Source organism: Galleria mellonella, unplaced genomic scaffold (assembly GCF_026898425.1).
Source record: "Galleria mellonella isolate WM207_F2 unplaced genomic scaffold, CSIRO_AGI_GalMel_v1 utg173, whole genome shotgun sequence".
Lineage (NCBI taxonomy): Eukaryota > Metazoa > Arthropoda > Insecta > Lepidoptera > Pyralidae > Galleria > Galleria mellonella.
In genome coordinates this window covers 8030308-8102396 of record NW_026442016.1, presented here as the reverse complement: position 1 = coordinate 8102396, position 72089 = coordinate 8030308, and the positions used below count along the sequence as shown (strand labels likewise).

Here is a 72089-nt window from a genome sequence, read left to right as displayed (position 1 = left end):
AATTTTAATGACATTTCAATAGTATTATATCTCTCTATGTTTTTATATAGATTTTTTAAGAACAAAACTAATATATATATATATATATATATATATATATATATATATATATATATATATATATATATAAAGAATGGCAACCCACTATCGCCCGTACATCAACGCCCTCTGTGATTATTTACGTATACCATTAACACGGTTACTGGTTACTTCAATAGTTTCTGATGGGCCTAACAAATGTGCGTTTAAATCTCTCCCCGCTACAGATGGGCAAAGCACCGGGTTTAAACCCGGTGCTTTGGTAAAAACCCAATAAACACCCATAAACTCCCATAATCACCCAAAAAAATAGGTTTTTACGTATTTTTTTGATATGTAAGTAATACCAATAAATTATTTTTATAAATTGTATTGATCAATTCTACAATATTAAATAAAACGTTAACTAATAATATTTCAGGAAATTTTAAAAATCTATATATAATAAAATGAAAGTAATTAATTTTCAGTGTTTTCATGTTGCAGTTGATATGTTGGCCTTTTGCTTCCCGTAGATACTTTAAAATTTCTTCATAACACCTCGTTCGCACACATGGCCGTATATATTTAAATTCTTGAGCCACTAACAGTCCGAAATACATTTCTTTTAATAAATTAAGCATTTAGAACAGTATTTTTCTTTTATCTTTTTTTTCTTTGTTGCGACGACGCTGTGTAAATCATCTGGACACTGGGTCTCACTATCGCCAAATATATTTGGAGATCTGCTTCGGCTACGGCTTGGCAGACATTTTTTTCTTTCTACAATTTTAAATTAAATTTATTAGAATAAATGCTTCGAACACACGTTAAGTCAATAGTTAAAAAGAGTACTCTAGATTTTCTTTTATTAACTGTTTTATACGAAGATCTTGATCTCTCAAATTAGCATCCATTTTATAATTATCAACAAAAATAATCCACAAAGTATTAAATAACGTTTTTATGAAATATTTAGCACAAAAACAATCCAAATATCAAATGTGGCGACACCTATATTCTAGCAAGCAGGACTGCAGATGTGATAAATTCATGGAAATATGTTCGTTTCATAATAAAAATGAAACCAAAAAGTCGTATGTTTTTGTGCGAATTACGATCATAATCTTTACATGACTTAAAAAATAGACAAATAATAGTATGAGTAATTTAAATCAATCTGTCAACAAAATATATTCAAACAATGTAGCCCAAGCTTATATCTTATATATACGGAAGAGATATTAGAAAAAACAGAAATGTTGTTCTTTGTGGAAGTCATTGATGAAATTCTATGTATTTTAGCCCGCAAACTTTCTTCAAACAAAAACAGCGCCATCTAGTATCGAGTTCTGTAATTATCTCTTTGTTTATGGATTTGAAGTAAGACCGCCACGCATGCAACATTATGACTGGGGATTCCCCTATTCGTCGACGCTGAATATGAGGCGACGACAATCACTGTCAAACGTGTTCACTATTACTCTGACTCTGGTAACGTGACTTCCTGGTAACGTGTTAGGTAGGAAAAGCAGTAAAAAAGTGCATATTAAGGGAGCAGATTTGAAATAATATTTATACTTAACAAGAAATAATTAAAGGTAAGTGGATTTTTGAATGATAAATTATATCATGATCACTTAACAATTTTAACTTAAAATTAGATGTATTATTACAAGTATTTAGCTTATGTAAATAAAAGTATGTAGGTATTTCGTATGTTGATGCAATTATCCTCAATCCTCAACCGTCTGGGATAAAATTTTCCATACACGTTTATTTTGGATGATAGTGCATAGTTAGCTGAGAGTCGTCATTGGATAATAATGGTGGATAGCCTAAGATGTGTACTAGATATTTATTTTTAACATAATATGCGTAAGTACCTAATCGAATTAAAGAAGTTGCTGAGAAAAATACAGAACAATACGATAATAAACTAGCGTCTGCGTTTAATCCTCCGAGGAGATGTAATTTTACAAAGGTTTTTTGTATTTATTTTATTATTTTTTTAATAAATTTATTGTAAATAACAAGAAATAATCATTGTAAAAAAATAGGCACTCTATTGTTGAATTTTCGTCAGACCAACTAATCATCGTTCATTTTTTTAGGTTCAATGGGGAGACCTAAAGATTTACGCATATGGGAGCACTACCGTACTTTACCAAACAAGTCTGTTTCTTGCAAGCTTTGTAATAAGGTCTACAAATTCAGTAATGCTTGCTTCAACATCTTATCACTTGTTTCCAGAAACATTAAAAGACTCTATGAAACTTATAAAGATAGCTCGTCCAAAACCAAAATGTCTGGACTGTCAGAGATAGAGACAAATGATTCTTTTATAAGCCCCTCGTCGTCTGCTAACACTACAATAAATGCTGAGTTTCAAGACACCGATGATCATATAAAAACAGAATTAGCGAGAGCTTTATTTGTAACAGGGACGCCATTATCGATGGTGCAACATCCTTTATGGATACAATTTTTCGAAAAATTGCAACCAAAATTTAAAATACCTTCACGTAAAGCTTTAGCGACAAAATACTTAGATAAAATATATAGAGAAATGCGTTTTGAGTTAAATGAGGAACTAAATGCTCTAGTTACTTACACCTTCAGTGCGATGGCTGGTCTAATTTAAGAAATGAAGGAATTTTTCTTATATCAAAACCTCAACCTGCATTTAAAAGTTTGAATACAGAAAGTAATCCTCACACTAGTGAATACCTTAGCCAAGAAGTTGAAAAAGTTGAAAGTGTATGGAGCAAATAAGTTTCTTGTACTTATTGGCGATAACGCTATTACAAAAGGCATTCGAATTAACAAAACTCAAATATCCACATTTTTCCTCTCGGTTGCTGTGCACATATCCTCTCTCTTGTTGTGCCAAGATTTGTAAAGATACAAGGTGTTTATTATGCAAGCCATAAATATAATAAAAACTGTTAAAAGGAGTCAACGATTAAGTTCCTTGTTGATAAAATCAAGGCAGGGTGAAGATTCTACACAAACACTAAAATTGCCTTGTGCTACAAGATGGGGAATTCATGTTACTTCGTTAAAAAGTTTGAAAGCAAATAAGATAGCTTTGCAAATATTAACAGTTAGAGAAGATGTGGTAATTTCAAGAGATATTAAAGATTTAATTCTAAGTGATGATTTCTGGACGAAGACAGGGGAATGTATAAGTATTTTGGAACCAGTCACTGAAAGCATTTTTACTTAGAGAGCGACCAGAATCGTTTGCATATTTACATTTATATTTTATTTCATTTGATTATATATTTTAGTATTTCAAGATGCAATATGGCAATGAGAAACATTTTAGCATATATTCTACCCCAACGATCGAACTTACTCAAGAGGAAGAACTTAAGGGTATGGAGTTTAGAACACTTAAGTTTGTCAAATGTAATGGCAGATTTGGCGTGTTATAAAGCTAAAGAAAACTTTTGGGCCAGAGGATTTGTATGGAGCTCATTAGATAGCATTGAGCCCCTAATATGGTGGAAAGGTATTTGTGGTTCCACTGAGTTAAGCAAAGTAGCGATTCGTATTCTATCAGCTCCCTGTACTTCGGCAGCCACTGAGCGTTCCTTTAGTATCCAAGGCTACATACATAATAACAAAAAAGAAATCGACTTACAACTGAAAGAACTGAAAAAATTTCATTCATTTGTTATAACATCAACATAAAGCTGAATGCGAGGACATTCAGTTTAATGAAGAAAATACCTTAGAAGCTTTCATTGAGCAAGTAAATGAACATAACAGTTTAGACGAAATAGAGCCTATCGAACCTATACAATTCATCGCTTGTAATAACTCTGAATCTGACAGTGATTGACTGTAGTTTTACATTTTACTTTCATCTCTTTCTTAATAAACTCAAAATCAAATTAAAAGTTTTTTATTCTGTAGGCTGCATAATAATATTGTCTATGTCCAGTATAGTGGACGTCTTGCGGCTGAGATGACGATGATGAAGTACAAAATCATAAACACCAAAAAATTTGGGTGTTTATGGGGTTTAAACGGTTTTTACCCACCAATCTTGCCCATCTCTACTCCCCGCACTTTGTTAATTGTAATGTTTGTTCTGTAAAGTGGGGATTAACCCGCATTCATGTGGGTAAAACGACGTAAGCTAAGCCGCACCTGTATTGTACAGAGAAATATAGCTCTAAAGGATTAGAATAAAGAATTCTTTGTACAAAATCTAATGCTTGCGAAGAAGATAGCACAGGTACTGTGTTTTGCTATAAGCATATAACTGAAATATAGTATTTTTTATGAAACAAAGTGTAGACATAAAACTGTTTAAAAATTAAAAATTAGACTACAAACATTATAAGAAATTATACGCAGATTGTCGTAAACTCGTCTTTTTAATTTTATGTGACTACAAAAAGGATGAGGTTTTTAATTTGCTTATATTTTGTAATTGTGATCGGCTTTTGATAATTCCATCTACAATTAAAAAAAAATATTCCCACGTTCGTTTCATATTAATGTTGTAACTATGTAAAGTCTTTAAACATTTTAAAACTAAAAATAATTAATATATGCATCAAATAATGAATGACATTCTTATTTAGGAACTTTTATTTAATTATTTTATTAAATTTAGTCTAGTCATCAGGGCTCTTATTAATTTGTTTATAAATAAAAAATGCTACCTGATTGGACCTAGGTATATATCCTGTATAACTGGGATTACACACGGTCCTAGATATTTAAGAGATGCAGATTAAAATCCTATTGGATTGAATTATCAGAGGAATAAATTTTAATAGTTTTTCCGTTTGGGTTTTAAAAATATTTTGAGATGAATTTCAAACCATATTTTCATCTACTTAGCAAATATTAGCATAGATACTGAATCATTGGATTTAGAGTCTGTGAGGTTTTACGAATTCATCGTTACTTGTTATTTTTTCCTATATTTATTTCTCATCCATTTCCTTACGTACTAATCCAATTTTTAATTAACGTTGTATTTATTATTCGCTCTCCTAAATCTTTTTAAATCTATCAATTGAGACAAAACTTAGAAAATGCATTTCGGTTACGATAACAATGAAATAAAAAATAAAATCATTAAGTTTGAGATGAAAAATTAATATTTAACCCAACTTGTTACAAATTAGATTTTATAAGACCAATACGGATGAACCCAATCACGTTGTCATTCTGTATTTTGTCATTAGTCATTAGTATCTAAAAAAATCTTTTGAAAAGTATCAATTTTCAATAGAAAAATAACATAGTACCAGCTGCAATTTGCTATCGCATACCAGCTTGATTGGACCGTGAATACCAACAGTACGAGAGCGTAGGTAATTCAGGTATGGATCACAGTATTCTCTTCACTTGAATCGACGATACAGTACTCTATCTCGTTTTCTCATTTTACAATGTGAAATAATTTGTACATGGATATGGAAATGCTTTTTATTTTTATTTAAACACATAAGTACCTACTATAAGAAAACTTATTACTTTATATTTATGCGATTGTGAATATCTATGCCTTATTTATTCTCGTATCCATCTATATCACTGTATTGCTGATTTGTCAAGACAGTTTATGTGTATCTATAAAATACGAGTACCTGAGTAATATAAATGATATAATACAATCTGGCCGTAAAAACGCCGAAAGCATTTTTATTTTAAAAACTACTACAAAAGAATTCATCGTAATACTTCTAAAAATACTTGTTACTTTGGAAAACTTTCCATTCTTATATTTTAAAATTATATTTTTTCTTGTCACTATCGATTCTTAGATTTTAGTCAAATATTACCTAACTGACATATTACTAAATTTTACCAATGACGTAGAAAATATAATTAACCTATTAAGGTATTTAAGTACACCTCACCTCAATTTCTATTTATTATAAATAATCAATAAACAATAAACAAAATGTATTAATAAATTGCTTTGAAAATTTTATGAATATAATATTATTTTAGATTCCTAAAAAAAAATAATTTTGCGCTCAGGGTGTAGTAGAAAACTTCAATCTTGCCGGCAAAAATCCCTTTCATGGAAGCAGTATTATGAAGACGGTGGATGAAAGGAGTAAATGGTGCGAAATAATCTGAGCTCTTAGTTCTACGTAGCTGAAAACGAATTTATTGCCTCTCGATACTCATAGCGACGCATTTTATTGACACCTTCGAAAACGCGTCGAAATACAAATATTATATAGTCACAATACAAATTCGTTCTTTTAGAAAATTGTGTAGCGATTCATTTTTATTTATGTATATTGGTAAAAATTCAGTATAAATCATAATAACATTTTATAAGAAAAATACCCATTGCAGTAGTGGCAACCAGGCATACTGCCCACTGTGATATTTAAGCTTGTACCGTAACATGATATACGTAGATATGTAATCAAATACACAATTCTATAGAAAACAAGCTACAAAACACCTAATTTATTTCTATACATTAAAATTTGCTTTATATTTCATAAATTAATGTCTCATAAACAAAAAATAGTGCAATATCTTTTAGTCAAATTTTATTTTAAGTCAAGTTTATTTAATAATCGTTCGATAGTATCAATCTATGATAATAAATTAGACAGCTGTGCTATTAAAATATATATTCTTATCATATACATCTACAGTTACAATCTAAGAGATGAACCTATTAGAAAGCTAATGGTGTTATATAAATAAGAATGCAATGCCAACACCCAGTTGAATTTCGAACGTAAAATTGTTCGAGTTCATCGAGGTGATGCAAAAAACGCTGTTGTCACAGCTTTTGTTCGCTGTTAACTGGTTAACGAATCCGTGGAAAGTCCGTTCAGTTTTACGTGCAAGTTTTAACAACAGTGTGCCTTTTTTGATGCCTTTTTCTGAGACTCAACCATCGCAAAACCTAGTCATTTGTTTTTCATGATTCTTTGCCTTTCGGAGAGTGGTATCGGAGGGCGTTTAAATAATATTTTAGATTGTTGCGTAGTTTTAAATATAGAATCACTGATATGTTGTTTCTTTATTTGTTAGTTTGTAGTTATTCTGGTTTCGCATGAATACTAATGAAGAAAAAGGGATCAATTATATTACCTTTTTCTTTCTTTCAAACCTTAACTGACAATTACAAATAAGAAAAAAATAATTAGCCAAATAGGCGCATCCGTTCTGGAGTGATGTGCTTGCAAACTTTCAGCAATTGAATTTTATTTATAATATATAGATTACAACAACGTTCTTTGTTTATTATTATAAAATATACTTTAGTAATTTTAACATATATATTTTATTATTTAATTTTATATCTGTCAGCAATGTAAGAAGTAGTTAAAATACTGCATCTATTATTTTTATGCGACATCAAAATTTCTTCTGATCTACCTAATGCATGGATATGTGTTGTATGTTAACAGTTCAGAATCGATTTTGATTGTGCATTTTAAATCGATAGTATTTTGGGATAGACTGGTATTTTCATAATTTAGATGTCGAGATTGAAAATAATTTTCAACTATGAAAATTTCTACTATAAACTTAAATATAGTAATTTACTATCTAAATCTAATGCGTACATTTACAAGCCAAGAAAAAATATTTGCGTAGAGGTCTCTTCAAAACTAGTTACCTACTATTACTTACAAGAATAGACAGCCACCTGCCTCGTGAAAAATAAATGATCATGACCTATGCCCCTTCTAATTTTCTATCTTTTAACACATGGCATAACAGCGGGCTGTTGGCTATCCTTCATGTGAAATGGCGTAGCGCTCCTAATGACGTTCACGTTGCCCCACGATGAGTCAACATTGTTTTTACTCACAAAGAAAGGGTGGCTCACATAGTCGCTCAGAATGATCAAGAATATAATGCTAATGATCGAAAATGTACTTTTTGTTTAATTAATAGATAACGACGCAACTTTGTCAACAGTTTTTTCTCAGAAAATATTTTATGTAGATACATAGTTTTTAAAATATAAAAATAAACACTGAATAATATTGGGAACTTAAAACTCTTGATATATTGATTTCATTACATTTAATGTATATTTCTAAGTAAAAAAATTATGACTCTTTTTCATGGAATCTAATTGAGGGCCATTTTATATAGTATGATTTTTAAATGGGTTGAAAATGGAATGGTAACCTGCTTACGGCATCGATATACATTAATGGGTTACGAGTGAAGGATGATAGGTGATGATAAGATGAAGTCAAGTCAACTGGCTTACCCAGGAATCACCAGGAATGAACCATGATGGTTTTCAGTAAAAACCTAATATAACTAATATTCTCTCCTCCCTATATGATATGGTTACAGTGACAAGTAACATGTGATCAGAAAGAAATAACAGAACAGAACAGCATGTAAAAAGAAAGCTAAGGACAAGAAGAATGTTCTAAACATATAATTTAGAAACTAACATAATATTTCATTGCAGAAAACGAACTCTCAAACCTTGACTGGGAAGCGCTGTCACTTTACAATATATATTGATATCAGAAAAGGCATACAAAGCGAATTGGGTCTTTTTGTAATACGAATTTTTCTTTTATAAACGTGAAACGGTCCAGTTACTCAGACCATTTTGAATAAATTCTATCGAATCTGAATCAGTAGATTGCATTGAAGGTTCCGAACTTTTCAGAAAGATATGCTAAATCTTAAATAAATATTTGATGACATTTTTAATTACAACTTTTGCAGTTGCTTTTGTATTTTACAGTTTCATTTATAATTATAGTGTAGATCTTAATATAAAGAACTTTAGTCGAAAATAATTTAATAAAGCTTTATTCAGTATATTTAAATAAATATTTCACACTAATTACCAATCCTAACTTACTTTTAAATATATTAATCACTTAAAAGTTAATAATGTTGGTAACCACAATACAAGACTGAATAGTCTTGTTTTGTATGTAAATGTATATTCATTTATTGAATAATAAATGGGTATACATTTAATATTCTTGAATTTAGAATTTCTAGTCACTTTATTCACCTCGAGTTTCCAAGTTTACTAAAGTCAATTAAATTGTTTTATTATAATTTCTTAGCGAGTTAAAATCTATACAAATAAAACTTAAATACTGCTGTTACAAGTGCATCTTTGGGAACAATGAGATCGTTTTGACTTATTTTCCTTTAATATTTGGATAATCCGATTAATGTTTTTATTGTGAGCTAGTTGTAAATATATTTTAACAAACATTTGAGGAGGTAGACAGTATACGGTTTGAACAAGTTTCATCACGGAACACTAAAAATGATGTTTTATTCAATAGTAGGAGTTCAGTGGCGGCGAACGTTTCATTATTCTAATGCCTGCGGTGGGCGTTGTCTAGGTAGGCCAGGTGTTGCGAAGTAAATGTAAATATTTTATTGTGGAGGCACAAACAACGCCTGAGAGATCAATAAAATTTGTTTGTTTTGTAAAATGCCCTCCGCTGCCTGCTTTATAGATTGTGTACATGAATAATTCAGACACACAAATGGAAGAGAATCCACCAGTCCATTCGTTTTAATGTTGCGCCTGATGAAACGTGACACTTGTAAGCTTTTTTGTATTGTACTGAGAACATATATCGCAAGTGCCTACATAATGACACGACGAAAAATGCCCTATAACAAAAAATCTGAATATCCTCAACTAACTGTATCCCGGCTTTCCACTCGTGAATCAATACATAAAATATCCTATATACTAAGTTAGCATATAATGTACCCGTGTACTAAATTTTATCCATATCAGTTTAGTAGTTTTTACGTGAAATAGTATAAACATATAATAAAATAAATATACATCCGTCCGTTCATCGTTTCTTACAAGCTTTCGCATTTATAATACGAGTATTAGTAGAATTTAATGGAATCCATCCAAAACTCGTAGAATCGTAGAGAGAAAGTTGTCGCGATTTCCCGTCGCGATAAATATAAAAATATCCAGTATATGACATTATTTAAAATACCTATACTTTGTTCAATTATATTAAAAAAGCAAAAAATTGGTATAATGAAGTTATATCAAGTCACATTATTGATAAATAAACAAATAAATAACTCAAACTTTCGAAACTGAGATGAAAAGGTGCAAAAGTATGACGATTTAAAAGTGTTTATCAACAAGTCTATTTAAACAAAGTATTTTTGAGTTTGACATTGAAATTCTCTGCTACGAAATACAGACAAGAAACTCGACAATTACTCGCACAAAGTACACCCATTGTCTTTATTAAAAAGTTGAAAACAATCCTAATAGGTGAGGGTAGGCGTTGTTAATTTACCTTCCCCTGTTTACTGACCTTGTTGGTAATTCAGACAAGCCTATGAAAACCCGATCTTGGAAAATTGCCTTAAAGTGTAATTAAAACGAAAGGTTTTATAACAATTCAGTACAGCTATTTCTACTTAAATTATGTATAATATTAGGATTTTGTAACATTCCCTTCTTTTCTAATATCAGACATGAAAAATATCTAATAACGAATATAAAATGATGTCTAAAAATAAACTGCAAATATAAAGTGAGGTTATTTATAGATAATTAAACCCTTCTGTTGACTCGTTTGGAGTTGATTTTAATTAGAATCATCAAAATCGGTTTACAATTGAACAGTATATCGAGTATGCATTTTTTTTTATTTAATTAAGAATCTTTTTCCTTTTTAAAGTAGCTAATCATCAATTTGGCCTATTCTATATTTTATAAGTAAGCATTTTGAAATGAAATATCAACATAAATACCTTCAACTTAACTTACAACTTTGTACATTTAAATATTTTCTGAAAAAAAAAGGCTGTTATGAATTATTCATATAAATAATTTAGGGCCCAAATACCTATTTCCTTATCGGATTTGAATGGTTGAATCTCCATATTAAATCTGAATATTCAATATTATAATACAATAACACATTGTAATGCTTAAGCACGTGTACATTAGAAGGTCGATAAAAACCGACAAATAAATAATAATCTATCATAAGTAAAAATATATCATAAACTAAATGTTCCAATATTGTACCTAGGCAATAGAGTTCATAGATGTTGTTAATTTACCAACGAATTTATGTAACTTCACATATATGCATAGTCACATTTACCCCGTTCTTGAGGTTAAACCCATAAATTTTATCCGTTTGTGTTTTGAGATTACTAGCGCGCCTTAACGGAGCCCCATAGAGCCGCCCTACGAGTATACCTCTTTAAACCCCTAAGATATTCATAGGAGCAGATCTCTTCCGAATTATTATTGTTATTTGCTAGTTGACCTGAAAAACTCTAAAATATTGTGAATTACTTATCAAAATAAAAACTATTATATCTCTCAAGTTGGCGCAAACAATATACGTTTACAAAATTTAATTAAAATTAATTGAGCGATTTTTTTATATTAATTTGAACTTTGTAACATGAAGTTTTTATATATTAAAATTATAAAACTAAGAAGTTCAGGTATAGTATAAAATTACTAAAACAACAGTTTACTACATAATGAGATAGTATGTGTTAACTAACTTTCCTGTGGCTTGTTCTAGTAAACTGGCATTCAGGTAACTTTATATATTGAACAAACATTATCGTCACGAGCTTGGAAACTCAATTAACAGACGGTGCTACAACATTACAGTACATGTCGTGCTAAATAGCTTCTTAGGTGGTGCGAACCTCAAACAACTTGCATTTTCTCATTCCAAGTAGAATTCGACCATATCTGCTTTGCAATAGGATACGTTTTCGACTAATAATGAAACAATGTAAATATACGGCAATCGATACTTAAATAAAATGATAACGATCTAACCGTCTATATATTAAACTTTATTGCGATTAAATTTGTTAGCGAGGTACGAAATCAAGAGATTAGCCATTTTCAATCGACTTCAAAAAGAAGGAGGTCCGCAATTCGGTTTTATTTTTTTATTTGTTGCCTCATAACTCCGACAGTTATAAACCGATTTGAAAAATTATTTTCTTCATCCCGTAGAGATTTTATCCAAATTGGTTCAGTAGTTTTATTTTTTAATCAAAATTACTCGTTTTGCTATAAATAGATATTTTTTTGTGAAACACAATCTTATAAAATTGATATATCATATTATCGGATTCTTAAAATTTTACGACAAAATCAATGAACGATTTTCGACAAAAGGTTGCAGTTGGATACGTATTCGTCCAACACAAAATTTAGTATCATCATTCATCATTTCAGCTATTATCCGTCCACTGCTGGACATAAGGCTCCCCTATAGACTACCATAAAAGAATGGTCCTGAGCCATCGCATTCACTGACTCCCTGCAATGCATTTCAGGTCGTCACTCCATCTAGTAAGGGGTCGTCCTACACGGTGTTTGCACACGATTGTTACTCAAGAACCTTGATTCCCCATTGATATAACGTAACAACAAAATCTGGTATAACATAAATTAATCAGAACTCGTCAAGCACATTATGAGATGAGATACAGCTTGACCTCTCCATTATTATAGAGTAGTAGTATAGAACGCCTTCTACGTTTTACGGGACAAATGTCTTTGTTAATTGGATATACCCGGGTAACTTAACCTTCACGCGGTCTCACATGTAAACCGTTATTGTTAATTTCTGGTGAATTCGGAACGATGTGCCAACTGACCTAATCTTACATCTAACTATAATCCCTCACTAGTACTAGTTACTTTACTATAGTATACTATTTTTTATGGGTAAAAATGGAATAGTTACCCCACCTGCGATATCGGTATACACTGCCGGTGCACCAGTGAAAGATAATAGGTGATGACCAAGACAGATCGGTTGGCTCATCATAACGAATTAAAAAAAAATTAACCATGACGGTTTCCAGAAGGAACCGCGCAGAGGTTGGCCTGATAAGATATATTCTATGTCCAACGTATACTATTAGCGCGGGTGGAATTTTTTTAATGGATGATAATGGTAACTCCGCCTGCGCTAACGGAATACGCTGATGGGACACAAGTAAGAGATGAGAGGTGAGAATGAAAAGGCAGGTCATTTAGCTCAACGTGTTGAATACACCTGGAATTCAGCACGATGGTTCCCAAGGGGGCGCATCTGGAAGTCAACCTGATCGTCACATTTACCCCATATGCGTAAGTGGGATTAGGTTTCTATTTGCCTTACATTAAAAAGATGATTAGTTTATTTACAAAGTAAACTAATATCTGGGTTGAGAAATATTACACTTGCACATGCATTTCTTATATATACTTATAAGGCACTAAGAAAGGATTTTCCTAAAATCCCATAGGAAGAGCTCCGCGTCAGTAAAGCTGTAGGAAGCAGCGAATACAGAAACATATGGAATATTTGTGTCAGGGTAGATTAATTTATCATTCTATATGTGTATCGAAAGATGGTATACGCAATAGATATTAATTCACAGTCTTACAAATAGACAGTTATTATTGCAAACGTCTATAAGCTATAGTATCCACCAAGCATATCTACCACTATCTATGATTATCAATTTTGTTATATAAAGAACAAAAAACTAACTCACATGAAAACATAACAATAAGATTTTTTTAAATTTATTTATTTACACTTTATTGTTCACAAAAAAATACATTCTTATAATGTATATTAAATTAAGATATACAAATAGGTGAGCTTAACTCTGTAGGAGTTCTCTTCTAGCAAACGCCGAATGGAAATGAGCATTAATTACCAGCGGGCAGTGTGCGTACAATAAGAAAAGGAAATTTTATGATACTTCAAATAGTAAAATTCCGATGGCCCAACTCATTGAAAATCAAAACCATCGTCTATTTAAAGGCATCATGGATTCATATGGATTACACTATAATACTCTTGTTAATCCTGAACGAAGACTAGTATAGTATAGACTTGCTATAGTAAAAATTTGAATATAAAAAAATTCCGATTTACTGTACTCCAAATATCGATAATTGAATAAATTTATATGAATCCATGAACTACATATAAATTATCCGATATTCTTACATAAAGATATACCTATTTCATATTCGGCTCATATACACTATTTTCTCAATAGGTTTATTAATAGAGCCCACACCAATGTCTTATTAGATAGGTGTTATGAGCTAATTAAATAACACAAGAGGCTGTAATTACCAACCATAAATCGAAACACGCCCTACAGTATTAGATACCATAATAGTGACGCTGTGCCTATGCTTATGTTACATAATATAATACTAATATTATTATAAATAGGTATATTTTTTGTTTTATGATAACTATACAATGTCTTCAAATACATTTGATGATTTTAGAAAATAGTAAAAAAATACAAATGAAAATTGATATATGCATTACAGAATTAAATACGCAATGACAATATGTGCTGCGTATACTCTCAAATGCCTGGTTTTAAGATATTTTGAAATATGAAAAAATAATAAACCCATATCTAGGCGCACAACTAAGTATATCATAAAAACTTATATACCAGATTATAGAAGAATGAATGTCATGAGTTGACGATATTAAATATAAACATCACGTTCACGTCGTGAGGGAAGAAACTAAGAAAAGAAAGAGTGAGAAGAAAAATAAGATTAATGTATACATAAAAAAGATTATGACACCTGGCTGGGATCTATAGAAGAGAAAGACATATTGAACCAATCTCAAATTAATGATGTGAACCTCAAGCTAATCTTTGTACAAAACCCGGAACAGTCCAACAGTAAGATGGACACCACGCACGTGGTAACTGCGCATCTCACGTTATGGAAGATCTTCCAATAAATAATTTTATTCACTTATTACTTAAATAACCATTTTCTGTATTCATTACATTCATACATGTTGTCTGTTTTATAAATTATACGGAAATGAACGTGAAAATGGCATACATCACAAAATTAACTCAGTGAATATACATTTTACATTTACCTCCAGGCTTTATTTTAAAAATACTTATTGCACATTTCCGAATTAAAAAAAAATATTTCAACGTAGGAAATAAATTAATTTACATGAAATATACTGAGCTCACACAAACGATGTGCCGTCTTTTCGATACTTATAATTTTATTCAATTGTTTACAACTTTTCAAATTGCATAACGCTTGCGTCACAGTCATAGTATATATATTTTCACGGATGAAAATTCTTTCGGATAGAATTAAATAAAAAACACGTAAATTCTGTTTTAAAATATCGTCTAAATGGAAACGTGAGTGAATATAAACGGTGAGATTTTTCTTAAAATTTCACTTTTGGCTCGAATGAGCGCACCGAGGGATGATGTTGCATTATGCATTTGGCTAACGAACGCGTGTTGGCACTAGGCTAAAATTTTTATGGAAAAAAGTAAACAGCACGGAATATTTCTTGATATTGGTTTAGAGTTTACTAAATGATAGTTAAATATGTTTTCAGAGGAGAAAAAAAAAAGATTTATATAGATAAGTTTAAACAGTAAATCATGCATGTGTGGATGAGTTAAATAGTTTAAAATCAGTGAAACAATATTGATAAATATATATTTTATATTTGTATGAACTGCAACACTTATTAGGAAATTTATACACGGTTACTACTCAAAGCTCTGCATCGCGCATCGATGCACCAGTGAATGAGAGCTGACATGCTATATCCAACTAAAAATCCTTTTGGTATCCTATTTCGTCCTGTTACGGGGATTTATTCAACATCAGGAGTAGATGCTGTAGCAAAAAAATAACAAATAGTCTTTATTACGTGCAAAAAATAAACATAAACCAACATTATATTACAAAGTGTACTTCAAAACTGGTCTTATTGCTTACGATAAGCAATCTCTTCTAGACAACTTGATAAATCTGTCTGTATCAGGGTTGAACCTTTAGATGAATAATTTCACTTGATAAAAACATCAAAACCATAACCTGAAATACCAAAATCTATAGCAGAAAATTTATTTTGCGGCCGAGATTGAAACCATACCGATAAAATATTTAATCAACCCAGATAGATAGGAAGCCCTGCGCAAAGCGAATGTGACTGATACTCTACGTAATTAAAAATCATACTGCGTAGGAGACCATCGTTATTTAGACGTTTCGTAACTTTTACGTTACTTACTGTACTTTTTTTATAATAAAAGGTTTTAAATTAGAAACATATCAACTTTATCATTTCAACCGTTATCTATAACACTAACGAACATAGCCCTCCCCCATAGACTATCATAAAGAACGATCCCGTTCCTTACGGTAGTATACCATTGGGGAATTTTGCCAGTATTTGCCATGCTTGGTAGACCAATTGACAACCCCAGTTTGGCTTTTGGTGAGGTTTTAAGAGAGTCGTTGCTGCCCATCCGTCCATCATTAAGTTCCCTCAGTTGCCTCTTACGGCACCCACGGGAAAGGAAGGGGTGGCCTATTCTATGCCAAGACTACACGACAACGTTACAAACGTTACAACAATATTTAATATACGTTATATTAAATGTTAAATAGATCTTTAAAGGTAAAATAATATTGTTCTACAAAAAAGAAGCGTCCAATGACTATTATTTCTAACTTTAAAACTAGTAGGAACTTTATAAGACGATATCTTACTCTTATCTTTACATTAACAAATCTTGATAAAAAATATTCGGTAATAATTTATTTAACTCTAAAAATAGTCTATTTAGCAAATCTTGCAATAATATTCACAGAGTTTATTTCTTAGTATTTGTTTTTTTGTGTTATGAAAAATTAATATTACAAGTATATAAATTGGTGCAGGTAAAAGTGTTTTTGTTGCTACAAACAATAAAGTATGTATACATTGTATAAGAGAAAAAAAAAACGTTATGAAACCAAACAAAAATACCTTACAAGTATTTTAAAATGCAAAATAGTATTATTTACAATCGTAAATTCCATTGGATATGATAAAATTATGTTTCAGATTAGGACATATCTTATAACGGCACAGACTTATCTTAAAAAGATAATACCAACTTTTAACTACTTTTTACGTTAAAATTGAAAACTTTAACAAAATGTTTTAACAATAATAAACCGATTTTGTCCAAATGATCAAATCGCTGTAGAGCTTTTAGAGGCTAACTCAATAAAATTAATTCGGCGAACATAGTGGAAGGTAAGTAGTTTCGTACGCACTAAAAGCTTTTCGTTTGGACTTGGAATGGCAAACACTTGAACCTTTCAATTAAGTGCGTAATTATATTACACATATTGTGCAATTTGAGCGCGCGATGGCTTATATTAATTGCTGGCACTTTGTCCTCCCCAACATCCGTAATTGCATACAAATGAGTAAACATAAACAATTTAAGACACGGTTATGTTTTATTTAAATATACAAATAGATATTACATTGATATAAATCCACGTTCATTATTTGAAAATGCAACATCAAATGCTATTTTCTAGTGGTTGAACATTTAAAACTGGATTATCAAAGTTTGCCATTGCTATTATTTAAAAACAACATTGTTTTACTAATTGTTGTTTTCATAAAAAAAATGTAGTGCTATTTGTGGTGGTGATGAGTTTACCTGGGCAAACAGTTCACCTCTATTAGAACTGACGACGGGTTCACCTTGAGGTAACGGAGCCTCTACTAATGGTGGTGAATCCACCTGATGTTCATACTAGATAAAATGAAGCTAATTGCATAGAAAACAGTAATGTCTTATTAATCCTAGCTAATGAGGATATTTTTGCATAACTAAATCTAAATAATCTTATTAATATTATAAATGCGAAAGTTTGCAACAGTCGAAGGATGGTGGATATTTGTTGTTCTTTCACGCAAAAACTATTGCACGGATTTTTATGAAGTTTGGAACACGGGTAGGTTACATCCTAAATTTGTACCTAGGCTACTTTATATACTGTGCTACTATTAGTATTAGTAGTATTTACACGAATGAAACCGCGGGATACATCACACATATGTATATGTGATTCTGTACCCACTGATATTGATATCAAAATATCATCTGAACGAAGTAAGAGATCTTGAATCAAAGTTTCTACTATTTTTTAAATTTAATTTTATCCTTCAGTCTATCAAAACTAAATGAGCAGATGGCCCTTATTCGTCGAAATTAGACGTGTCATATCTATTTTTATATTCACAGCGTCATTTGGCATAATGGTATTAAAACGGTAATACTTTTATTACTGTTAATATGTTAGCGTTCTGTAAATAAATTAATCAATTATAGGGTCAACATCTAATCTATTTAATTATATTATTAAAAGTACTTAGTTTCATTATTGTTTGTACTAAAGTCTTGTAATTTGTTATTACAACTTTATGTTATAATAATACAACGCAGTACAAACGTAATGAAAAATTTTGATAACTTTTGTTATAGGACTTATTACTTAACTTTTATATCGCAATTCATTCACTGTATATTTAGCTAAAAGCACGAAACACCACTTACTAACTAAACGCATTATATTTCCATAATGGTAAAGTATACATATTTGAAATTTGGTAGATAAGCTCTTCCGTATAAGAATTCAATGAAAAAGGAGGAAAATTCCTCAGAACGGGAGGAAATTCAGCTTAGTAAAAGTTCTGAAAGTTTTTTTTTGTCCCTATTACAAAATGTAACATTTAAAATATTAAGCAGAAATTCTAATGACAAAAGACGATGTTGAACTAGATGCTTTATTGTTATTTGTACAGATGACAAAAAAGATATAAGAAAGTTATTATGTTGACATACTATTTATGAATCTAATAATAGTCTAATAATAAAACCGTAGGTATAAAGTTACAAATAAAAAAAAACGAACCATCGTGTTAATTAACCTGTCGGAAGTTTGAAAGTGACAATGGGGGAAAATATCCAAGTTCAATTCTTTTGAAGAAATACAAGTACATAGATAATGGAGATAGATTACCTTAAAAATTATTTTATAGTAGAATTGATTATTCAGTATTATCTTTGTTCACCTAAAGTATTTACTGGGGGGAAAGGGGTTGTTAGTAATGGGGTCTAATAGCCCCATTACTGGCAATATACCCTCTCAGGTTGACGTCCACGCGGTTCCCCCTGGAAACCATCATGTTTAATTCATGACGAATTCATCATGGTGGGTCAACTAACCTGCATTCATTCTCACCTATCATCTTCCACTGGTGCCTCATCGGTGTATACCAATAGCGCGGGCGGGATTACCAATCCATTTTCACCCATTAAAAAAAGTATTTACTGTCATTGATCATAACATTATATAATTGTATTTATATGGTTAGGTATTATATATTTTAATGTATTTGTAAAGACAACTAATTTATTTAATGATGCTTCCATCTTGTCACCAATTATTAATTACCTATAAATTATGATATAGATCTATTTATGTAAATATAAAGACAAAATTGATAACAATTTTTTTGCGTTTAATGAATGTCTATTCCTTCACAAAGATATAGATTTTAAAAATAATATGATATACATTGGATATATCACACAGCATCAATTAGTTCCAAATTAAACAAAGATAGTACTGTAGGTACTAGACAATTTTATGGTAAAATAATTAATTTTATCATTATACACAGATCGACTACACGACCATCGAAATGTGAAATATTCTGTTAAATCGCTACAAGACTTGTCTTCAATGTGTTATTAATATTAGTAATAATTCATTATGATAATATTATTAGAAATTAACTAATGTTTGATTTTTATTCACATTGAACTGGCGATGACAACAATAAATTTATTCTATTGTAGTTCGCTTAGCGACTTTTGCAATCGGCCGTCACTCTTTATTGAATAAAGGATGTTAGCAATTCTTCAAACAATTGAATCATTCTTCATTCATTTCAATTACATTCAACGATCATTCACCATTTCATTAAATACTGTCTTATTTTTGTATACCTTTACAATTTTCATCTCAAAACATAGTAAGATAAAATTTGACAAGACTTAGAATAAGTATTTGTCACTTTATAATTAAGAAATGAAAGGAACGTTGATGTAAAATTACAACTAGGTACCCGAAGTAATTGTCGGAAATCTATTTCATTTTGTGCACAAATTTAATTAAGAGCATTATTTAAGAGCTGTCCGAGTTTGAGAAAACAGAAAAGTTATTTGTTGGAAAGCCCCAATTAAGGGCAAAGCTTTCTGGACTTAATCCAATAAACCTACTCATTTAGTGAACGGAATGAAAGGTAAATAATTTTAGGGAGCGGCGGGCCGCGGATTGCGCGACAGAGTTTTGTTTTCCAACCGAAGGGTTTCACAACACAATGACATCTACGTGTTCCCTTATATTTATTGCGGAATTGATTAAACAACGCGGAACAGAGTTCAATTAATGCAGAGGAGGATAAAACGGCGACTACAAGTGTTCGAGTTAAATTAATTTGTCTAGTTTTCTGCGACACTGGGGTATTGTTAGTACTGTCATTATTTGATATTATGGAGCTCCATTAAATGGATTAATAATAAATAGTAAGATGTTTATTTAAACAAGGATGAAATCCATTAAAACTTTTAGTTAATATCTCGTGAATTTCACCTTGTTTTATTTTGTCTTTGAGATATTGATTCTAATATTACTTCCGTAGTCACCAGAATGTCCTGTACATAAATAAATTTAGCGGACCTTTTCTGAGGCCTATACGAGAAACTGTCTAATAAATAATAGATTACGGTAAGATTGCATCGTGCTTTGTCTTTTATTTTTGTCTTTAACAATAGAAGAAGAATTTATTAAACTCGTAGATTTTATCCTACATAACATTTTTAGCTACCAATAATTTACATATTGTATGTATATAATTTATAAATTTATAAAAATAAACACCTATATAAATAAAGTATAATGAATAAAAATCTAATCTAATTTATATTAAATACGCATTACAAAATTATTGAAACATATACATATAAGATAGATAACATACATATAAACTTTCCTAAATATAATAAATAAAATTAATCTGAAAGACTAAAATTTTGAATCTAATATAATATCATTAAATCAGAATTCTTGAACATTTAATAATAATCAAGTATTAATTATAGTCATCAATCACACATAACAAAATTAGTTTTATAGTAACTTAGTCATATGTGATCCATATTACCAAGTTAAATAAAAGCTTATTTAGGTCACACTACACAGTTTTTATAGGTGTAAAGTGCAGTTAGCAAGACACTAGGGCGGTGGCAATCGACATTGATAAAAACTTCTCCTGGCTATATAAACATCCGGGCACAGCGCACTCAATTACTGGAGTTTGTTGCACAAGGAAATTCCCACATTCAATTTTTTCTCTCCCCATTTCCGTGTAAAAGATTATTAACCTCGTTTCAGGGAACTAATATCTACGCCGAGTAAACGACATCGAACTTTTTAATCAAACGGTTACACGATTGCAGTAAATGCAGTCAGCTTTTTTTTTTATTTTCGCCCCATTTCTCCGTTGCGGAAAGTTCGATTTTATTTTCACCACGAAATCACAATTTCACTTGTAATGTCAGTAAAATGAGAAAAAAGTGAATTGTAGAAAATTTTTACATTACGTTAAACTGAAAAATGAAGAGCTATAGATAAGTTTAAAACAGATCACTTTAAGTAATATCGACCTTAAAATTTAAATATAATAAAAAGTTCATCAGGACCCTTGTTTAATTGTCCTTATTATAAAACGTTTAAATATTTTTTTAAAATTAAATTAATTATTAATTTAAATTAATTATATAAACTACGTTAATTTGTATTTCAAATCTTTCTACTTGTTCGATATAAAATAAATAGTGTCATGTTCAATTAGCAAAACAAAATTTTTATAATAATTAGCATGTAATTATTAATAAAAAAAATTAAAAACACATAAACATATAAACAGTAACTCTTTATTACTAATATTTATTACATTTATATGGATTGCAATGCAATAATCCCAACATTTGGGATAAGCACGATATTACGTTTTCTTTTTCCGATGATCCTTGCCCTATCAGCTGTCATACATTTGATTAGTTTTATGCTTCTTTTACGCATAAATATCATCTTTCATATATTTATGTTTATTGATATCGTCAGAATAAATAAATATTCTTTTATATATTATTAACGTAATGAACGTAAATACGATATGGTACCTTTATTTAATATATAAATTGTTATAACATTTAATTACTGTATAATGCAGTGGTATAAAGACATAAGTAAACGCCTTGTTCATACTGCGAATAGCCTAACAATTCATAATCTAAATGCCGGTGTTATATTTATTTTGATATAGATCCTTTTTATTAAATTAATTATCCTGTATTTCTTGCCATATCTTCGACAATTCTAAACTAACTTCTACTTTTTTCAAACTTTCCTCAATTTTTTTGAATTTTGATACTATTTTTGAAGTTGAAACTTTACTCGCCTATAAGACGGGTATTAATTTTGTCATGATTAAAGTCGCTCTTTCTTGAAGTGAAAAATTTTCTTGTAATGTGAGCATTTGCTATGTTAGAATTTGTCACAGAGAAAGGATACAATGAGGTTGTATATGGTAAGTCAATATAGTATCAGGTAGCTATAGTTTAAATTTGAAACTCCATATTTCATATTTTGTTTGAATAAAAAGTGACAAATACCTATTCCTTGAGGTCTTCTACATTATATCGAATAACGAAAGACAGAATGCCCTATGTCGATTGATTTATTTCACGACGGCTCGATGGTAATATTGAATACAAATAAGGAAATTAAACATATACATAATCATTTCAAATAAATAAACATAAGTTTAAATTTCTACGCAGTTAAAGTTAAAATCGAATAATCGCCGAGCACAAAAGTATATGAATAATAAAACTCGAAGACATATTTTGTCGAGTTCCCAAGCGTACTCCGTACTTCTCCTTATTTCCCTGGGGATGAGTCAACTTATAGAGGACATAAGTTGTGCCGATACCGCTACAGAAATACGAAGTAGTAGCAACTCAGGTACCTGTTTATTCAAATTTGTAAGCGGATATACATATGTATATATATAGATAATTAATAAGATACACTGATTTTGATACTATATGGTACAGTGTAATGTTTGTATTTCCATAATTATTTTGTAGATTAATAATTACTTTTAGTATCATAATGAAATAAAAACAGCGTAAGATTAATTTAAGTTGTCGCAGATTCCCTTTGCTCGTCGCCGATCTGTCTAGTTATCAATCAATGAAACAATAAAAAAAAAATGTTAATCGATATTAAAATAATTACTTAGATATTTTTAAGACAAAGTTGTACGGCTAATTCACGAGCTCACGAGTCCATAGTAAGACGACGCGTTCAAATTTAGAAGTCAATACATGATAATGTTATGTTATCAATTAAAATTGAATCTCATTTTAATATATGGCCTTTTATTATCTATCAAATGAAATTTCGTATATAGAAAAAAATGTGCGTTGATATCATGGGCATACACATAATAAAAAGAAAGAAATCGTTTTTTTATCACACTTCTTTGATTAACTTTGATTAAGATAGTCGTTGACTTACGTGATCGACTATCTTCTTCATTTATGATTGACTATTTTATCCACCAAAGTCTAAATTATAACACAAAATAAATTATTAATTCTGTGAATTTAGTAAGTTATATATATTATGTAGGATAAAAATGTCCGTAGAACATTCTTTGGTCTATGCATTCAAGCACGCCATGCGTATATCACGCTACCGTTTTAATTCATTTGACGATTGCTAAGAAATTATTAAGTCAGTTAAATCATTCTTACTAAAATTATCTTTAAAACGTAATATCCATAATAAGATTATATGTGTAAATTTTAATGGTCGAGGGATGGACAGTAGCGTCCCTTTTAAAACATCACCAAAAGTGTAACTGTGATTGCCAACGCATCTGCCAAGCGTGGCAACTACTGTTAAACCCCCCTTATGGGTATGGCCTATGTTCAGCAGTGGACAGTTAATGGCTGATATGATGATATGTAAATTTACAAAAAGTTATATATTTGTTAATATATACAAAATTTACGAAAATTAATGAACTCAGTGTATTTTCTCGTTTTTCTTCATCTCGAAATCTTCGTTTAGTGCTTTGCGTCACAAGGTCTTGCCTAGCACATACGTTTTAAAAAATAAGTTATGTAGGTTTATACAATGATTACAGGTTCTATTTATTCTTTGCCAAGCATTTCTTGTATCAATATTTTTTCGGTCTTTCTCTGTATGGTTAACCCTCCAATTATTACATCCTCATCATTAGGACCGAATTATGACTTTTCTTACTAGGAACTTACTTCAATAAAAGTTTATTATCGTGACGACGTTTTCGTCCTTCCATCAGTTTGTCGACGGTTTCTATTTCTTTTAATAGTATCTATTTGAAATTTAGGTGTACTGTGAATTCTTGACAAGTATAAATTCTTACATAATACACAGGCACCAAATTATATCTCCAAGAAGAAGTTTATCTAAAAATACATTCCCTGGAACTTTATATCCTGATTATAATCAGAGCAAACGTTGAGAATGACAAGACATACTGATGACTGATTGTTGTTATGACAGAAACGTTGGAAAAATGACGTCCAGAGTGTTTATTCAGAACAATTTGGATGAATAGTTTGTAAATACTGATGGAATAGGCTACAACTAGATGATAGTTAGTTTTCCACGTTTCTAATTTTTTTACTTCGTAAAGCAGAAATATAGACAATTAATAAAAATTTTTACAGCATACAGTTTTTTAGTAGCAATGCAGAACAATACAGACCAATTAAAATCATAAATTTCTAATGTATAATGAAATATATATATAATGTGTTTATGTTTGTTAGTCAAACTTGAAAACCTAAACATATTCCTAGATATGGACATTAACGTAATTTTATCCTTATTTACGTAAATCCGGGGATTTATAGTATGACTTTTCTCTTATTCTATAATCCTCGGATTTACGTAATTTGTTTGATGCTTTTGGTAACGCCCATAGTATCTTACTGACTTAACGATAGGACATTTAAAATATAAATACTATTTTGAATAGAAAAAAACATAGGCTAATTTTATCCTCGATAATCAATAAGTCCCAGTCATCCAGACGAAAACGTGATTACAGCTACTATTTATATAACTTGATAAATCATATTAAATTTGTATAAATTCCGTGGGATAGCAAATCAAATTCAAAGGGTTCGTCCGTTTGAATTCGATTTGTACCGATTTTATCACGTAACGGTCATGAAAAATACCAATCAAAAGTAAATTCAATAACAAAATTACAAGCGTTATCAATAATCGAACCTTACAGTGATTGATGTTCATCTGTTTTTATTTGTACATGGCTCTTCAATATCGAAATTAATTAATGAAAAACCTTTGAGCATAATATTTTTAACAATTTTGTAACATTGCCAAAATAATATATTTTTATTCAACTTCGAAAAGAAGTGCGTTCTCATTTCGACTATACCATTTTATGTTGTCTTGTATTATATTGTATCAGAAATTATAGATATATAATACGAGTAAAATTCAAATTTAAAATATTATTCTACCAAAAGGAAATCTCGAAAAAATTAACAATTAGTTAAGACTATAATAAAACCTCAGGTATTTATTTAAACAATGTCATCAATATCATAATGAACATTATAAAAAAATTGCAAATGATTTGAGGAACCCTTTCCTTTTGAAAGTATCTTTCAATATAGTAAAAGTTTGGATTTAATGATGCGAGTACATGCACTTTTCTAGATTGTTGTTGTAATTATTTGTAAATGATTTCAATGTCATACTTATTCTAATAAAGCACTTTTTTCATACTAATTATTCAAATACTAGTAAAATATTTCAGTCTGCGCTGGTAAGTGCACGGCGATGAATAAAGTCATTTTATTATCATTTTAATATAGGTAGGTATTCATAGCATTTATATTGAAGGATAAATTCAATTTTCTTTGTTATAAAGTTAGAATTCATCTGCACTTGGTTTTAATTTAGAAATATTTGTATTTACTACCCTTGTTACCTACAGATTAAAAAATTCAATCACAAAAATCTTTATCATTTATAAATATAATAGAGTAATTGTTTATTTTTATTTTTTCCCATCATAGGTTCAATATATATAACATTCTATCCCGATGAAATATCAATGTTTTCACCCAGTCTACCAACGTACAAATAACTTTTGAGGTTATATTTCATTTTATGCGAACATCATAAAATCACGCGAGTACTTAGCCGGGGGCTGCAAAGTATATATGGGAGCGGTAGGCGCGGGTCGTCGACAAATGACGTGCAGAACGCGAGGAAAGAAAGTTCTTGTTTGCAACCGTCCGCCGCGCGGAAGAGCTACGCAAATAAACCGTTTCGCATTATGAAAATAGAATAGATGGAACAAAAACACGAACCCAAATGTTTATTCAAAAGGTTACAGTCTCATTCATAAGTATCATTATCCACGCTTTAAATTAAAACAATGAGAATTATATTATACAGTGAGTTTTAAGCCTTTTGCGTGACCGGTGGTAGTATATCTGTCGCTAGCCACATTTCGGTCTTCAGGGATAGGTATGTTTTTAATATAATACTTGTATAACAAAGTTACAAAAACAAATGGAGGCGTACAGAGAATATTATACAATAATAATTTCAAAATACCGCCTTGTTTCATTTAGATTCTTGAAAATAGTAAAACAATGAAGCATTAATAAATTAATATTCATAAATAAACTCTAGCAAAAAAGGAACCATTCTAAAGTGAGTTCATCATCATCATCATATCAGCAGTTAACTGACCACTGCTGAACATCTTATTGGAGGATTTTGCCAATATTTGGCGCGCTTGACAGGCGGGTTGGCAACCGCTTTAATTATATTTAAAGAAGGACGCTGCTGCCCATTCCTCGACGCCCCACAGGAAGGGAAGGGGTAGCTCATTCTATACTGGGACCACACAGTATAAAATGAGCTACTTTATGTAAATTAAAAGACTTATTAGCATTGTGGGATTCGATGTTCTGTTTGTATTTAAAAAATAACTGTTTACATGATTTCAGTAGTTGATTTATAGAAGAACTATTTATGTAATTATTTAAGAATTAAACAATACAAAATTCGAAGTCAACTTAAACATAAAAACTAATCTTAAAGCAATGAGGAAGGAATATTACTTTAAACTTTTACTTTAACCTATATGATGAGAAAAGGATTTCTAGAATTGAAATACAAAGCAGAAATGCGACTTTCTTGTTTGAATTAGGATTAAAAAAAAGTAAAGTCTAATGATCTACCGAATTTTATTCAAATCCGATCCTTCCTTTGAGCTGGTTAATAAAGCTTTAAGGACTAATCGGATTTGAATAAAATTGTGTCAAACACCTGAGCAATAATGATAGCATAAAAGTAAATAGACTGGTTAAAAGTGGCACTCATGTGTATATTTTTCTTTTGGAATACTACATGTCGACAATATGTACCCTTTTTCCCATCAGTCTCCATATGGGTCGGGAGGGTTGTCACAAATTTGTTCGCATTTAACAAATAATTTTACGACATAACGCGATTTACGTGCCCGTGAGCGAGACGCACGCTCGGCAAACCCTGCTTGATAGGACGCAAGTTGAACACGAGACAATAGCATGCCAACGTGGTTATTATTATTACATTTATGGAAGTATCAATTCCACCCGAATATTTATTCTTATAAAGTATGACAGCGTGTAATGGAATGGGTGCATAGAATCCGTGAAATAGGCCGAGTTCCCCAAGGAATATTGGTCGAATTCTGAAAATAGGTACCTATTTTGTAACTTTTCTTTTTTTTTTGATGGATGATAATGGAAAGGTAACCCGACCTTCAGTATTAGTATAAGCTGATGGAACACCAGTGGGCGGTAATAGTTAACGATAAAAGCAGTTTAGTTGGCCCATCGTGATGAATTCATTAAGGATTATACACAATGGTTTCCAGGAGGGACTACATGAAGATCGACTTGACATTGATTACTAGAAATGGGGCTACTAGTCCGCGTTACTAATAATCTCTCCTGCCTAACCTAACACATTAAATTTTAATCATTTTTTTTAAGTCAGGTTAATTAAAAATATTAGCATACAACTAGGCAAATATATATTTTACCTATGTAAGTATAATGTTCAATTAATTAACATTTGCATGTAACTACATTTCAATAACGGGCTATAATTATGTCATGTCGGTTATCAATTAACGTATTTCTATTATTAGCACTTAAATCACCATGTAATTTTGCACAGTAGTAGTAGTGCAGAGTAATCCATTTATGGATTACTTGCTATTTCGTGCGGCTTTACAAATGTAGTGTTGTGTTATATAATTATATATACATATATTTATATAATTATAACACAATATTTAAAGATAATTACTAATAAAAATGTATGAACAGTGCATGGTTGTAATGACCTATGGAATGGACATCTAGATTTTACAACAAAACTTGTACAGAAGCTCCAAATTTTTTATAAATCGGATGGAACATGTTATGTTGGGTATCTCGCTCATTAACCACATCCAAAACATTCAAAAAAGCACGTAACTCAAAAGCATCGTTCTAGTAGTAACCAAGTTGAAATGGAGATGAACACATGAGTAGACGTAATAATGACAGTTAAACGCACAAGATCGCAGAGTGGAAAAAAATCAAGAACTATCCTAAAGAAAGTGGGGAGATTACCTATGAGTTGGACTGATGATCTAACAAGAACAATGGGCAAAACCTAGATGCGTATAGCGAAGGATCGGGTAATTTGGCGGAGACATGAAGAGGCCTATACCCAACAATGGGTGAACCCGGATTAAAATAAATAGGTAGTCTAATGAAGTAAATAGTCATAAAGTATCAAGTCTATAATTATTAAGCTTACACGTTTCTACTTACAATATAATTTGCGTTTTCGTAGTTACTATATTCAAGTGTATTGAAATTTTACAAGAAGTGTACCGCAAAACTCGTATGTCAAACGATTTCTCACAGATTTGGTTGCAAAGCCACTTAAACATATTGGTATGCGTGGCTTGTCTTTCTGCGCACCATCTTATAGGATCCACTGAAATCCAATCCAATGTACGAAGATTTTTCTTAGCTCGATATTTAAAAAAATAAAATAAGAAAGTGAACTTTACTTTTATATTATAAAAAAGTATAAAAACATTTTATAAAGGACACCCAGTAAAGCCCGGTCTACTCTCAGTGTAACTTTTACTAAGGCTAAAACCTTGCGGGATTGTTTCCTTGTTCTCAACATATACTTTTTGTTACAATACTTAAAGCCAGTTTTCAAAATATAAACCAATATGTAAAATATGTATACATAATAGCAATTTTTTTTTCTAAGTAAAGAAAAAATAGGAAGAGATTCTCAATATGTCTGATTATTATTTTTTCTTTATTTTATTAAACATTTAAGTTGCCAATCCCGATTTGATTTTCATAGATAGTAATGGATAGATATTACTCCTATGTTTATTAAATCAACGTGAATAATTTTGCAATGATTGATATTTTTTGTTTTTTATTACTGCGTAGCAAAGCATCGCTTGTTGCGGTGATAGATAATTGCAAGATACGATTTCGCCTTAGATCATACAGATCCTCGAATCTCAATAAGGGGTAAACATTTTGTCAGCTAGTTGTCAAATTAGCTAAATTATTTTTTTATCAGTGTTCTATATACCTAAGAACATATTATATCTTGACATATTTATATCTAATTATTGAATAAATAAAATGCGTTTTTACGCACTAAAAAATGCAAAAATATAGAACAAAATAAATATAGAAGTTATAAAGCAATCACTCATAACTATTTATCACGCAAAATTGTATAAAAAAGTTGACCCGCTTTTTTAACATTTGTATGTAATTAGGAATATATTATCTTTCCAATATAATAAAATTATAACTAGACTATTTTTTTTTTTTTTTTACAACACAGGGGGCAAACGAGCACTCTATTTATATACATAATCTAAGGATTCCGCGTTCTAAATTCAAATATTTTCAATGGAAGGTATCTACGAAGTTTAGTTTCTACTATTGAGAATAAGAATATAAAATATGTATCTAATATATGTACTTATAAATATATTATCTTTCCAATATAATAAAATTATAACTGGACTATGTCTGTACATAAAAGATATTTAAAAAAAATATGTAAGGAGTATTAATAAAAGCAATAGAAGCCGAAAAAAATATAGAAATTTTGTCTATCTGTCTGTCCGTTTGTCTATCTATATGTTTATTTGTTCAGGCATCCCGCAAAAATTACTACACCAAATTGAATGCGATTTTCAGTGTTACGATTATAAAAGTTTATCTTATTTCCTGTATTCCATGTCTAACTTGTATTTGTTTTATTTTGATATACCTACAATCTATAATTGGTCGGTTTCACTCGTTTTCTTACATCTAAAATCCGCACGTACCAAGTAGCGAGTCAATTGTAAGCTAACGCCTACATGAGACATGACAGAACAGTAACTTTCGACATCTTATTCATTATCATCTGTGTGCTATTAAAAATATATTTCCTTCTATATTCGTTTGCCTTTTTGTTTAAAAGAGCGGAGATTTCACAAATAGAGTATATATATTTTACTGAACTTGATGTTATCTTGCGGAAGTTCATGTAACTGGTTATTTTATTAGAATTGTTTTGGTTAATTCCGCTATCATAAGTATATATAATATGTATGTGACTGTCAACAATATCTTAACGATAATATACTTCAGTATGTTATATATTTGAGTAATAATCTAAATGTCTTAGAAGTCTAATGCAGGGTTTAAAAGGTAAACCTTTTTAATATTGATAATGTCTATATATTGTCTTAACTGTCAAATTTTATACATAATTAAGATATTTTATTAAAGTTCCTAAATAAAAATGTATAAATAAAGAAAAATATTTAAGAAATGATTTGCTTTTATCCTAATATGATAACCATATCAGCATTTCAGTTATCTATTTTTGAAATTAAGTCTTCATATCATTTGTATATATATGTGTTGTTATCCTATTACATATATTGAGGTAATAAAATTATATAATACCATATTATGCTGTGATAAGTTGTAAAGGTAGGCAATTTTACTTCAAAAGAAACGCCACTACAATACTCGCATTCCTGTTGCATACCTACACTTCGAGATCATCGCTCCATTTAATGGAGGGTCGCTATATACTGTGACTTTCTGAACACGTTCATCATTCAAACATCTTCTAAGAATTAAAAACCTTTTTCCATAAGAGTTGATTTCGGAGAAGCCGGAACCGAACGTTAGTTCTAGTAGTAAAATATATAAGCGATAAATTATTAAGAATATTATTGCACGATTTTAGTTCAAAATCAGATCACTTCTTTTATAATAATTATGAAAGAAAGAATAATAAAAGGTCAGTCAAGTGCGAGTCGGACGCGCGCAACGAGAGTTCCGTATAAAATCATCAAGTTTCTTTTTTTGCGAAATAACTATAATTTGACAGTTTTCAGATTTTTGCCTATACTTGTGCTACATGACATTGCTTCTTGCCAAATTTCATGGTTCTAGGTCAACGGGAAGCACCCTATGGATTTGAATTCTCTTCGCGAATGTCAAAATATACGATATAAATGTAAAAAAAAAAAACATTTAGAAGCTTGATTTTTTTCACTGCTTTAAGAGATTGCAGACCTGAGTATATGATATTAATTTCAACTCAAAACCTCCATGCGTTTCTAAGAAAAAGGGTCTTAACAGACGGATGGATGGATAGGTGGACAATGAAGTGATCCTATCATACAAAATCCTTTAGTTACGGTTAAAATATCATTGCTATTTGTAGTTGTTGTCAGTTTAAACACTTCTCAGTTGTGCTACAGTTTATTAATTGCATTCTAAAATTTAAATAAATAATAATGTTAATAATGATTAGATTTTGATGATATTAGAAAAGTTACATAAATTTTTATTTTTATATTTTTTTTTTTTTTTTTTTTTTTTTTGTCTTTATTTTCTATATTGTATACATTATATAAATTATTTCATTCTTAAGTTTATCCAGTATTAAAAGGAAATCAAACAACAAATGTTTGGATGCACATCAAACCAGAACAACTGAATTCGAAGACATTTAGAAAAGTTTGTTTTTTGAATAATTTCATTTAATTTCATTTGAATTGACACTATTAATAAAATCAAACTCGAGATCTCATTTACCCAAAGCAACGTGACTATCCTTATTCTTATATAAAGTCTTCGAAATATACCTCTTTATGTTTATTGTATGTTGTCGCATCTTTATGATGACATAGAAACATAAACTGCCCCTTAAATCTCTGTTGCGTGCATGCCTAACACATTAGCGGCTGACTTCAAACTAATCAAGAACACAGCGCCGTCCGCGTTACGCGTGTACGATGTACGTAATTTATTAGCGTTTATTCCCATATAGCAATCTGTAGGGATGCCGTCCTATTACGCAGACTCCGTCGAGATCCCTGCTCCAGTCAGCTTCGAGAGTGGGGACGCGGTAGTCGCTCCTGCTACGTGTTCAACGGGCAACTATATCGAACTCGGCTTCAACTGCATTCCACGATCTATGTGTTTGTAAAAGTTCATAACTTTAAGACACGCCTTTGGATAGACAGGATTTTAAGTGTTCAAGAATTATGGAGATTGAATTTAATTGAGTTTACAGGATCATAGCGGTGAGTGTAATATGAGTAATAATTGTACATAAAATAATATTAGATAAATATTTATTGGATGTAAAATTTATTTAAAAAATAATGTCTATTTAAATAGAAATAGTCTTTGTTCGAGTCGTACCTGTCGTGGACGGTAATGAATCCTTCACAGTAAATTCAGTTCACCTGACTCGGAAACTTTTACTTCGGTAAACTTTCCGATATTGGATAGACTTTTCCAATTGATTAGGATTTTGCCTACACAAAGAGTAAACAAGAAAGTTTTATTCTTAGCTCTATATGAAAAATAAATAGATTTTTTTTTCCAAAGGTTGGCATAAAACATGTATCAGTCCCATATATAACTTTTGAAATAAAATACTATAAATACTACTGTCGACCATACACTACTTCCTACATCACTGTGTTGGGTTGACTAAAATTATATTTTTGTCACAATGTGTCTATTATAATTACTATAATTAATCATTATATTTACTACTTCTTAATTTTCTATCTTCTACTTAAGTTCTAAAATTCTAAATTATAAATAATACTATATTATTATAAATGGGTGGTAGGTGTAATAGGTATTATCTACATATTTAAAAAAAAGTATAAAAATATTTATATTAGTATTCAAACTCTGTTTAGTTTAAGGCTACATAGCACTGTATTATAAGTCCTGTAATATAAAAGAAAACATTAATTAATTTAATGACATGATAGATTTTTAAAGAGTATACTAGAATGAAAAATAGAAGGCAAAATAGGAAACGAAACACCGAGAAATAACTATATGCGACAGATAACGGAAATACTAGATATCATGTCGTATAGTCAAAGATATATCCTGAAATAGAGCAGGCTGGAAAAGAATACATAAATTAATTACTCCGATAAGAAAATAATAATAATATTTTTTATATTTTATTATCAATAAATAGAAGGAAAATATCAACTGTCATCGTATTAATTCGATCCTCTCCGGTTTCGCACGGGTAGATAGAAAGATAAATTAATATTTTATATTAGCTTTAATAAGCAACTTTTGATACTTTGGATTATGTTATTATAAATTTCATAAAGATCTCAATTTTTTAAATAGTATATAATAGTATTTACTTGTAGATAATATATTTTTTTAAAATCGGTTTTTATTTCATCTGTTAGATACAAACAAACATATTTTTCCTTTTTATGATATTAGTATGAATAATAAAAAATGCATCTCTTGTTATGTATACACATAGCCTATTAAAAAACTTTCTATCAATTTTTAATAAAAAAAAATCTGTGACAACTTTTAAAACAACTATCATTTTGCAAATATGTACAAAGATATATAAAATATATATAAAGATATTAAATCTTTGGCAAAGAAACGTATCTTTTTTTATGCAACTTAGAATGGCAAACAAGCTGATAGCCCACCTGATGGTAAGTGGTAACCGTCGCCTTCAAACATGATTAGTACCATGGGTATAACAGAGTATACTGTTTCGTTCATGATAGCCCCATGCGTTGCCATTCTTGAGGACTCAGATGTTATTCCTCTATACGCTATATCCCACCCTTTAAACCAAAACACAGCTATGTTACAAACACACACAACTGCTTTACGGTAACACGAATGAGACAGAGATACCCAAGTAAACGACTTTTGTACAAAATCTATATATGACTATAACAAAAAAAGCACATATTTACCATTGATATACAAAAAACCAAAGACTCACAATTCTTTACATAAATTACATATTAAAATTATTCCGAATTTTAATTTGAATAATTTAAGATTTTGTTCTATAAAAAAATATTTTGATTTAAAAACTGAAACTGATACTGAACCGATTTTGATAAAATTTTTATGTAACCAATCTATCTGAAACTATATCTTTTCAAATAAAAAAAGAAGTTTTCATACCGAAACAAATGACGGAATTATAAGGCAAAAAACAAAAAAATACACTCTCTTTTTTCCTCTTCCTCTTTTTTGAATTCGGTTGAAAAAATTGAACAATGCACGAAATGAAAACTTACCGTATGAGAAACTATATATTTAGATGTAATACTTTACTATAATTCAACTACAAACGTCACTGAATGACTAAAACAAGTAAATAAATTATAAATGGGACAGTAGCACATTGTTGAGCCTTGTTTCATTTCGTACAGGTAATAAAAGAATACAAAAATTATTTTATATACCGATTTGTAATAATAATGTATCGTATAACAATCCAATTATCCGCATGTGCAGAAAATATAACAATGTATGAAAGGACCTTGATATCTTCCAACAATCCTTGCAATGTTACATTAAGGCTGCCAATTTGTTACTTTAAATTTATAGCCGTCATTCTTTTAATGTATATAATATCGAATGTTATGCAGAGTAGTTATTGGAGTGCAAATTTAATGCCGTTTTATGTAATATTTATTTTATAAATGTATTAATTTGTAATCTGTTGCCTTGCTATAAATAAATAAATACATAAATAACAAAATTTGGTTAACTGTGATCTTTTTTTAGTATTATTTTTAGTCTTTGAATGTGTATCTAAGTTCTAAATATTATACAATACATCAATGGTTTACAAGCATGTCTATATATACCTTAGATAGCTTTTTTAAACATTTGAATCGTTATTTGTTAAGATATATATGTATGTATATGGAAAAAGCTATTTATGCAAGTACTTTGAAGATTATGTCGGTCGTATCGTACAAGTCACCACAATGGAATTTAATTTTATGTTTATAAATATAAATGTAATGAAATCCTATTATCTCGTTGATTTAATTTTCAATGTGAATCTTTGTTGAAATTAAATCTTTGAATAACCTATTTTTTTTAAGAGTCATGCAATATAACTTACTTCATTCAAGCTTGGTGTTCAATATTCTTTTTTATATATAGCACAAAAAATTACCTTCATCCAATAATCTCCTAAGTACACACTGATATAAAGTCATTGCCATCAGACCTTTGAAAGTAATATTAGTAGAAAAACTTTCAGAAAACACTTTGTAATATGTATATACAATCATCTTGATCATCTTAAATTTCTATATAGATGAATATAAATAATGCAATAAATATTTTTTTTACGCGCTGAATACAGCGCATGTTTTTTAATTGCTCACTTTAATGTATATTAGTAGAATCATATGGCTCGAATCAAGATTTTGAACTATCCTAATACTGCATCAATACTTATTAACATCCTACATATGGGCTCAAATCATTCTAAAAGAGAAAATTTTTAACTATTTCAACGTCTGCCAGTCAGCTTACATAGGGTTTGCTATTTAGTTTTCCTTCTTTTGCACTGGATAATTGCGTTCCGTTCCCGTAGTAGTTTCTTGCTTTATCATTAGGAATAAAAGAAGGTATATTATATACTTCATGTGCTATTTTACACGAACGAAGCTATGGGATACAACTAGTTTATAATAATAATAGGGTAAATACGATTCAAGCGCATTTCATATGCCTTAATCAAAGATTCAACAATTCAACAATTCAACCTTCAGATCTGTCGTATCATACAATATGTCGTAGATCTGAATCGAGAGTGTAATATGAACTACACAAGAAGGTTGTAAATCGTATGACCGCTGTAGGTTTATAGTTCAAATGACGAGCTTTGACACGCGACACTCGTCAGCGCTTGTATCTCGGCAGTGACAGATAAGCGCCATTTGTTACTACTAAAGTGGGATAACCTATAGTTATTTATCTAAGAGGATAACAGTACAATAGTGTAATCTATTTTGTAGATAAATTGTTATAAGTAACTACGTAGGTAATTATTATAAGTCACAGACAGTAATATTAATAAAATATCCTGTGTTACAGTGTATCTATTCCGTCCTTACTAATGTGCTGTTCATGTTTATATTATATATGCCCGTTACTTTATACCAGATTAGCCATTAGCTTGACTATCATAATAAAACCATATATTGAGAATTGTAGGTAATATATCCGTACGAAACCATTGTATTTGATAATATGAACACGTTACGTAAAAACTATTAGATGGATTATAATTAAATTTGAGACGATAAAAATTTAATACCTATTTCCAGATAGAGGGTACTTTCACTGCTTTTAAAATATCATATTCTAATAGACGAATACAAAAAACCATGAACGACGTCTCAAGTGATAGTTTCACTTGAGACGAATATAGTTAGATCCATCATATTTTGTTTCTAAATCTAGTATCATTTTAAAAATTGTGGCTACTGAATTTTGGAAATATTACGGATTGATTAAATGTTATTCCTGTCTACGGTTGACTGGTAGATAAAGCCATTATGATATTATTTTCGCAATGTATTAAAGTTTAATAAATAAATAAATAAAAGTAAAAATATCTAGCGAACACAAATAAATAAAAAAAAGCTGTGATACTATATTTGTTTATGATACGATTACGATCACTGCATGGTGATAAAGTTTTGTGTAACTTACTTGGGCAGATACTACCGTTGCACTAGTAACACCACGCTAGTGTCGGACTATGCAGGCACATAAATATATACGCTAAACTAAAATTTACTAGAGGATTCCAAGCTGTTTATATTCGTTGGTGCTATTAGGCACTAGCCACACTAAGAGATAAGCTTAGCGAATACAATTTCGTTTATCTTATCTCACATAGCTTAGCATACATACGGTTGGATTTACGCTAATGTTATGCGACCTACGCAAAAATATGCAAACTAAATTATAAAGATCTACAATAAAAAATAAATGAAATATATAATAACTTCCTATTCTCACAAAACGTAATTTATGCAAAAGAAAAACGATATAGGTACCTACATTATTCTTTGCAAGGGAGAATACATTTTGGTTGCCTAGTTGGTATTATCAGCTTACGTAGCTCACTTACTTCAAATAGTTCGCTTATCTTAGCTCATTATATATTTTCACTGTGAATTGAAGTTTGAAAGATATTGCAAAAACATGTGCTAAGCTGAATAAAGTTGTCTTTGCTCAACTTAGCTTTCAGTGTGGCATGTGCTTTAGATATAGCACCATTAACATTTCATTGGAACAGTTTCAGAATGAAATGCTTAAAGTACGTAACCGATTGGCTTCGATTAGTACGCAAAATTACATTACAGTACTATCAGAGTGCTTATAAGGCTTTTGATTTTACTAATTCTTGTCTGTAACACGATGAGAACCTTTGTCCTCAAGCAACATTTTCCGGGATAATTAATTAGGCTTTGTTGGTAACGTAGGTACGTTCTGGCATATAATTGAATTTATACTACATATCAAATATTTAGCATACATTTCAATTATTTGGCATTTATAACGTAACTAGATACGGCATATCTAGTTACATTTTAAAGCATATACCTACCGACAGTATAAATTATAGTTCTGGAAAGACAAAATTGAATATGAACGTGTTTTAAAATTCATACATTGCATTGATAATTCAGTGGCTATGTGGTCCCGACATAGAATAGGCCACCCCTTCTTTTCTCGTGGATATTGTAAGAGGCAACTAAATGAGAAATGAGCAGCAGCGTCCCTTTTAAAACATCTCTAAAGCCTGACTGCGGTTGCCAATCCACCTGCCAAACGTGGCAACTACTGCCAAACCCCCCCAAGGGGAAGGCTTGACAATTAAAGGTTGATATGATGTTGATGATGATTGATAATTCTCAATATAATAATTATCTCATAAACTTTATCTTGACCTTTTCAAAAGTCGATAATACTGATATATTGCGCCTACATCACACTTTATAACTTTCGAATAATAGAAATTAAGAAGTTGTTCCATATAGTATTCCTTCTATGATATAGCAAAAAATGTTCTCGGCTAGATCAGAAATACGAAAATAAGTTTTCGTTGTCGGAAGATTTTTTTTTAATCTTAGAAAATCTTAATTTACAAAAGATTATTTTTAGGGAACTCTTTATTATTTTTTTTTTCAGTATTCATATTTTTAGACACTATACTTTTATCTACTATCCTCATGATAACACAACATATAAATAAAATAACAAACAAAATATATAAATAAATTATGAAGCTATTGAGGTAAACAATGTTGGAAGACTATCTTAAAGAACTTTTAAATAAACAAAAATTACAACAATAATAATTTATTTTGTAACAGAACAATAACTGAAAAGGAATAAACTTATTTTAGTGTTCATTACTACCTACACAGTTTTCATTCCACTTAAATGCCTACAGTGAAATTATTTATTTTATGTAACTTTTATTATATTTACAAGTTCAATTATGTCATAATCTCGACTTTTGCGACAGCAAATATTGGCGTGCTAAAAATCTATTTTTTTTTATTTAATAAGTATCTAATGCAAATGTTGTCACTCTTACTTAAAGCGGCATCTTAAATACAATCTCTATATATCTGAAGTATTACATATTTAAATCAATTTCGAATACATGAGGCAATACATTCAGTCCATGTTGTTATTCGTTCTACAGGCTTACATTTTCCATTAGACAGCTTATTTACTATTTTTGTAAAAAAACAAAATAGATGTATAAAATATATATAATGAAAGAAAACAGCATACCTTAAAGTGACTGAATTATTTTTATGTCTTCACACATGAACCTTCCACCTTCATTAGTACAGACCTCTAGAGACGTCGCTGACAACGGCAAAAGTTGGAATTCCCTTACAATAGAGCACAGAGCGATTTCACTAATGTTAAGAACGAACTGAGAATACTAATCACCTCATCTTAAATCACTGCAGATAACAAGAACTGCTAAAGTAATTCGTTTTAACTGTTCTCATTTTTTGTTAAAATCCAAGGTCAAACCTTTTATAAAAGTCACATTATCCCTCTATTTCTCTCTTCTGTTCTGTAATAATTAACAGATACAACATAAAAGCTTTCTACACATTTTGCTGGACCTACTTTCTTAAATATTACAACTATACTCTTTATATAGAATAACTAACATATGAATGTATATTTACAAGATAAATATAAACAATAAATATATACACACAATAACCTAACTTACATACATATGATAATGTTCAATGTAATATTACATAAAGATGTAGTTACAACATATTTCAGCAGCTTAGTGAAACCTTATTACCATAATGTGTCTCTTTATTTGCATCAAGGGTTGCATACTTAATATGGCATAGTAAATTGATAAAATACGGACATTTATATGAATTTGTCCGTGTGGTCCCTGCATAGGATAGGCCACTCCTTCCTTTCCCGTGGGTGTCGTAAGAGGCGACTAAGGGAACTTAACGGTAGAGAGATGAACAGTACCGCCCCTCTTAAAACATCACTAAAAGCCTAACTACGGTTACCAACCCACCAGCCATGCATGGCAACTAATGGCAAAATTCTTCTTATGAGGAAGGCTAATTCTTCTGGGGAAGGTTCAGCAGTGGACAATGGATGTTAACGGCTGATATGTGTACATTTATACAAGTATTCAAATAAAATAATAATATTTTATTTAAGGATTTGTTGTAGTTATATAACAATTATGTTAAAAATAATAATATTATTTAAATATAATGATTTTATTTATAATCGATACACTCAAAAATACTTAAACAACTATAAAACTTATTTTACGTATAGATAACTAAATTGGATTATGACATGAATATCACAGGCATATCAACATCACAAAATATACTGTGATACTCATACGTTGCCATTACTGAGAACTTTGGTGTTTTTTTTTAATGGATGATAATGAAATGATAACCCCACCCCAATGATAGATGAGGATGCAAGTAGGTCAGCCTATCATGAAGAATTTCATTAATTACGATGGCTTCCATGGGGAACGCATGGAGGTCGACCTGATGGTTTATATTGCCAGAAATAGCAATGATAGACCCCATTATTAACAATATCTTATTCCCTCGGCCACTGGTATTACGCTTCAATACCCTGTAATGTCACTGCATATTCTACCCTTCAAACTGATACACAGTCACACAAGTACAGCTGTTTCACGGCAGAAACAAAAGTGGAATAGAAATGTGCAAACGACATTTATACAGTCTCTGCCTAGTACTTATCATTAAAAGCATGTCTAAAGTTTAAATACAAATACATTTTATATTTAGTAATGTATCTGATTATAAACAAAGAACAACTAACTGATATCTTATATCTTAATATTAGACATTTCCTTTAAGAAAATGTACTACAAATTTTGCTAATCGTACTTTGCAATACCTACGTGTTTTTGTTTGAGCTTAAGAAATCTGTCAACAACAGAACAGGTAAGAAAAATATTAGAAATGTTTTCGAGTGTATAGGAAACATTGACATTGACATCAATGTCAATGTTACACGTAACATTTCAGTGTATTGTTTATTTTTTCCTTAATTTTTTTCTGTACATTCATGAGTATTGTCGTAAAAGTAAGTAAATATTTTAATTTTTTAATTAATAAAATAAAATAAATATTTTTTATCCACACTAAATACAGTTATAAAAGAAAATAATGAAATCCAATCCTAAAATCATTGTACTCATAAGCTCAAGTAATATTTCCCACTATTGATAAAGAAGATTATTAATTGAGCACATTTGGTAATAAATTAGTGACCCAAGCCCTCTAGGGCTGGCCGTTTGTCAATGTAATCATCTTTTCACAGCGAGTAATGGGCGCCAGGCAGGGACTATCGCGAGCAGGAGTTAGTAATCGTGCTATTAGTCAGAATTGCGGAACTGAGTGTTTTTTCTATTAAATGGAAATAGAGCATGCTCTATTTGTACGTAATGAAATTTGATAACAACTGTTTGTTAACAAGTACCATATCAAATGGTAGCAGTTAATAGTAGACAGAGCGCTTGATGTAGTCTGGCTTCCCTAAAAAGTGGCAAACGAACCTATCAATACATACGGTTCAGTTAGCACTCCTATGAGAAAAGTAAAGACTCTGAATCATTCTTTGATATAGAGACGTTCAGGCTCTTGTCTATTAGTATAACTATATGACTATGAACGAAACCAAATGAATCTATTAAAATTTGTTTGCTATCGTATCTTTCTTCTCATCTGTACCAGTGCCGCAAATGCCTACAGCATGCGGCGAAACGCGCAGTCAGGTTCACGCTTGCGTCTCAGCCGCTCATGACGAAGGATCCTAGATAGTTTTAAAGCTAATCGCTAATCTCTACTAAAATACATCAATCCGGCTAGTCTTACGGTTAAAATATATTGGTGTAATTTAGAGAATTATATTGTCAGTTGTTTGCTTTGTCTTTTGAAAGATACGCAAACCTATAACTCAGTAAGTCATATTGGTAGCCAATACAATGAAGACCGTCTCAAATTTCTTGATGTCTGAAGTAGGGCTACCACATAATTAATTTTGTTTTGTTCGATTGTATCTTTTTTATGTTGTTACCTCATAGCTCCGTCAGTTCTAAATCGATTGTGAAAATTTTCTTTTTATCTGAAAACTATACATTCAGATTTGTCCCATAGAAATTTTATCAAAATTAGTTTAGCAGTTCAGTTCTTAAGTCAAAATAACTTGTTTAGCCACAATTGAAGTCTGTTTTTTTTTTTTTTTTTGTAGGACACAATCTTTAATTATTACTAAACTATTGGAGCCATTTTGGTTATTATATAGTTTATCATAGCTGTATGAAAAACCTTCTTCCTATAAAGTATAAATTGTTTTTTCAATACTTTTATATTTTCCAACAGCCCGGTTTTAATATTCTAAAAGATATCATTATTTTCTCAAAGCAACAAAAAAGTGTACAAAACACTATCGAGTTACAAACAGAAGATATTGTTTTGAGAGTGTGTCAGTTGGGAAGTGTTCTTTTTCATGTTTTATGTATTTTATAGTTAATGTATTTAACATTAAACAAACACGTATAGATTTAATTCGGTATTCTTATATATTTAACAATATTAAATAATTTTGCAGTGTTTGATAGAAGTATGTACATTAATATTTTATATTAAAGACTATAAATTAACCTGATATAGTAATAATCTTTTTAAATTGTTACAAAGTCAAATGATTTCAGTAATTAGCAATACATACTGTATTGTATGACATTTGCTTTGAAGCTCCTCTAATATTTAACCATGACTGTAGCTAAAATGTAACACTCTCCAGATTAAAACAGAATAGATTTTAGACAAGAATACTCTGTATTCAAATAGACAAGGGGAACACGAGTTACGTTATTTTATTGCGGGCAAACGTATTTACGACTCTTAATACTGAGCAATAAACGACAAGCGAGTGAGTGCATCCGCTGATAAATCTATGGTGTTGTCGTCGGCTCAATTGTAGTAGTCCAATAGATATCTATAATTTTGACTCTTATAATTTATCTATTACGCAAAAAGATAATAAATGTGTAACACAATACAGCAAAAGAACATGTGTAGGCATGTTTTCAAAGTGTATATGACCCCGCACGTAGGTTTACCCCAGAATCATGAAAATTCTCGGGTCGTACTCGCAATATCTGTCGCCGTGGGCTCTATTTAAGTGAAGTTATGGACATAATATGGACTATTATTATATCTATATTATACAGATAAGCAATTAATTTTAGAATTAATGTAAGTTTATATTTACATATGTGTATGTATACAAGTACGAGTATATGTATTAGTATTGTATATTTCAAATATAGATGTAATGAGTTTTAAATTATGTAAATAGTTATTGTTGTTGCTTTGGTCTCTGTTTTGCACTACTGCTGCCCACTCACTACTTCTTATGCTACTGTTTTAGATTGACTAGAAGAGTCCACCTTTACTTATATTGTTTGTAATTATTATTATTACTGTATGTCTTATTACTTATAACATATCAGGCATAGGAAATTATCCCATATTTATGACGTGATGTTACATAAAATACAAAAATCATGTTTGACACTAAAATATTGGGTGCAACAATATAATGCATTAAACTAGATTACAGGATTATCCACTCTGAATATATTTTAATTCTATACTTGTGAAGGTTAAAATATTAGCATGACGACATTTGATAACTTAAAAGCTAGAAATCATAAATGTATCCCGAGAGATAGGCCGAAAGGAAAAATCATAAAAAGAAGTCCGAATTAGTTAATGCACATTTTGTCGAAAAGCCATTAACCGACTGTTAGATAAGTCCTTCAATAGTAACCCTATTATAAGCGAATAGTGTAGGGCGTAAATAGTGTAACGACCTTTCAATATTATAGGGAGTTAGTAAATAAAAAAGTCTTGGGGCATTTGTTTTTTGGTATCTATTGCTACGTACCTTACATGTGATACCTAAGACATTTCTTTACAATATTTCTCAATGGTTGCCATAAGAATACTATTCGTATTTTTGTATCCTTTATTTAATATAAGAGGGTATCCCTCCTCATAAGATTTTGTAATAGACTACTGAGGTAATGCAGATTATAATTGTACTAGAGAAGGAAAACACAAAATAGAAATCTATGGGTACGAAACCCGGTAACAGTATTACAAATACTATTACCACGTTTAGTACCGGTATTCGTGCCTCATAGTGTCTATTCTTGTAAGGAGAAACTAGTAGCCAGAAGAGAAACTTTAATGAATTTATAATATTTATGTTTATATTATTATTTAAAATATTATTTCAATACTTATTTCTATAGATTTTCTACCGTCCTATAAAAGGTATAAAGGTTTTATCTGTAATATAACGATACCGATTTACTCTGTTTCCTTACAACTTTAATGTACGGTTCAAAAACAAGGGTCACAGATAGTTCGCAACTTCGCCATCCTTGTGTGTTGGGATCATTAACGAAAACTTGTACAAGTCACTTCAAACTTTACGGATCCTTCTTGTTTTTTTTTTCTCTATACTTACCCAACTTATGTTCTATATGATGGAGATATTTTGGCCATTATTTGTTCATTAATTTCACTCATTCATTCATCAATGTTGAGAAAAATGTCACATTTGATGATTCTTTCTTAACTAATTCTTGAAATATATCCATACTAACTTTTACTTGCGACTTCGTTTGCGTAACTAGGGACTTACTGATTAGGATAAAATAGCGTGAATACCGGATCTTATAGTAATTGGTTAAGCCGTCAAGGCGCTATAAGGTAACAAACGAACAAACTCATTTTCACATTTATAATATTAATTAAGATTATTCAATGCCGAAAAAGAAGAAAGAGAAAGATTTCCTTTTATTAGAATCATAATTAATAATAGTAAATATTAACTAATACTATTAATAATAGTAATTATTAATAGTAACAGGAATATTTACAGGTTTAATTTTTATTCTTAATAATTTTATAAAAAAATTAATTGTCTTGACATGATCTCATCATCATGTCAGCCGTCAACTGTCCACTGTTGAATATAGGCCTTTCTCATAATCGGAGGTTTTTCAAGTACATATGTAGATATGTCTACATATGTACTTGAAAAAGTACATATGTCTACCAGAGGGAGACTTTGTACAAAAGTCGATTGCTTGGGTACCTCTGTCCCATTCGTGTTTCAACCGTGAAGCAGTTGTGTTTGCATAACTGTGTTTCGGTTTGAAGGGTGGGATATGGCGTGAATTTACTGGGTACAGAGGAATAACACCTGAGTCCTCAGGAATGGCAACGCATGGGGGGTATCATGGGCGAAACAGTATACTCTATTATGTCCATGGTACTGCTCATGTCTATAGGCGACGGTTACCACTTTCCATCAGGTGGGCCGTCAGCTTGTTTGCCATTCTAAGTTGTATAAAAAAAAAAAATGTAGTTGCCCGTTAGGCAGGCGAATTGGCAACCGTAGTTAGCAACGCTGCTGCCCATTCCTCAACCATTCCCTTAGTCACCTCTAACGACAGCCACGCGAAAGGAAGGAGTGACCCATTCTGTACAGGGACCACACGGATTAATAATGATTATGTATTATGAATGTAAAAATTATTGCAATATTCTAAAATCATGTTCGCACTTCTATGTTACTTTTATATTAACAAACATTTGTTGTTTGAAATTTATGAATTGAATTATAACAACTATTATGCTAACAGTAATTGAACGTTCATTGATCATTCAAGTACTCTTTTAGCTTTCAATTATAGCGTATCTATTGTATATTGAAATAGGTACGTCTCGTATAAAATGTTAATAATTAAAAATCACAATAACCGATCCAAATAGCGATTCTAGGAAGGACGACCTATAAATTTGATGTTGTATTATTTGAAAATAAACAGTTTCCATTTCATTGACCTTTTTTTATTTAAATATCGCAATAGAAGAGTACTTAACGTATATTATTATTATAAAATAACCTGTAGTCTTTCTTCTGCGTCTGGCAACAATTTCGTCCTTAGATGTTTCTGAATACAGACAGGATATTCAGTAGCACGGTCTATAGTCAGCACAAATAATATTGAACGGCGAATATACAGCGAGCCCTCAGTATAGACTTTACCTTTTTCTGACAATTTCAATTTTTTTATATAGCTTTGTAATACATACTACTGGTTGGTGAAGATAAATATTTTGAGGATTTTTCTCTAAAATATTATTTCAGTTGCTTCTAAATTAATTTTCTTTTTATTTCTAACTTGTATCAATATATTCGATTGGTGACATAATAGGAAACGTCTAAAATTCTACTTACTGAAACGTGGATAATAAGAACAAAGAAAACATTAATAAGCCTCGAAATTCACGTGTAAGCAAATATTAAATTTCTGTCTCAATTTCGTTCATTACGTATTACAAAAAAAATACTTTAGGGTAAAATATACGAGCTCCTTTCTTATATTTATAATAGCAAAATTGCGTTGAAAGTATACTTTATTATATCTTCATTACTTCTTATAAAACGGCTCTTTACTGCCTTCCAGTTAATTACCATTGATATTTAAATTTCAAACATCATTACAGTCAGAGAATATCTATTTGTTACTATTGGAAGCTGATTGTTATAAGTTTACGCTTTGAAATTCCGATCTTTTATCATATTTAGCTATACAATACAACAGCAGGTCATCAATTTAAAACTCTTCATTCCATTTAGCTTTTAAAGGCAACATCGTGAAGCTTTAAAGCAAATAGATATATTACGTAGTTTCTCTATACCGTAACAAAAACATAATATTAGATTTATATTTTACTTAGTTTATTTACTTAGGATACTTTTCTGAGTATCACACAGATTGAATATGTATGTATTGACTTATGTATGTTTATATGCTTGTGTATGCATAGATTTAACTATTGATACATATGTAATTTGTTATTATATTTATTATAATTAATGTTATTTTATTAATCTATATTATATTTTATTGTACATAAAAAAATAATGCATACTCAGTAATTTTTTTAAAAGGATTCTTTTGCAGATTAATGTTATAAAAGAAATTTAATATAATAGTAAATTGTACAAGTATTTCTTTGATATTATACGCACTTTTTTCATCAAGCTGTCTGCTTGATGACAAAAGTATAATAAGATTGTCTTCACCATTGCAGAAAAAATATATATTCTTTCTTATAGATGTTTATTGACCGCTTATTATTAAATAATGACAACTATGGTGGTCAAGTGGTTTAATATACCGCCATACCTTCTGATCCGTTCCTGCGATCCCCGCATAATACAAACATTTTTATTTATGACTATATTTTTTAAAGTCTGGATTTGATTTACATATGATATGTACTACTTCAGATATCTCTATCAGAAGGCTACCATATTACAAATCTTACTTAGTTTGTGACTAGGTGGCGCTGTGTAAATGGTTTAATATAAAGTAAAAAAATATACAACTATTGAGAGTTGTCACAGCTGAGCTTTTCTACAACAAAGTTAAATTGTTGTTACCAAAATGAAATTAAATTTCATTCCGGTTAAACGACGAAAGTCCAACTATTTCTTAAAGTAGATTATATAGTTATAGCAAACAATCTTACACTTTGATTCGATAACGGAAGCGAAAGTAAACAATTAAGATGATTCATCTACCGCCTGGCCAATGAAATGGACTAAAACTTTTCCAATCTCGCGAGAAGCTTATTTGCTTTTAGTAAACGTATTATTGGGATAAATGTGACGACCAACTTAGAGCTTTCACGTTATAATTGAAATTTAATTAAAATTTATGATTATAATACGCGGTATTTACTTTACGAGTATACTCTAAAAATAGTTTAAAAAATTGGATTATTTGCGGAATCAATATGTCTTCCTCTAAACATCTTGCATCCTGTCCACAATTCTAGACCATACTAATGTGACAATATTTAATTAATCAAGTTTACCTTTACAAAAAAATATTTTTTAATTTATTATAAAAATTAGGAGCTCGTCAGGATCATTATCTGTTAGAAGTAAGAACTGAAGCAAGTTCTTTGTGTGGCAAAATCAAAATGACATAAAGTCTCTTATATAAGGTAGAAAGAGAAAACAAAGTGCCAGTGACCTCGTTTCTTATATCGTATCTACGTACATCGTTTGCTTACATTAACACACGACTTCTCCCTCAGACAAATCGATCACGGTCTATTATTACCATAATAAACTAACCTCTAGGGCCCTAACCCTGTTGATACCTACATCCTCCTACATTAGTATTGTAAAATTTTACTTCTAATATTTATATATAAAACATGTTTTTTTGATTATGTCATTGAATTTAGTCATTCAGTAACAAATGTAAATTTTTATGAAACATATTTTTATGATATTGGTAGGACACCATAGATTACATTTTAAAAAAAAATCTTATTTATAAATATTCATATTACATATAAAAATAGCAGTAACTCATTTCAGTTTTATATCACATTTGCGTATGAACAAATATGATGAATAATGTTCACAGATGGAAGTTCTCAGTTTGCGAAAGTACCTATATAAATACAAATATTTATTTTAACTCGACAACATCCCATGACCTGATTGTTTCTGGCTCAAATTCCCAAAATATTTACAGTCAACAAACCGATCGTTCATTACGTGATAATCCAGCCAGCTGAGTTGAAATTCAGTACGCAATGCGTTAAATTCCCGGTTTAGGGTACGAAGACAAAATTGAGAATTATTCATAAGAGGTAGAGTACACCTGTGCATAATAAATATAATTTATCGTGGAAATCTAACTATTCGATTTAAGTATTATTATTATTACCAATATGTTTTTAATTTGATATGAATATAACGTAATAGAGTCCTCCGTGTATTCGCATCCGCTACAATTGAAGTAGCTATTTTTGGAATTGTTATTTATTTATGGGATAATTCACGTCCTAATTGTTACTTAACTGCTTAAAAAATACAGTATAGTAAGCCAAAATACAGTAGAACAACATAGTAAATTGCTTTGATGGAAATTGATATTCCAATATATCTCTTTTTTATACTGTTATAATATTATATTATGAATCTGAGCAAATTTCCTTGCTTATTTAAATTCAACTGAGACAAATATAAAAATATTATTTATTTTAACAGTTTCCTCAATATTATATAATCTCAATTACATGAGCGCCAAATTTGACGAAATTATCTCCTCCAACTACTCATATATTACTGTGTGGTCCCGCTATAGAATAGGCTACCTCTTCCACTTCTATGAGTGTCGCAAGAGACAACTAAGGGAACTTAATAATTGAGGAATAGGCAGCAACATCCTTCTCAATATATAAGATAATAAAAAAAATATTAGGCCACAAATAATAGGTTTACATGTTTTACTTGTATTTTTACTCCCAAGCAGCTGTACTTATAAGCAGTCTTACTGTTGGCACTGGAGGTAAAATAATTTAGTCCTCAAGAATAAGAACACACGAGGATATATTTTGTGATGTCCATGGTACTATACAAATCGATAGTTAATCTTTGACAGTTGATAGGCCACCGACGTATATGCAACGCCAAATTTTATAAAATATATATGAACTTAATATATTTATTCTTTTTATATAAATCACGTTTATCCAAAGTCAACTTCTCCAACATAATGTGTTGGTTTTGACAGCCCCACGGAACTTGTTAGAAAGCATGTAGAGAAACATTCCAATTTTAGATTAGGCCCGCCCCCTATACATTGATTGTGTTCGTTTTTTCTTTGTCAGTAAAACAATTTTCTTGTGAGCGAAGGAAACTTACTTCGGTAAATATAACTGCAGGTCTATGTGTCAGCTTAATAAAAAGTAAAATGCGAACAATTCTGTAAATAATTTATTATTAGATATTATAAGATTTTTTACGACGCGACTATTTCAATGTTAAAAAAATTATATAGGATTAACAATATATTAAATATTATAAAAATATTATTATTACATCAAATAGAAGAAGTTAAACTTTACTCGGCAAAGAAAAACACAAAATATTTATTATAAGTATCTTTTATTATATTTTTATTTAACCCCCTGAGGTGACAAACAGCCCATCTAATGGCAAGTGATTACCGTAGCCTAGAACGCCTGCAATATCAGGAGCTTTAGGTGCGCATCGCCGACCCTGAAAAAACCTCTTTATACCTTTTTTGAAGAACCCCATGCTGTACTCTCATGGAAAATCCTCGACAAGGAGCTCATTCCATAGCCTGGGCGTTCGTAAGAGGAAACATCTCTGAGAACGCACTATTCGTGACCATACAGACTCTAAGATATGGGGATAAATTTCGATGGCTAGATGTACGATGGTAAAGTGTCCGTGGGCATCATATTAAATAATTTCTCTGAGTACAGTTTATTGTATAAGCTGTAGAATACGCAGACAGACAAAATCTCTGCCAAAAAAGGGTTTGATATCGCTTGTAAAAACTTTTATTGCATTTATAAATTATAAAGATAAGGCTGTTATAGTTATCGAGATTAGTTAAAATACATTAGGTATTTACTATCACTACATTACTTAAAATATTATCTATTTATTTTCCGCAAATCTTTATATAATTTCTTGCCATTTGGTACCTTCTTATTTCATGCATGCAATCTGGAATTACGAAGACTTGACTCCGTCTTCAAATAGAATAGGGTTTATTTGATTAATAGATTAGTCTAGGTTTCCCTCGATACCAACATCCATCCATTTTCATATTGTATAAGTATATATATCTAAATATACATATATTAAAATTAATGTGGAACATGCCCTCAAGTTAATTTCAATACCGAAAAGTTTGAGTACTTTAATGTAAAATTTCTATAGTATATATACTAAGCTTGGCGCTCGCACATTCCATTGTGCGTCAGTAACAACAATGTTATTAATGAACGGGAAATATCGGGTGGATGTTGAACCATTGCATCGAACGAATTATAACAATACAGGGAAACAAGCAAAACTATGCACAATATATCATAGTGAACTTCACAAAGGTATTCGTGCAATTCACAATAATCAATTCATCATCATGTGCTATACTCATATTGTTTTACGTATTGGTGCATATTTGTTTTTACCTCTATATATGACAATATACTAACGAATACATAGGTATATTTATACAAATAAACCCACTTGCCAAGCGTGGCAACTACTAACAACCCCCCACCTCCTTATGGGGAAAACCTATTTTCAGTAGTGTAGAGTAAACGACTGATATAATAAAATACAAATAAAAATGAGTCATTAATTATATTTATTGTTGCAATTGTAAGTAATTTTTGATCTGAGAAAAAACAGCATCATTAATCAAATGTCATAAGTAATGTGAGATCAATACGCGAATTAATCCTATTAACTAAAAAAAACAATTATTATATTTTCACACGTAAAAGATACAAGCGAATTATGAATCTTGTTCTGCAAGGCTCTTATGAATGTAAACCATAAAACTACAATTCTATACTTTGTCATAATCATAATTATATTATATTATAATAATATCCATTTGAAAATAACACATAGCGTGTAACTCGAATTTGTTCAAGAAATTACGACCATGATAAATGCTTATTACACACATTTTGACTACTATTTCAAACGGTATCTCAGAAGACAGAATTCGGATTCTGAATAGAGAACTTACAATGTAGGTTCATGCAAATATTAGGTGACCTCGACAATTTAGGTGAATTAGAGACAGTCCGATGGCAATCGTATTTGTTACTTAAAGCATCTTATATAATATATACATTTTAACAAGAACTATTAACTAACATCCCACATTTAATTCAGAAGTAAAACATAAAATTATTTATTCTTGTCCTATAATATTATATTAGCTTAATTTTACTTTGAATACAAATAAAATTTGTATAAATCATTCAAATTTATTCAGCCGTTTTAGCATGATTAAGTAACAAACACCCAAACATCTTTACAACTCTCAAGTTTATAATAGGTAAGATTAGTAGGATTTCCATATAGACTAACTTAATGAATTACAGAAGTTCGCAACATCATGTATGAAATATTATAATCTTATTTGTCTGTATTGAGAATAAAAAGAGAGTTGGCATAGATAGTTATAGTTTTTTCCGAACTTTTTTCACTTTTTAGTTTTTTTATTTTCCAAAGCAACCATATATTTTCTGATGGTAATATCATACACAAAACAATAATATTATCTATTTAATTCTTTTGATCTATTGTATCAATATAGCACACGGCATGATATTTTTATGTAATAACTATCAGTATATCTTACGTGTGTTTTATTTGCGAAAGCTCGACTAGTTTCGGGACCATCCTGAACCTTTAGTCACCAGTAGTTATTACATTAGAATATAATGCATACTTACGAAACTTTTAACAATATAACGCGTCGTGATAGTGATTATTTATCCGCCGAATGATTTTTCATAAGCGACGTTTTCAATCAATTAATATTTTTATCAACCACACCGCAGTCGCGGTTTTGTAATATGTACATAATATACTATTTTATTACATGGCGAAGCAGTTGACTTTGTATAGAGGCTACCATTATGATAATATTTAAATTTGTGACATTTTTGTGAAATCCTGTGTATAACTTTCAAAGTCGTTAGTTTATCACTATTTATGAATAGACTCTACTTCTGTCTCAAACAAGTAATCTTTTAACGTAATCTTTAAAGCGTTCAAAAAACAGTAATTTCAAAGTCATTGCGGTAAATTTTACTAATATTATTGTCTTATACAAATAAGCACTAAATGTTTTTCCACTTATAAGATTCCGTACTAGAAAAGTAAATTGAAACCTTTATTATATATAGAAAAATAAATTATAACAAGTTTTAGTTTTATTTGCAAAAAGAGTTAGATAAGAAATGCTTTAAGCAAAATATCCCTATGAATGGCTAAATTTGCACATTTTAAAATAATTATTTTTATAAAAAATCATATCAGAGGGAGACTTTGTACAAAAGTCGTTTGCTTGAGTATCTCTGTCCCATTCTGTGTGGTTCAAACGTGAAGCAGATGTGTTTGCATGGCTGTGTTTCAGTCTAAAAGGTGGGATATGGCGTGAATTTACAGGGTACAAAGGCATAACACCTTAGTCCTCAGGAATGGCAACGCACGGACGAAACAGGCGAAACAGTCTTCTCTGTTATGGTACTGCTCATGTTTATAGGCGACGATTACAACTTTCCATCAGGTGGGCCGTCAGCTTGTTTGCCATTCTAAGTTGCATAAAAAAAATATATATTGTATGTACTTGATATTTGTACGAAAAGCTTAGGTTAATAAAATAAATTAATGTAACAGAAGCAATCCAAATAGGGTTAAACAATACTTTTAAGCATTACCAAAGCCACATAAATAATGATTTCCACAGATGGGCAGCTTTCCATGCCGCTGAACGGGCTGTATTCTGATATTTTGGCACAGTCTAAAACGATTGGCACTCTTTATGCTGACATACTCGTACAATATCACATACACCAAACCTATATGTAAATTATTTCAACCATCAACGTTAATTTACAACGAAGTTAATAACAAAGTAATTATATTATGTTAGTAGAGATAGAACATACATCGAATATTGTACTAGCAAACCCTATTAATGTTCAATTCAAGCTTGTAGCGCACCATACGAGTAGAGCTGAAGTAGCGATGCGTACGATATTCTCATTATAAAGAAGAGGTATTGAATTATTACTGTATCTAAAAGCGGTATATAAATATACCTAGAGATAGTATAGATAAATAAAAATTCGCTTTATTTAATGTTAAAACCGAAAAAAAACCACTAATGATCACCTGAGTAGTAGAATAAAAGTTATAGTGTAGGTTGTAGGTAAATCTACAACTTGCAATAATTGGCTTCTAAAATCTATAGCTTACAATACTTGCCTTCTGAACCTACAAAATGCTGCAATACTTGCATACTAATTCTACAACTTGCAATACGTGCCTTCTAAACGTATAACGTGTAGGTATTATGGAAATTCTGATATGAAATATAATAATAAGGGACGGAATAAAAATATAATGTGTCACCATTCCTTTTCATGTCTAAGATATCGTAAGAGACAAATATGGAAACAGTATTAAGTTATTAAACTAAATCTAAGATAGGGGCATTGCCCTTGTAAACTTATAATGGGCAATCACCTTAATAATTACACTAAACGTCCTCAGACCGATAACCCTTAAATTGGTCAATTCGATGGACACGTGTATTTTCCTTCTATCAGATGATATTATTAATATAATAGAAACAATTTCAGTTATAAAATTCATACAAGTTGGTCTAGAAATTTTTAAAATTAAAATATTATTTGAACTACCTAATCTAAAATATGGAGGGAAAGAGATAGTTAGTAATGGAGACTGAGAATCCCATTGCTAGCAATATACCTAACCAGCTCGACCTCCACGCGGTTCCCCTGGAAACTATCATGGTTAATTCCTAATGAATTTACAATGATAGTTTCCAGCTCTTCAGCTTTCCAGCTCAGATCGCTAACTGGCCTGTTTTCCTTTCCATCGATCACCCTTCACTGGTGCCCCGCCAGCGTATACCGTTAGCGCAGGCGGGGTTCCATTTTCATCTATAAAAAAAGCCTAAAATATGAAATAATATATATTAAAAAATTTTGAATTTGTAAATAAAAATCGTCTGAAAATGTACCTTTTGAAAGGCCACTCATATTTATACCGTCAAACAGCTATGCTTGTTTCGATTTAACTTAGTCCTGTGCAATAGCAATGTATGAGGTATACTTTGGGTTGAATATAACAGTGTAACTCGCTTGTCATTTCAAGTCGCGTAAAAATAAATATATGACAGTAGTAATTTCTCGCACAGGAGGGTTCGCGTAACAACTAAACAAGAATAATTAAAAGTTGTTTAAACTAGTATCTAATGTCCAGAAAATATATGCCCGATAAAATTTAATTAGAGACATTAACAATGATGAATAGCCCGCTGCTCTCGGCATTAGCGTAATTATATTGTGATTTCTGTATAATCGTATGATGAATGGGCTTATGGCAACTTCTACTTCTGTTGAATTGCTGTAATATTAATTCCAAGTCCCTACTAACAGCTTTGTAGCGTCGTAATAATGATTTAATCTAATTTTGTCTTTCACATCTCTTAACAAGATTTCATTTTCTTGCCTTTTAAGATTGGACGTAAATGAATTGTAAACAATTGCTCGTAGCGAGATTGGTGATTGGTTCCTTCTGCTTTATCAAAATTAACCAATTTATGTACATATCTTTGAATGTCACGAAGTTTAATTATCTAACTTAACTATAATAGTGTGCATGGATAAGTGGAACAAAAAAACAAATTATGTCAGAGTTTTTGATTGTTACCCATTTATTAACTTATAAGCATTACCTATAAACTATAAACGTCCCACTGTTGAGTATTGACCTTTTTCTTTAAAAGCAGATTAAAGATTACGTACTCTACTATTATCATAATAACCAGATGGCTTAGTATAGTGTCTTATTTTGACATTTTCTACTTTTTTGCTACTTACTACCAGTGTAAAAATATTACTCTTTCGTGTCAAAAGTTTCTAATCTCTTCGGCATACAGAAGACTTCTGATATAAACTCTTGTGCTGGTAATCACCTTAAATGGCATCATGTGAATAATATAAGATATAAGTTACATTCTTACTCAGTAAATATAGACAAGAATGCAAGTACCTAACTACTAGTATATTTAGTTTTAAATCAGGCTTAAGCATTTTGCATACAAAAAGTTAGCACAATATATGTTTTCAAAATAAACTTCATTTTTTACTAAAGTCTATTTTATTCATTCATGCTATTCACAGATGTAATTAATCTAACAGTCATCGCCATATTTGCACGTCAGCATATTGATTTGGAATATTCTCGACTAAAAGTGTAAGGAATCGATAATGCCTTTTCCATGACTAGCATAAACTATTGGTTAGAGTATCGATTTCTAACCTCCACGTTCAAATAAAAAAAACTACAATAAAATAGAAATAATCTTTATTTAAATTAACTTATTTGCAAGCTCTTTTAAATCATCATTTTTTAATCATAAAAAAAGGTAATTATCTTATACATAAATAAATTTCCAATTTAATTATCAATAATGAATAGTCAATTATCAATATTATAGTGAAATAGTGATAACTGACTATTTATTATTGATCATTTTATATTTATATGTATGCTGTGACTGTAATTAAAATTGAGTTTTATTGTCCGCATTTTTTTTGACTTATTCAATAGTCCGGCTTATAAGCGTCCACTATAGCCTATGGATGTCTACAATTACATTCAAAAGAAACTTCTTAATAAGCTTATACTTGATTTTGAAATGTGTTTTAGGTTATTTTTGTTCCCTCCCGAATTAATCTCATATGAATTTTGTATTTAATTACATTCAAATTGTATCATATCTGTAACTTACAAACCCAATCTGGCAACCATTGTGGTTAAATTATAGTGAATTTTCGTTAGACAAATTAAGTTTTTTGGTACTCAAAATTAACTGGAAAACGACCCTCCGAGTAACAAGGCCTATGTACCTCGTTATTGTACCTTTGTTGCTTATTTCGTATATAAATAAGAACTCGTTTGTTTTAAAACTATATCTATATTAATATTTGTTTGTAATAGATAATCTTATATATATATATATATATATATATATATATATATATATATATATATATATAGTCCAGGCTTATCTACATGCAAAACGTTGGAGCACTGGTTATGTATAAATCTAATTATTTTCCCCGATTTTATCTATTTGATCGAGATTTGATGAGATTGATTGATCGAGATAAAAACTGAGATACCCAAACTGAGATGTCCTTCTCTATCTCAAATGCTATACGTATACTGAACTTCATAATGACTGGTTCAATTATTAAGGTGCCAGTAGATAAAAAACTAATTTTCACGTTCATCATTATAACTATTCTGTGGACATAATAAAAAAATATTATGCAGTACAATGGACAACATTTTCTGAAATACAAACTGAAAAAGAAATTAATACACTTTCATTATACATAAAATACACAGATATCCAAAAATAAGTAGCTACACTCCTAAAATATACAAAGGTTTTATGATAAAATACAAGTTCGTAACTCAAATATATAGGGAAACATACTGCCACATCATTAAACGGGGCGCCTTCGAAGTTTCCTTCCTCTTTAATAATCGAGTTTTGTGTTTTTATATTATATACGATAAAAGAGAAGTTTATATCTTATTTACAAGTTGAAAATTGTTTGTACAGATACAATTTGCATGTTTACAATAAATAAATATTACTAATTCAATTTTAATCATATCCATAAACAGTAACAATAAAGTTTTAATTTTTTCCTCTGAACATCGCTATTGATGGGTATTAAATATGTATATATTATTATATTTACGTATAAATTGTTCATTTAACAGATAATAATATTGAGTAGTTTTTAGGGGGAAAGGGATTGTTAGCAATGGAGTTTGATAGCTCCATTGCTGGCAATATGCCCTGTCAGGTCGACCTCCACGTGGTTCTCCCTGGAAACCATCGTGATTAATTTATTGTTAGATGCGTCACGATGGGCTAACTGACCTGCTTCATCGTCACCTATCATCTCTCACTGATGCCCCGCCAGTGTAAACCGATAGCGCAGGCGGGGTTGCCATTTCATTATCATCCATTAAAAAAAAATATTAAGTAGTTTAAACATATAGTGAATATTTTCTTGTTCCATACTTTTTAGGAAATGACTTTGCAGTAATCGGATTTTAGCTTTTGAACGTCTTTTTTTTAACAAAAAATTTATAGGCATATGTTTTATTTAAATTTAATAAAAATTTATTAAAATTGTGAATTTTTTCAAATTAGTTATATTAGTCATTTAAATTAAATAATTTATGAAAATTGGTATATCAACAACAAAATGTCAACAGAATATTTCTAAATAAGGGTTTTGTTATATATGAGAACAAATTAAATGCTTATTCACTGAATAAATTGAATGAATGAATAGGAAAAAATACTGAGAAATGTATTCATTCTAAATTGTTATTAACCAAACAAATAGGTAAATATATTTTTATTTGCATCTCATACCGCGATATTGAAAATTAGATGTAAACAAAATTCGGATTTCGCTTAGAAGTAAAAAAGACATATAATCTTAAATTGTTTATTGCTTTTTACGGAACCCTCTTGAAATCCTCTCGAAACGTATTTCAAGAGTTTGTAAATGAAAAATTTTAATTAAATCAAGATAGATCCTTTCCGTAAATAGCAATAAATTTTCTCTCACTCTTTCTCTCTTTATGCTCTCAAAAAAGGCAATTTATATTGTAATGCATAACAATTGTTTATATTTTATTGACTTTACACTATTAATCAATCAAGTTATTTTTATTGTCATAAATATAGATGTCGTTAGTACATTAAATATTGTATTTTATGTAAAATCATCATTGGTAAACAAATCTTATTGCTTACTAGTGATCCGGTCCATCTTCGGACGAGTAGATATAATTTTCAAGAATAATATATCGCCTAAGTATATAAGCTTATGTTACTTGCTGATAGTGTAGTTTTCTGTAGATCAAAGGAATTTATTAAATTGGTTTAAGAGTTTCTGAATTTATCCTTTACAAACAAACAATTAAAAAATCCTCTTTTGGTACAATATTTATTTCATTGATAAATTATTGCCATGAGATATATTTCCATAACATTAAACCAATTAATCTAAATGACAGACAAGCCTACCGCTTGCATCCTGCTATGTTGGATTCTAATATGATTAGCGAAATGTGGGTATATATGTTAAATGTGGGTATTTATGTCAGATACATATGTTACACAAACACAACAGTTGATAAGTGCCTCTGACGACACTATCAGCTATTGTCGTGCACATATTTTTTCTTCTAATTTCATTAGTATTATTACTTTTTAATCTAAACTGATATCAGTTAATTTTCCACTGTTCTGTTTTGCCATGTTTTAAGGTCTGACCAATTAGTTCCCTTAGTCGAGAGAGAAAGGAAGCGATGCTATGATAATAGTGTAATTGTTTATCTGTTACATTTTTCTATTTTTTTCACGGCATAATTACATTTCTGTTTTGCCAAAGATTGACTGGGAGAGAATGCTATATAGTATTAAGTCCGCCTTTTGTACCAGCCATTTTTTTTTAATACAGTCAATAAATAAATAGTATAAAATAAATGAAACTTATTAGTGACAATAACCTATCTGATTACCATACGTGATATCGTAATATTAAGATTTTGTTAACAAAAGATACTACGATTGTAATTGAATTAGTATTGAACTAACCTCATTAAAAGTTAGGTCAAAATTGCCGAAAATACTCGTAATATATCTACAAAAAAAAATCGTCGAATCGAGAAGCCCTTCCCTTATGATGTCGCTTGAAAAGGAAATAAGTAGGCGTTTTTCGAATACGTGTTTCCTGCGTAAATTTCTATTAGAAAAATATATATGTGCATAATGGCGTCATTAAAAATCGATTATTGACTTGTAAACCGAAACAAACGAATGTAGTATAAAAACGTTAGCTGTCCCGATGAGATATTTTCTACTGGGCAAGTTTTTGGCGGGAGAGCGAGCTGCTATTCAGAAAAGTTAAGCCCGGAAGGTAATTTTGTTCTTTATTATTTTTCAGTGCCCTCGGGGCGTTTCGTCTAAAATAGAGGTTTCGTGAACAAATCGATTTTTAATTTGGCTTCCTCCTTGTGGGACTAACCATATTATAGGAGATTAAATTTTCGCTTATTATTTTCCATCGCAATTTTTATTATGCTGCTCAAATAATTTAACGTACAAGATTTGTCTGTAGCCTATTTTCATCATTATAAGCATAAAGAATACTCCATTATCTTCATAGATTACGGGATAATAACTTTAAATTCAGTTGCGTGAAACTGTGATTGATGTTTATTTATAATAATTTTCGTATTCAAGATAGGTTTACCCTATCATTATAGCTTGGCATATTCTCTAAGTATATAGACTTAGACTAGACCTAGGTAGATTGATTAATTTAGCAAATTGGCCATAAAAATGTAACAAACCAGATTACCGATCTTCTTTTGCAATGTGTTCTGTTTTTCGTTTTCAACAAACAATTTATATTAATCTAGAAAGCTATTACAAGTATATTGCATTACAATATTTAATATTGTTCAGTTGAGTAAAAAAAAATCCTTAATTTAATTGTAAATTCCTAGCAAAATTTTTAAACAGACTTCTGTTAAGCGGTACAAATAATATTTTTTTTTATTCTATTGACACGAATAAAGCATAGTAAAGTTTTATAGACGTAAGGGGTATTTTGTATTGACGTGTGTGCGCTGTAGCAAACAAATCTGTGTTCTGTTATTATAAAAATATACACCGAGACATATCGTCAACCCTACAATCAATCACTCCTACAACCCTTCAAATAAGTTGCAAATGAATCTATAAATAGAATCAGTCGTCGTCACCATATTCTTATGAACTCATTATTAATAAATAACGATTCTATAGATTTATTTGCTTACTGCTTACTTATCTATGGGAGTTGGGTTTAATTAGCTCGTTAGTTTTTATGAACTGAGTAAAATATTACTAGCTGTTTAAGGACTTACTTATGAAACTAAACATTTTTATCTAGAGATATGGGTAGTGGAATAATACAAAATATAGCCTCTCATACTAACTTGACAGCTGGACACCATGATAGCTAATACTGCGCCAAAATTAAATCCTTGCTCTCAAACTTTTGTTCCTTTTTTACAATCAGATACTTTTACGAGTACTTCTATAATAATAAAATCTTAACATGTAATGAAAATACAAAATATAACAATTAGAAGATAATTTTTGATATAAAGTATTTTTATAATATAATTTCTGCTAGAAACAAAAAAAAAAGTAAAACAATTATTACATTCAATATATAAAATGTATAGGAGCATTTATATGTTATAATATCAAACTCAATATTAAGAAACAGAAATTATAACTGTTGTTTATTTGTATATAGGATATACAAATAAACAACAGTTTATAATTTCTGCTTATAATACTCTACTTAGTTTAAAAATATAAACTAAGCAGACATTGTACTATAACATTATTTTACTAGACAGTTAAAAACTAATTGCAACAATATACATTAATTTAATATTTTTGTTGTAGAAATTGAAGCCATATCCTGGGACACCTAATGCACAATGTCATTGAAATGACGTCGAATCAATATGGATATATTTACTCGAATATCCAATGGAAAATGTGGAATATACGCATTTCTGATCATCATCCATATTCAGATACTGCAAGGAGAAGAACAGTCACAATGTCCAAGTTTAGCAGAGAACCCAATTTGTCCATGCTATAACTTCAAAGAAGGTGAAAGGCTCTATTACGTATACAACTTATATTCAATCTTATTATTTGCAGCTTAAATTATTCTAATTATTATTTATTTTCATTTCAGGTCTATTTTTGGAATGTCCTAGTGCGACTCCGGGAGTGGTAAAGAATATTCTGTCGAAGATAAAAGGATCAATACAATCATTATCTATTTATGATTTAGAAAGTTCAACTACAGAACTGAAAGCAGAGCTTTTTCCATTAAAAATAAAAATATCCAATTTACAAATATCACAGTCAAGCATAAGTAAAATTAACCCTGATGTCTTTACATCTCTTCGTGATTCATTGAAGTCTCTGAGCATAATTTCCAGTAAATTAAGTAAAATTCCACATGAATCTTTCTTCGAATTGCACAATATAGAAGCCCTTGATTTACAACTCAATGACATCAAAGATATACAAGCAAATACTTTTCGAAACCTAAAATTGAAGAAACTTAATTTGAAAGGAAACAAAATAGCAAATATTTCAGAAAATGCGTTTTATAATTTAGAGGAATCATTAACTGAATTGGATTTGACAGAAAATTATTTAAATACATTCCCTCTAAGACCGCTGGGAAAGTTGAATAAATTAATCAATCTTAGACTTGCTTGGAACAAAATACATACGATACCTAGTGACATAGATATTACTATACCAAATTTACAGAGACTAGATGTAAATTCTAACTCATTTACTACAATAGATAAAAACTGGTTTAGATGTATGCCAAAACTAAAAACATTATCGTTTTTTAGTAATCAAATAAATAAAATAGATGATGAAGCATTTATTTCGTTAAGTGATTTAGAAACAATTGACTTAAGTCGAAATAAAATTATAAGTGTCGATAAAAATATCTTTCAGAATAATCGCAAAATTCGCACAATAGATTTAAGTTACAATCACATACATCTCATCAAAGGTGTATTTTCAAATCTTCGTTTTCTTTCTGAGATATTTTTATCGGAAAATAATATCCTTGAAATAACAAATGACGCATTTGAAAATGCTACAAGTTTAACAGTACTCAACTTAGAACATAACGCTATACAACAATTACATATGAATTGTTTTTCATCTTTACAAAATTTGACTCAACTTCACATGGGAACAAACTTTTTGAAAAAAATCCCGCGTAACATTTTTCAATATAATCATAAATTAGTGACCTTAAGTTTAGATAATAATGAAATTAACGAATTAGATGAATTGGTATTTGATAAACTTAAAGAATTAAAAGAAATACGTTTACAAAATAATAAATTAGCTCATATTAAACGAAATGTATTTAGTCCATTGCCGGATTTATTAGAACTACATTTACAGAATAATGTTATTCAAAGTATAGATTCACATGCATTTATAACACTTAAAAATCTTCAGCATATTAATTTGCAGGGTAATCGCTTAACAACAATTGGAGATGTATTTCCAAATAGAAATTCATCATTAGTCTCTATTCAACTCGGCGTAAATTATTTATCGTTATTAAAGAATAGTTCTCTTAGAGGGCAAGTAAATGTGCAAATAATGTGGCTCAGCCAAAATAATATTAAACTTTTGACTTCTAACTTGTTTAATGATTTGTTAAATATTCAAAGGCTGTATTTAAAAAATAATAGTATTGTACATATAGAAAATAAGACATTTATGCATCTTAAAAGGTTAAAATTTCTAGACTTAAGTAATAATAAACTAGTAAAATTGAGCAATGAAACATTTTTTAAACTTGTGACATTAGAAGAACTTCATTTACAGTGTAATTATATAAATCAAATAGCAAAAGATACTTTTAGATATTTAGTTAAATTAAAAGTATTAGATTTATCACAAAATGAAATTATTGTTCTGGACTTGGATATTTCTTCTCTTGCAATAAAACAGCTTCGATTAAATAAAAATTCAATATCAATAATTGAATCTGACTCACTGAAAACTCTACCAAATTTAAGTGATTTAGAAATGAACAATAATCTTCTAACATGGGAAGATATCATTCAAGTCCAGATACCTGGTTTAAAGTCCCTAATAATATCCAAAAATAATTTCATTCATTTGGAAAATAAAACATTTTCACATTTACCATCATTACAAACTTTGTCATTGGAACTATCGAACATATCCCAATTGCCTCCAGCTACTTTCATCAAAAATCAAAATCTCTTACGTATAAACTTAGCGTTTAACAATTTAAAGGATCTGCATAAAGATGTATTTGCATATACAACAATATTACAAGATTTGAATTTGAGAGGGAACAATTTTACAGATTTTCCTCATGTTGCTTTGTTTAATATAACTTCTTTAGAGGTATTAGATTTATGCCACAACCAATTGCATAGTATTGATTTTTTTAAATTTATAGGGTTACAGAATTTAAGAGTTTTAAATTTATGCGATAATCATATTTCAATATTAAATGGTTTTAACTCTCCGGCATTAAAAAATCTAATTACGTTAGATTTGAGTAAAAATATGTTATCAGTTCTACCTCCAAATTTTTTTCAACATTCACTGGGTTTGAAAGAAATCGATTTATCAGGTAATCTTTTCAAACATATACCAAATAATGGTTTATCTGAAGCCGTACTACCGGCTCTCACAACTTTGAATATGTCGACGAATTCCTTAAAACAGTTATTTCAATCACATCCAACGAAACAATTTCCTATTTTGAGTGAGTTAGTAGTAACTGGTACTAATTTAACGATAATTACAAGTAAGGATTTCGAGAATTTTCCGTCATTAAAAAAATTAATTTTAAGTAAAAATTCCATTGATAGATTATCACCCGGTGCGTTTGCAAAATTACATAATTTAGAAAAATTGGACTTAAGTCAAAATAAATTAGAAAATATTCCTAGAGAAAGACTTCAAGGGTTATATTCAGCAAGATCAATAAATATATCTCACAATACAATTAGAGAACTTGAAGAATTTACTCCAGATTTACAAAGTCTTCAGAAACTGGATCTTTCTACTAACCACATCACAAGAATAAACAAAGACATTTTTCGTGGATTGCAAAGTCTTACAGAATTATATTTAAGTAACAACTGGTTGTCAGCAATTTCTTCAGATGCATTTCGGAATCTAAACAAAATCTCATTAATAGATCTTAGTCATAATTATTTTGAAGTAATTCAGATGAAAATGCTTGTAACGCTGGAAACTCAATTAAGGACACTTTCATTCGATGGTAATTAAAACCGTTTTGTTTCTTTTTCATTATTTGTGATGATTACAAATTATCTTAATAATAGATTTATTTATTTTTACAGAAAACCCTTTAACTTGTAATTGCGAATCTCAAGATATATGGCGATGGATGCAAGATCACTACAAGATTGTTAGAAAAAGAAGTAGTAACTTACGTTGTGAACACCCAGAAGAATTGCATGGTTACAGTTTTATAGAATTGTCTGCTCAAAAGCTTTGTAATATTCCTGTTATAATCAGAATTGCTATACAAGACATACAAACATATTCTATAATTGTTTCTTGGCAAAATCGCAATCAAAGTGGTCTAAATGGATTTCAAGTAGCGTATTTTGGAGAACAAAATCCAAGTATTGTAAGTATGGTATTAACTATCAGTTGCTCTTAAATATAAGCTTTCTACACAAGTATAAAGGTTTAACCTTTTGTGATTAGATATATTGTGTTTTAGAATCCTAATAATGATGCCTTTTAATTTGCCATCTGTGTAATGAAACAAAATTATGTAAATAGCTAAAGTATCAGATCAAACATAGAAGCATTATAGTAAATTTTGCCTTTTTAAGTATATTCATGTAACTTCAATACCAACAAATATGTAAGCTAGTATTACAACAAGCATTTGAATACAAAGGCAGTGCATCACTTCAATGGACCATAAAAAATATTTATGTTTCTCGTCGGTGAATGTGAATTCATTTTAATATTACTTTTAATAACAGTTTTACTTTTTTATTTATTCTAAAATTTTATTTTCTAATAATATATTTCATTTGTATTAAATACGTTTACAAAATCAATATTTCTGTTGCAGATTCGAGGAAAATTTTTAAATGTCACAGCCAGATCAACAAGATTAAATCATCTAACACCTGGTTCGCGATATACTGTGTGCGTATTAGCTGTCGGTAATTTCGGGGCATCATCATCAACTGGATCATCTATTCCTGATGCCAGGATAGCTCCCTCACCAGAAAATCTCAATAATAACATATACGGAGACGAAATATTATTCAATCGCTTACGACCTTTTATGAACGATTCTGCAACAAGTAAATGCACTACAGTAACCACTATAGAACTATTTGGTGCTGCTTTAGATAGTCCGTTTTCTAATACATATATGGGGATTGCCGACATATTAACCAGAAGACTTAGTTTGGTTGTGGGATGTTGCATTGGATTTATAGTATTCATTGTATTAGTTTCAGCTTTAGGTTATATAAAAACAAAGAAACGTCCAATTGTTGCTAAAGCAGAAGTACAACAAGCTCCTCAATATATATCATATGACAATTTCAATACTCCGAATGTTGAAGTTCAAACCACAGACATGGATATAAATACTATTACAGATAAAACTAAACCGCAATGCAAACACGATTGAACGATACATGAAACGTACATAAACTTAGAAGAGCTTAAAGAAAGATACGAGTTCGGATTTTTCCAATTTGATTCCCTTATGAATAGGATGCCACTCACGTCGGGGTGAAACCTTTTATACCTTCATCGTCTTTGAAACTTCTTTTAGAAGTTTGGCAGACAGGAATGAATTATTGCAGCTACAAGCTATCAATAACGAAATGTGTGATAATCGAAAAAGTTTGCCGTCACTGGTTGTAACTTAGATGAAACAATTTAGCTGGTAATTAATACAAATGAGTCATTGCTGCTCCAATCCAACATATTTTATTTGTGTATGTTGATAAACAATAATCACTATAATTTTCAATTATGGAAATAAAAAAAAAATGAAATACTAATGATAGGATATGTATTTCATAAATTTTTTAAATATACATATTATTTTAGTTATTATAAATATTAAAAAAAAAATTAAACCAAAGGATAATTTAATAGGCTGTTATAATATGCTAATTATTTAATTCATTGAGAATTCCTCTGTTCATTACAAATAATTTTAATCTCGTCTATAAACGTCTAACGTTGTATTTTTTACTGTGAAATAAATAATTTATTGTGATTATACTAGGTAAGTGTACATTATTAAAATTAATGAACAATTGTGTATATTGAACATAAATTATGCCAACTTGGTAGATGTTAAATTGTAAAAAGTAATTACGAAAATTTTTATGTGTAACAACTATGAGAAGTGGATATTTATACTCTGACGAATTCAACTAAAACTATGTTAGTCATAAGTTAATAATAATGTATAAAATAACGAAGATATCAGACTCGATTAGCGTTATGAACTACTTATGTACCAACCTGTGTTGATATCTATTTTAATTCATCACAATCAGTTTAAAACTAGCATATGAAGACTGTAGTATTGGTAATAAAATTTTTAAACTTATACTATTTTCCTTATTCATATTATAAATATAATATTAATATGCTCTCCCTTTATTAATAACTTGCTTTTATCTGCAAGTTTATCTATGTGACCGGCATATGTTCAGTGACCGACATAAAAATACTCGTATTCTATGTCCTTCTCCAATCCATATAGTTTGTGTATTTTGTGTAATAGCAAATTTCACAGTGGTTGGGCCGTTAAGGCACTAAAAGGTAACAAATAGACGAGCCCACTTCCACATTTACAATATTAATAAAAATTATCATACATAGCATGTCTATTCAATTTTTACAAGATGATACAAAATTACAAAAAGTAATAAAAAGTTATCAACAACAGTTATAAAAAAAATATTAAATTATTTATTAATGAACACTTTTGTTAAAATTTTCGAACTTTCGAGTCTGTCACTCAAACACATCACGCTTAAACAGCGGAACGTATTTTAATATATTTGATAAATAAATAAAAGACATCTATTTATTTATCAACTATAATATCATATGTGAAATATTTTTGTGAATAAATAATTTGCCCCATGCATTTAATAAAGTACTAAAAATAAATATAGGAATAAATATAAAATCTTGTACCTCTACTTGTACATTTCAAAACCAAAATCACTCCTTCTTTTATCTACTATTGATAAAACTTTATATGACTCGTTTACATACCACAGCCTTATCAAATCCAGACCGTAAAGTGAGAAGACCTACATCGTTAAGGACCAATAGGTAAGATTTCTAGTACTATCTGTGACACAAAAAAACATATTTAAAGAGGTCACAGTATTTATTCTTTGATAGTCTATAAATTTTTTATACTATTTGAAAGGGCAAGTAAACTAACAATCATTACTTATGGGCATGAAGAAGCCGTGTTACCCCGGCAAAGAATGGGCCACTTTTTCCTTTCCCGTGGGTATCGTAAGAGGCGACTAAGGGATTTTAATAGGCGAGAAATAGACAGCAGCGTCCCACTTAAAACACCACCAAAGCCTAACTGTGGTTGCAACCCGCTTGATTACCATGATAAGTACTGGCAAAATCCCCCTTTATGACGGAGGCCTATGTTCAGCAGTGGACGGCTGACGACTGATATGGTATGGTATATGGTGTGGAGCTCTCAGAATACACTGCGTCGTTCAAAATACATATATTGCATTTTATTTAAGAGATTGATTGATTTAAGAGAATATATAATATAATAGTGAGTAGTCGACTGAAAAAGTATATTGTTATTTAATCTAATCAATCAGATTTTTTATCATTGTTATACAGTAATAAACTTATTGTAGGTACAGTTGATTGGACCAGTTACTGACTCTAAACTGATCCGTGTTTTTTATGCAACTTAGAATGGCAAACAAGCTGACACACCTAATGGAAAGTGGTACCCCATCGCCTGACATGAGTAGTACCATGGACATAATAAAGTATACTGTTTCGCCCATGATACTTCCCATGCGTTGCCATTCCTGAGGACTGACTGTTGATTAGCAACTATCATCATTCAAATCAGTACAACATTGTTCCAACAGCATTCTCTTTGCATATAGAGTCAGTCAGTTCTTGATAACAATACTGAAGCGTGTAATGGAAGATATAAATATACCTTTATCCAAACAATCCCTTAAAATGTTGTTTCTCATATCTATTTTGTGTTAGCATAGTTATGTTGTATGCTATTCCAAATCGCATAAAATTTTACTGCAAATTTATATTCACTGCCAATACCCTAAATCTACCTATCAAATATCTTGTATTTAGAACACAATGTAAATCTTTGGGTGTGCTAACATTCGTTTCTGTCTATCTATAGTGCCCTATTAAATGGATTAAATGAATAATTCAGAAGCAAAAGTCGCGACCGAGTAGATGCCTTGAGAGCCTTTCTTTACTCGCGACTTCTGCCACATTTAAGAGTTAAGTATCTTGTGATGTTTTACATATTTGTATAAAAAATATAAAAAAAATTATCCAATGAAATTATATTGGGTAAAAACAAATATCAAGATATAGTTGTTTAATAATTTGTATTAAACAACTATTATTATTTATATTATTGTGTATTAACATAATTTTAAGGGATAATTCTATTAGTGAAACTAAACAATTTTCCTAAAGAAACATGAATCGAAAATGAAAAATAATGTATAGAAATAAGATCATCATTACTGCCATACACAGAGCATCTAATCTGTTTCGCTCTAGATGTATCACTTCCATTGTATGTTGCATATAATAGCTACATTCATATTACATACCGCATGTTTACATTGCAAATATAAAAGCTATGTACAAAGAGAAATGGAACGCCGTGTGAATGCTAAATGGAGTGTGTGATCAGCCTTCTTCAAAACATTCTAAATTAATGAGATATATACGTACAGAATTTACACAACAGATATTCATATACCTACATTATTCTGTGAATCAGAAATGGATAGGTTGTCATCCTACAGTTAGAAAGGTAAGATAGCTAGATGATCTTTATTACAAAGAAGCATAAGAACCAGTATTAGGAATGGCAAAAACTTAGCATAGCTAATGATATTTATGACAATGTTTATACTAAAGGTGAATTTAACTAAAAAAAAACGAAAAGTAACCAAGTTAGAATACAGAAGATGTAGACTGGACTAACATTCAAGCAATATATTGCAATTTCTGTAAAGAAAAACAGCAAGTTTATAGTAACAAAATGAATTTGGCACCAACAATAAATCAATTGCAAAATAATAATCAAAATCGGTTCAGACATAATGAAGGCATCATGTAGTATATAAAAAATACAAGTGAGAACTTTCTTTTGGAAATCACTTAATAACTTAGAATATTGTTTATGAATGCAGTTGGTCAACTAAAAATACTCTTAGTAGTATAGTGGTGTAACATATTGCTCGACCTTTTCAATGAATGGCTACAGGTTTGATCTTTGTACCATACAAATATTTAAATAAATTAATATGTCTGTATTGACATGCATATTTTATATATGTTTTATGTATATGCATTTTTACAAAGTAAGAACCTATAATATTTACGAGAAAATATAGCTGTCTATTTAATAACATCAGAGGGCAACAACCCAACACAAGTAGAAATAGTAGTTATCTATTTGTTTATATTAGTTTAAACATATAAAAAATAGCGCATTACCATCAAGAATACAAAGTAGCTACTAAATGTTCACCCATGTGCAGACTGAAATATCGCTCTTTGATATTCTCACTGTTTTCGCCAGAAAATAGAAATATTTAGCTTTGAACTTTATTGGTAGCTACGTACGTATACACTGGTTCATGTTTTGGAAACTGTAGTCTGATCTTTACGGCTTTAGATATATTTTATTATTCAGTTAAATTTCCAGAAATATTGCATACTTAAATGTATTTTGATTTTAATATTAATTTACTAAATCTATACTAAAATTATAACGATGAAACATTTGTTTGTTTGTTTGCAACGAATAAACTCAAAAACTACACAACTGATTTTGAAAATCCTAGCTAAATTATCAGCGAGTAACAAAGCCTATATGCAATATTGTAATCGAAAATTCTATATACCCATGCGAAACCTGGATCCTTAGTATAATATATATATATATATATAAGTCCTTTTTGTGGTTTGGTATTGAAATTATATAAAAGAACCTTTATGTTGCAACTTTGTTCGTCCATCCGTTAGATATCCATCCACTATATCTCAGCAATCGTTTTATTACTGTATATTATTAGATACGGATAATTCACATATACTACAAGAGATATAATTGAAAAAATAATTCCTTTGTTAAGGGGTCCAATTACACACAAGTACACGAAAATTCAAAATGGCCCTACTATTCCATGTACAATATTATGTGAAAGGGCTACATTTATACATTTTAAAATCTTTTTTTTCTATGCTTCACTTGAAAACTAGTGGAGCAACTTGACTAGGAGAAAAAAGAAAGAAAAGAAATTGGCCCGGCAAATCTGTCAAATTAACCAATTAACAAAATTATCAAAGCATTAATCCGTCTCGAAATTCGACAATGGAACATATTGATAGTAATTAATTATTGGCACTTTTGGAACATTTATAATTATTTTAAATGTCAGATGCAGGATATTATTCTATGTTTTAACGTGATCTGTAGTATATTATGTAATTACGTAATTAGTAGCACTAGCATCCAATTTATATACCAAAAGATAAATTAGCTGTCATTCTTTGAGATATAATATTAAAATTAATATTAATTGTAAAATAATATAAACGATCTTCAAAGTTAACATGACATATTTTTGATGTTTCTCTGAACTAGAATTTAATTCCCAAATGTAATCAAAATACATCTCTACGAACTGTTTTAAAATGTCTCAACTGAAGTGTCTAACTGAAATCAATGATTATTAATAACATTTTAAAAATATTTTATCAATTAAATAGTTTTCTTTTTTAAATTAAAACTCCTTTGTCATTGTAGCAATGATTATAAGGCACGTCGTACGTCTATGTCTTATAAATTTATCATGAATATTTTACAATATAATTAAAGTCCACTCGTATCATGCAGTTTGAAACTATATATAGATTTAACATGTAAATTAGCTATATAATTGTAATAAATGTCATATACAGTAAAAGTAAGTTGTCTTATTTGTAAATGATATTATCGATATTGCTGCCATGGATGGGGTGGTCAGAAATATATTAATTGTAACTCCGAAATTTTTGTTAATATTTTTTTAAATGTATGTATTTTAATTATAATCATTACATGGTCGAAAATTTGTGTATAGAGTGTAGCTGACCACCAATCTCCTGGTTGCAAACAATAAAGAATGACACGAAATGTTTAAACGCGAGCGAACTGACAATCAATAATTTTATGTTGTGGCACAGGACTACTAGGATGGCTGACCCCCAACAAACTGGGACAACAGCCAGAAGAAAGAAGACTTAGTAA

General features: G+C 30.0%; 1 protein-coding gene across 1 annotated transcript; it reads left to right on the top strand.

Moving 5' to 3' along the window:
* The first annotated feature begins 32520 nt into the window (after nt 1-32520).
* LOC113515424 (chaoptin-like) lies at nt 32521-67127 on the top strand. Its single transcript, XM_026899620.3, has 5 exons — nt 32521-32744; nt 61358-61570; nt 61659-64781; nt 64864-65156; nt 65616-67127. Exons 2-5 carry the CDS (start codon nt 61420-61422, stop codon nt 66186-66188), a joined length of 4140 nt encoding a protein of 1379 aa, XP_026755421.2. The 5' UTR covers nt 32521-32744; nt 61358-61419; the 3' UTR covers nt 66189-67127.
* Nucleotides 67128-72089: the final 4962 nt, after the last annotated feature.

Coding starts and splice junctions, on each gene's coding strand:
- LOC113515424 (XM_026899620.3), top strand. CDS start 61,420: ATGGATATATTTACTCGAATATCCAATGGAAAATGTGGAATATACGCA. Junction 61,571..61,658: donor ATGCTATAACTTCAAAGAAG/GTGAAAGGCTCT, acceptor TTTTCATTTCAG/GTCTATTTTTGGAATGTCCT. Junction 65,157..65,615: donor GAGAACAAAATCCAAGTATT/GTAAGTATGGTA, acceptor TTTCTGTTGCAG/ATTCGAGGAAAATTTTTAAA.